This window comes from Salvelinus namaycush, chromosome 3, assembly GCF_016432855.1.
Source record: "Salvelinus namaycush isolate Seneca chromosome 3, SaNama_1.0, whole genome shotgun sequence".
Classification (NCBI taxonomy): Eukaryota; Metazoa; Chordata; class Actinopteri; order Salmoniformes; family Salmonidae; genus Salvelinus; species Salvelinus namaycush.
The window spans coordinates 18,236,919-18,297,866 of NC_052309.1; the positions used below are offsets into that span (position 1 = coordinate 18,236,919).

The 60,948-nt window shown below is 42.3% G+C and overlaps 1 protein-coding gene across 1 annotated transcript; it reads right to left on the minus strand.

Annotated features, from left to right (window-relative positions):
* Positions 1 to 15,393: 15,393 nt before the first annotated feature.
* LOC120044251 (kinesin-like protein KIF2A) lies at positions 15,394 to 43,848 on the minus strand. The gene is made up of 19 exons (XM_038988858.1): positions 43,785 to 43,848; positions 42,273 to 42,367; positions 33,968 to 34,096; positions 33,619 to 33,667; positions 25,137 to 25,259; positions 24,495 to 24,595; positions 24,210 to 24,305; positions 24,014 to 24,071; positions 23,670 to 23,832; positions 22,805 to 22,895; positions 20,672 to 20,735; positions 20,466 to 20,557; positions 20,113 to 20,255; positions 19,654 to 19,969; positions 19,474 to 19,541; positions 16,775 to 16,928; positions 16,330 to 16,431; positions 16,091 to 16,226; positions 15,394 to 15,964 (listed from the first exon to the last, which is right to left on the minus strand). Exons 1-19 carry the CDS (start codon positions 43,846 to 43,848, stop codon positions 15,879 to 15,881), a joined length of 2,130 nt encoding a protein of 709 aa, XP_038844786.1. The 3' UTR covers positions 15,394 to 15,878.
* Between the last annotated feature and the right edge of the window lie 17,100 nt (positions 43,849 to 60,948).

Consider the following 60,948-nt stretch of genomic DNA (forward strand, 5'->3'; position numbering starts at 1 on the left):
AAACTACCTGCCACCCTATGTATGTGACAATAAAACACCCTTGTATTGTCAACCTAAATTGAAGGTTTTATTTATTGCTACCTGTTATACAATGGGTGGGTCTAATACTGAATGCTGATTGGTTTAGGTGAGGATTGTTCGTGTGATTAAAGCAGTAGTTTTTGTCAGACATTGATCAGACCAAAAAAAGAATCATCTAATGTCAAGTCCATTTGTTGTGTACAGTAGATCCAGTTACCTAAGGCCACTTTTGAGGTCTTAAAACAGAAAAAGGTTGAAATTTGGTTCTGCAGTGAACTACGATTTTAACCAAGGATGTAGACTAGAGCTGTAGCTGATTGGCTGGAAGGCACTGTGAGGTTTTAGATACAGCCATACTGTTCCCCTTTGGCCTGTGGGTTTGTGATGATGAGCTAGTGAAATGTCCTCCTGCTACAGGGCTGGAGAGCCCAGACTGTACAGGAGCCACAGATGTCTGTCTGTCAGTGTAGATAAGGTCAAAATGCTACTGTATATGTAGGAATATAATGGTTGAGAGGTATTTATTTACATAACTCATGAGGTTACTTAATATGATGGATCTTTCAGGTGAATAGCGTTTTGTTTATGATGATGATCTAGTTGTGAATTGGAGGACCAACAGTCAGTGGAAGGTGTTTTGTTTTCTTAGCCAGTGCAATATTATTATTGTTCCAGTCGCAGAACCACAAGGAGACACAGACAGTCAGAGACCACAGCAGAGACAATCTACATATTGTATCTAACATGCACGAGCATAGACAACATCTAGTTCTACTCTCCCGCCCCTTCACACTTCTACTGTCCCTTTACAAAGGTTAACTGTTACCATTTTATAGTGCAAACAAAACTATTTTTCAAACCGGACCATTTTACAAAGCCTTTGACAGAATACTGTATTGCTTCCTATCTTGTGTGAAGGTAGATTTTTTAGTCAGAATGAAGAAGTGGTTGAATGTGAACATGTGAACGTGAAACTCCATCCGCTATTTGAATTGTATTAGGTGGTGTTCATCATTCAGACTGGGTTAGCCTTCAATACTGTATACAGTATGTATATATCAGTTATGTTAAAACCACTTAACCGTACAGTATGTCTTGAAATAGAAATGTATGTCAGAAAAAACGACTGTTTATATTTGAGAATATTACAATTATTGCCACTTTAGTAGCAGTCTTGCATGTACTCTTATTAGAGGTCAGTGTACACACTGTACAGGACATGTTCTACTGTATGGGGCTGAAATCTTATTAATAGTTCTACACCTTGTAGAGTTACAGGTATAACGAGAACTATATAACAATGTGTTCCATCTGATCTGTACTAGCAGAACAGATGTCATGACAGCAATTTTTTAAATGTTTGGCATGGCAAGGAGTAATGTAAACCTTTTTGGGGGGAGGTCAGTTAATGCTTTTTACTAAGGAGTGTAATATTAGCACAAACAGAATGCATTTCAGGCTAACAATGTGTACTTACACTGTACCTGCTTATGTAGCTACCATGTAAATACATAGATTTCTGAATACTTAATATACTGTAAAGTGGGACCAATATATTTAGCTACAATACGGTACATACAAAAAATGTATGTAATTTACTCAAGTATTAATAATATAAAATGTACACAAGCTGAACATGATTATATCCATGAACAGATTGGGAATGTTTTGTACAGTATTAGTACAATACAGTAATGACATATATTATCACTCTAAATATATAGATATATAGGGGTAACATATACTGGTTGAGGTGGCAATAATTTAATTCTATTTTGAGTATATGCAGTTTATTGGACGTAAAGGTAGAATAGTAATCATATAATGCATATTTGAATTTGAAGGCATGTACATAAATGAAGTAGTGTTCTGTACCTCTTACAATCTCATCCATTTCCCTTTGTAGCAGGTCTGAATTTCACATTGTTTCAGATAGTTTTTATATTTGACAGTTTATCATTGTTTTCTTTTACAGAAAAACAAAACCTCATCATCAGCATTATTAGGCAAGGCCGTAAGACGTATACTTATGTACTTGAAGTGGCACATATTTGAAACACCTCCAACATCAGATTTTTTTTCTCCCAAAAGAAGGAGCAGGTACTAATATTTAGATCTGTATGCAGATCCCTCACTGCTCACTCCCTCACTCACTTTTAACCTTCCTGGGTGAGAGCTCGCTGTATCATTGTCTCTGTACTGTGGAATAAATACATTTGGAAAACAAGCACTCTCTCCTTGTGGATTTTATGGTTTATGTGGGATAACATTTTCTAGCGAAGTATTATTTGTACATGTAGTGTTTTGTTTATGATGATGAATCTATTGTATTAATTGGAGGACCAACAATAATATTGACATAGAGAAACAGACACAGCAGAGACGAGATGTTCACATAGATAATATTTCCCACAGATAACAAATCACACCCACACACAGATCCAGATTTAGTTACCATCATTCCAGAGAAAACATGTGAGTACCTACACTCTTATTACAATCTACTTATGCAACTACTGTATACTACAAAAACATGTATACATCATGTCACAAAACTTTTATTTTTTTAAATAAAATAGCTACATTTAAGCTACAAAGCTGTCATAACTGTTGTATAGGCCTACAGGACACCTTTATGAAACAGTCATAACACCTTTACAGTGTTGCAGTATTATTCATAACCATCAAAACACATTTATTCAACATCATTAATAAGAAGTTTTCTAAATAAATACCAACATTAAAGTTTGTATTTTTTCTGTCACAGTACCAAACTCCTGGCACACTATTCAGGCAACAGGCTAGGAGCAGCACAGGGTCAGCCTTACAGCGTTACCCTGGTAGCAGTTTAGGGGTAATGTCTTGCTCAAGGCCACAATGGTAGTAGGGGATGGAACCAGCCCTGGGGAGGAAGATGAAGAGAGAGGCTGGTGATGGCAGACAATACAATGCCAAATTGCTTAGAGTTACACCTAACCAAATATCTACCCCAATCTCTCACATTTTGAATGAGTGCTTGATGTGTGCCCAGAAGTCTGGAAAGAGTCAAAGGTTATTCCACTACCTAAGGATAAAAAACCTACATTCACTGGTCCTAATAATCATCCTATAAGCTTGCCGACTGTGTTAAGTAAATTATTGGATAAAAATTGTATCTGTACAAATCAAGGATTATTTCTCATGTAATGATCTGATAACGGGTTTCCAGCATGCATACAAAGAAGGGCATTCTACGAGTACGGCCTTAGCACAAATGACAGATGATTGGTTAAAGAGTATGGATGACAGGAAGTAAGATGGTGCAGTGTTGCTAGATTTAAGTGCTGCTTTTGATGTAATTGATCATGAACTGTTACTAGGTAAACTATCTATCCAGGAGAAGGCAAAAAGTGTTCTTCGATGGTAACTTTTCAAACAATTAAGATATACACTGTAGTGTTCCTCAAGGAAGTTGCCTAGGCCCTCTTCTCTACTCTATCTTTACTAATGATTTACCTTCAGTAATGAACAAAGCAAGAGTGGTCATGTATGCTGATGACTCTACAATGTATAGCACAGCATCAGAATGTAATGAGCTAACAGATGTACTGAGCAGTGAACTTGTCACATCTGCTCCTGCTAAGCCCTCTGGTGTTCATCCGGTGTGTTCTTGACCTGCAGTTACTCCCCCTGTACACTCTCTCTCTCCCTCTCTGTGTTATTGTGTGGTTGGAGACAGGTGTGCTGGAGTCAGAGCAGATCCTACCAGCTGCAACTCGTTCCATAATCAAGACCTCTACAAATACTCAGTCCTGCCACTTCCACTCTGCCAGATTGTAATCTCTGCTCAGTCAGTTCACGAGTCTAGCCATTTATGATTATTCAAGATCCTGTTACTCTGATGTGCCTGTTTCCCGGCCTGACACCGTTTATCCTCTCATTGCAGTTACCGCTCTGTCTCTGGCTCCTGTCTCATGTTCCACATCTCACCACCCAACTACCTTGCTCTGGATTTTACTCACCACCACCACCTTCGATTCCCCTCAGGACCTGTTAACCCTGTTCTACTCAGCAAACTCCAACCTCAGTCTCCACATCTGATTTTTCTGCAACTCATCTGAGCTTCCCCGGATCTGCACTCCATATCTCCCCGTGTAACAATAAATATTTTGGTTCATTCATCCCTGTTTCCTCATCTGAGTCTGTTCTTGGGTTCCCCTATGTCGCTCTGGTTAACAGAACTAAGAATGGTGTCTGAGTAGGTTGATATGAACAAATTGGTGTTGAACATTTCTAAAATGAAATGTATTGTATTTAGTTCAAGATATATGCTTGCTGATGATCCCCAGTTGAATTTGTTGATGAATAGAACACATGTAGAGCACGCGAAAAAAAACGAATCTACAAGGCGTCTGTAACGATTGTCGTCGGGAGAAGGAGAGGAGGACCAAAGTGCAGCGTGGCACGTATCCATAATACTTTTAATAAAGATGAACACGCAAACAAAAACAACAAAACGACCAACGAGCAGTTCTGAAAGGTGCAACAAACACTAAACAGAAAATAGCCACCCACAACTCAAAGTGGGAAAACAGGCTACCTAAGTATGGTTCTCAATCAGAGACAACGATTGACAGCTGCCTCTGATTGGGAACCATACCAGGCCAAACACAATAGAAATAGAAACCATAGACATACAAACAGCCCACCCACATCACACCCTGACCAAACAAAAAATAGAAACATACAAAGCAATCTATGGTCAGGGCATGACAGCGTCATGTTGGACGCAGCTTTATCATGGTCAGAACACATAGATAATATTATTAAGATGTGTAAGGGAATTGCTGTTACAAGAAAATGGTCAGAGTATGTAACATCTAGCACTCTGAATTTGACTTGTTGGGGAGGGATTAATAGTCAACAGTACACACCTTGAATTGCTATCAAGCACCTGAGCAAATATGCATCATGTGACATGTCTCTTCTTGGTTTCAATCAAATGCAGGCGTGGCAGCTTGTGTCCTGATATGCAGGATGAACAGGTAAATACAGATTATTCTGTTTGCATTTGTTCCTTATAAATCAGCTTGACTCTGACTTCTTGTACTGCTCATCTATTGTGGTGTATATTTGAGTTATCTTCAGTTTCCCTTGATGTAAGTCATTGACATCACTCAACCTCTTATCTTTTTTTTCTGCATGGTAGTCAAGTCAAGCCCCCATGGTAGTCAAGTCAAGCCCCCATGGTAGTCAAGTCAAGCCCTCCATGGTAGTCAAGTCAAGCCTCCATGGTAGTCAAGTCAAGCCCCCCATGGTAGTCAAGTTAAGCCCCCATGGTAGTCAAGTCAAGCCCCCCATGGTAGTCAAGTTAAGCCCCTCATGGTAGTCAAGTTAAGCCCCCATGGTAGTCAAGTTAAGCCCCCCATGGTAGTCAAGTTAAGCCCCCATGGTAGTCAAGTCAAGCCCCCCATGGTAGTCAAGTTAAGCCCCCATGGTAGTCAAGTCAAGCCCCCATGGTAGTCAAGTCAAACCCCCATGGTAGTCAAGTCAAGCCCCCATTGTAGTACTCTTGCTCAGTAGTGCGCCGGGGGCCTCCCAGTACTTTCCATTCTGGTTAGAGCCAGTTTGCGCTGTTCTGTGAAGGGAGTAGTACACAGCGTTGCACGAGATCTTCAGTTTCTTGGCAATTTCTCACATGGAATAGCCTTCATTTCTCAGAACAAGAATAGACTGACGAGTTTCAGAAGAAAGTTCATTGTTTCTGGCCATTTTGAGCCTGTAATCCAACCCACAAATGCTGATGCTCCAAATACTCAACTAGTCTAAAGAAGGCCAGTTTTATTGCTTCTTTAATCAGAACAGCAGTTTTCAGCTGTGCTAACATAATTGCAAAAGGGTTTTCTAATGATCAATTAGCCTTTTAAAATGCTAAATTTGGATTAGCTAACACAACGTGCCATTGGAACACAGGAGTGATGGTTGCTGATAATAGGCCTCTGTACACCTATGTAGATATTCCATTAAAAATCACCTGTTTCCAGCTACAATAGTCATTTACAACATTAATAATGTCTACACTGTATTTCTGATCAATTTGATGTTATTTTAATGGACAATTTTATTTTATTTTCTTTCAAAAACAAGGACATTTCTAAGTGACCCCAAACTTTTGAACGGTGTATGTATGTGTATATTGGCGGCCCATCAGGAAGTCCAGGATCCAGTTGCAGAGGGAGGTGTTTAGTCCCGGGGTCCTTAGCTTATGGATGAGCTTTGACACTATGGTGTTGAACGCTGAGCTGTAGTCAATTAATAGCATTCTAAAACAGTGGGCTCTGGAGGTTAACATATGCAGATATTTTGGATGAAAATTATATTACTGGGGATTGCCTTCTGGATTTTGAGAAATTGGAATTTATTCAATTGGGTATTAAGTTTTGCAATAAAAAATATTCAAAAGACAAAGGAACTTCTAAAACAAACAGAGGGGCACCATTCTTCAAGCACTGATAAGACTCTAAGACAATGCATGCCGTGTCCTTTTCATTGACATCACGATGCCTACAGATCCAAGTCTAGTTTTGTCCTGAATGTGACAGAGTCAGGTGCGTTGAACTTAATAGCGCCCTGCCATGAATATAAAGCCTTCACCAACACAGATAAAGCAACTAAAGAGGAGAAAATCACAAAGTTCCCTGGTGAGGTTATTCGTTTCACGGCAGCCTGTATGAACAGCTGCACAAATGGCACCATACATTTTGGTGTGGGTGACGAGCTGGATTTCTGCCATGGGCAAGTTTTGGGAGTTAGTGTCCAGGACAAAGAGTCTTTTGTGAAAAGCCTGCCTCTTGCCATTGAGAAACATTTTGACCATAAAAATAAAGAAGCAGCCAAGAAATGCATCAAGACACCGTGGTTCATTGAGGTTCTCAACCCCAACATGTGATTGAGGTTGACATAGTGTCAGACTAGGTGACCTGTAAAGAAAGCATCTACCATGTATATAACGTGGCCAAAAATGCAAAAAAGAAAAAGGCCAAGATGAATAAGGACAATGATGCAGAGATGAAAGAGACAGCGGGGATCTACTGCACCCCAATACCATTCCAGAATATTCTATATTTACAAACATCCTGTCTATTCAAAATCTTTCTGGTCAAAGAAAAAAAGGCAGAGGAGGAGTTTTAAGTCAAAAAAGACATCCAGGGCTCCAGACTCGGCAATCTGATAACAGGTGATTCGTTGTCTTTAGACAAGTCCCACTATACGCAGTATGTACAGTGGCAAGAAAAAGTATATGAACCCTTTGGAATTACCTGGATTTCTGCATAAATTGGTAATCAAATTTTATCTGATCTTCATCTAAGTCACAATAATAGACAAACATAGTGTGCTTAAACTAATACACACAAATTATTGTATTTTTCTTGTCTATATTGAATACATAATTTAAACATTCACAGTGTAGGTTGGAAAAAGTATGTGAAGCCCTAGGCTAATGACTTCTCCCAAAGTTAATGGGAGTCAGAAGTCAGCTAACCTGGAGTCCAATCAATGATACGAGATTGGAGATGTTGGTTAGAGCTGCCTTGTCCTATAAAAAACACTCACAAAACACTCACAAAAGATTAAGAATTGTTGACTTGCATAAAGCTGGAAAGTGTTACAAAAGTATCTCTAAAAGTCTTGATGTTCATCAGTCCACGGTAAGATAAATTGTCTATAAATGGAGAAAGTTCAGCACTGTTGCTACTCTCCCTAGGAGAGGCCGTCCTGCAAAGATGACTGCAAGAGCACAGAGCAGAATACTCAATGAGGTTAAGAAGAATCCTAGGGTGTCAGCTAAAGATTTACAAAAATCTCTGGAACATTATAACATCTCTGTTGACGGGTCTACGACACGTAAAACACTAAACAAGAATGGTGTTCATGGGAGGACACCACGGAAGAAGCCACTGCTGTCCAAAAAAAACATTGCTGCATGTCTGAAGTTTTCCAAAGTGCACCTGGATGTTCCAAAATATTCTGTGGACAGATGAAACTACAGTTGAGTTGTTTGGAAGGAACACACAACACTATGTTTGGAGAAAAAAAGGCACAGCACACCAACATCAAAACCTCATCCCAACTGTAAAGTCTGGTGGAGGGAGCATCATGGTTTGGGGCTGCTTTGCTGCTTCAGGGCCTGGACAGCTTGCTATCATCAACGGAAAAATGAATTCCCAAGTTTATCAAGATATTTTTCAGGAGAATGTTAGGCTATCTGTCCGCCATCATTGTTAGTAACCAAAATCGACTGTTTTTTTGTTTATGCATTTCTGTGATTATTTAGTTTGTTAGTAAATAAATGATTAAGCCAATTGGTGTATGGATGATTCATAGTTTAGGCTGGATTTGTGCAGATAACCAACAATTTACGACGTTTGGAATGAGACTGACATGAGGTAAAGAATAATTCATTAATAGAAGACATTGATCAGATATTAAAATATCTGAAGAGTTATATTCGGAAAATTCTAACTTTGCCCTTGTGGGCTAAACCGATATGACGGCTTGGTGGACAAAGGGAAGGGGGTGTGGACTGAGAAAGAGCGGGAAAGACAGAAGGGATCACTACACACTGTGGTTAATTATATTAAATGAAATGCTAATCCTTTGCACATGAACGCTCGCTTTTTCGGGAATAATTGCATTCAATATATTTACGGCCATATGTCGTTGTTGTCTTCTCTGTTGGAATCGTCGGTCTGTCTGCGGGAGAGTCAGTTCATCAGAGTCTCTTGTTACTCATGGTGGTTGCTCTATCGGCGGCTCCTGATAGTGTCTGTTGTAATGGATACGTCAGGCGTCCATTGTTCTTAGAGTAGATGTTTCGGCGGTTGTCGGTATTCGCATCCCAGGTTTACATCATTTCTAGCTGCAGACTAGTAATTAGTATTTAAGATTTGATTTTATTCTGTAGGGATTGATAGTCTCAGAGTTTAAATAATTACCAGCCATGTAGTCAATGCTCCACGTAGTTTTCTAGTTTTGGTACTCAAACCTGTACCACCTCAGCTTACACCGAGGTATGCATGGTCTTCAGAGGATTTCCTCAGGAGGGGGTTTTATTCGTAACAATTGAAAAGGGCGGTTCCATGATGCCAGATCATGTCTGTGCTCATGGGGGCGTGGCCGCTGACTAGTTAAACTTTACAGGGAATACAATTCTTTCAAAATTAAAGGTTAACATCACATTACATCATTTCACAAATAGTTTCATCTTTACTCATTAATTTTTTACAATAATTAGGTGCAAATCCCACAATTGAGAAATGTACATATTCAGAGATATAGTTATGTGTGTTTCCTGTCCTCCGTGAGGTCACCAAATGAAACACACTTGTCATACGCATCCCTTAAGTGTCCACCGACCATTCCCACACTCTCAAAGGTAAACATATTGTTTAAAGCTCCCATTTTGGGATTTAGGAGTTTGGCTAAGTTAAATCCTTTGTTCTCTCTGTGGTCTCTCTCTCTCTGCATGACCAGGGGGCAGAGAGTCTCCGCAGGAATTTATGGCCTGAGATAACAGAACCTGGGTGTAGGAGAGAGTGAGAGAGAGAGGGGGAAGCCACGATCTACACCCAGAAAGGGCCACGTCATGACAGGTGGAATGGTGGAACTTCCATTTTTCTGAGCAGCCTGGAAAGATGCCATTTATTAAACGGGACAAGTTCAATTATATCAAGGACACCATTATCCCAGATCTGCTTTCTTTGAAAAGGCCTTGTGTCACGCCCTGACCTTAGAGATCCTTTTTATTCTCTATTTTGGTTAGGTCAGGGTGTGACTAGGGTGGGCAATCTATGTGTTCTATTTCTTTGTTGGCCGGGTATGGTTCCCAATCAGAGGCAGCTGTCTATCGTTGTCTCTGATTGGGGATCATACTTAGGCAGCTTGTTTTCCTCCTTAGTTTGTGGGATCTTGATTTTGTTAGTTGCTGTATAGCCTGCAGAACTTTACGTTCGTTTTGTATTTTGTTGGTTTTTGGTGTTCATTTTAAATAAAAGTAAAAGTAAAAGTACCACACTGCACCTTGGTTTAATTCATCTAACGAGCGTAACACCTTGTGTGTTCCTCAACCTATTGCATGAGCCAGGGTGTGGGGGAACGACATTAGCCAAACATATGCTGTGGGAACTGAGAGACAAATTCTGTTGTGCTGTTCTGAAAGACACAACTGTAGTCCCCACTGAAGTTGCCCAACAAGTAGTCGAGCTGTTGACTTTTGAAACAACATAAAGCACTCAAAAGTAATTATTCTCAATTGCATGAGAAATGAATCTCAAATACAGACCAAGACAACAGATCTTACAGAAACAGTAGAAACTGTTGTAATTTATAGTAAACTTGCAGCAAGAGAGAGGACTTATTGCAAAGAAAAACAAAAAAAATCAAGACCGCCTACAAGAATGCATGGAAGACATTCAATGGTTTTAGGATCCTAATGGAGAACTTTTCAGAAGAATATGTTGAGGCTATTGTCAGAAAAACCCTAAAGAGCTTAAACATTGAGCAGAAAAGTGCTCAACTTTTTGCTGTTTTGGTTCTCTTAAATGTGTACTCAAAGATTGACACACTTTCAGTCTCTCTTTGTGAAAAGTTTCTTGACCTTCAACACAAGCCAGTATTTGACTCCTGGAAAGCTGAGAATACCTTTGGAGTACTCTCCAGACTGTTGATCTGTTGTGCTGATAAAGGTTCTAGAAACGTTGAAGATTTGAGGTTTATGCAGCCAAGCATAGTTTGAATGTACTTGAGATCAAACACAAAGTGTCAAAAGCTGGCATAATCAATCTAGTTCTGACTACGGACATGCTGATTGGAGCCTGCATAAAGGGGAGAGAAAAACATAGGCATGATATTTGCAACTTATTGTTGAGACGGCAGCAGTCAGCCAAAGGACAGGAGTCACAGTACTCGCAACTCATCAATGACATTGCAAAGGAGATGCCAAAAGATATGGAAACTGTACTGTTGAATGCAGGCAAGTGCTTTCCACACAATCCTGATATCTCCCAGCTTCTTGTCAGATATCACGCAAGCTCATAGATGATGAAAGTGAATCTTCGTAAAGCAATCTGAGTGATTAAGAAAGTATTTTATGGCACAGCATTGAAAGGTTCTAAGCAATATATATATATATATTTAAACATACTTCTTATCTCCATGTTCAAAGGGAGTTTGAGGCACATTTTCTGAAAATCAGAAAAACCCAAGAACTCCGAAGAGTCAGACTTTTTTTTTTGAAGATGAGCAAAACTATTACGTCATTAAGTGTCTGTAGACAAACAGCTACTGAAGTTATAAAATATATTGTTTAGACACCTTTGGGGTTGAAGTTCACAAAGCCAATATTCCTTATTACCCCCCAGGGAATCTTGCTTTGGCTATTTAAAAAACAATTAAAATGTTTTTCTTTCATGTTCATAGTCAATGAAAGAAAGCAAACTAAGTAAGACTCATTACACATTAATTACAGGTTTCAGAAGATAAAGGAAACAAAATACATTTACATTTCCTCTCACTTAGAGGGACTGAGCGAGCCACGCAGAGGCAGAGAGCAGCAGCTAACAACAACAGATAGGCTAGCAACTGAACAAGTTAGCCTGGAAAAAGGTAAAGATGGCAGACTCACTGTTTTCAATCAGCCCACCGGAAAACATTAACTTCACAGACTTTGGTATCTGGCCCAATTGGATCCAGCGGTTTGAAAGATTTCGTATTGCAGCAAGCTTAAATTAAAGATCTGAAGAATACCAAGTCAACTCAGTGGTGTACACAATGGGGGATAAAGCTGATGTTCTCTCCATTTTAGCCTTAACTAGTGAAGACAAAAAGAGCTACATGAAAGTCAGAGATGCTTTTGAGAAGAATTTTGTGTGCAAACACAATGTAATCTATCTTTTCCAACTGGCTACATATTTTCATGTGAATATTCTAAAGTCCACAAAGAAAATATGTGCATTTTCCCATCAGTTGTGTTTCCATCAAACTGACGTAGTGCACACAAAATGTCAGTTTGGTGAGAATGACCCGGTCAGAGACGGACTGGTAGTAGGCATTATGGATCACGGGCTGTAAGAGAGACTACAACGAGATTTAGAGTTGACTCTCACAAAAGCCATTACAAAATAAGGAGGAGATCAAGAAACAGCAGACAACACTACGTAGCACTGGTAGCTCAGACATGAAAGAGGCAAACATGGATGCAATGAGATTCCAAAGAATGGGAAAACAGCATCCAGGGAAGATTGTACAGATATGGAATGGAACTGTCAATCAAACCACAGGAGGTGGAAGATGTGGTAAGCCACAGCCACACTCACTGTACAGTTGCCCTGCACGACAGGAAGAGTGTAGAAAACGCCACAAGAAAGGACATTTCGCAGCTGAGCTGTGTGTAAGCCATGGATTAGATGAAATCCATCATGTCACCGAGAGAATTTAAGATATTATTTTTGGACAAATAGACTCTATGGATTCAGTTGATGTTTGGTGACAGAATGTGAACGTGAAAGGTCAACAGATGACATTCAAGCTAGACTGGAGCAGCGGTGACAGCAATCCCAGCCAGTCTCTTCTCCAAACAGAGAGATGGAGCCCTCAGCAGAGCGACAAAGAACCTGTGTGGACCAAGAAACTCACCGATACAGGAATGTGGACAATTCAATGGCACTTTAGAGCACATGGGCAAAACAGTGAAACACCCAGTGTTTGTCATACCAGGCCTGGTTATCCCACTTCTAGATTTGCCTACTATACAAGACCTGCAGCTACTCAAACCAGTGAATGCCATACACCTAACAACAGAGAACTGTATCCCAGAGTGTTCACAAGAGAAGGGAAACTGCAGGGGGAGTACAAGACAAAGTTGAAAGAGTCAGCCACACCCTTTGCCTTGTCGGTGCCACGCCATGTCCCGCTACCCCTGTTGAAAAAAGTGCAGATATGACACATCTGAATGAGAATGTGTGTAGGGAAAACACATCCTACCCGCAGTGGATGAGATGATGGCCAAACTGTCAGGAGCAACAGTTTTCTCCAAGCTAGACGCTAGCAGGGTTCTGGCAGATCTCCCTACACAAAGACCCACACGCCACCTTCATGACACCTTTAGAAAGGCAAAATCAAAGCCATCACTGAGATGCCAGTGCCCAAAGACATTGCAGATATTCAACACTTCATGGTGAACTATGTCGGCAAGTTCTCTCCAAACATTGCAGAGCTGACAAAACCCACCAGGGACCTCCTGAAAGCTGACAATGACTGGATATGTGACAGCACACAGCGTTTGAGAAGCTTGAAAACAGAACTACGTTCTCTCACTGTCCTGACAAGCGTCTGCAGATGCATCCTCACATGGACTGGGTGGTCTTTTCCCAAATGCAACAGTCAGGTGAATGGAGGCCCATGGCCTTCATATCACACGAGACAGAGCATAGATATGCTCAGATTGAGGAGGCGCTTGCTGCTACATGGGCCTGTGAGCATTTCCAGACTTACCTGCTAGGGTTGGACTTTGTGATCAGAACAGACCACAAGCCTTTGATTTCACTCCTGGGCACAAGAGCGCTGGATGACCTACCTCCTCGCATACTGAGATTCAGACTCCTATCGGATCATGTAATTCCCAGGCAAGAATCTGGTGAATGCTGATGCTCTCTCAAGAGCTCAGCTCCCAGGGGAGCCTACAGAGGATGACATTACATGGGGTCCCCGAGACCCTAGTGACAGAAAATGGGCCCCAGTTCTCAGCCTCTGAATTTGTTGTTTTTGCAAAAGAGTACAACTTTGTGCATGTGACAAGTAGTCCATCTCAACTCAAATCCGAGTGGCCAGATCTCAAGTCCTTTGAGGGGAAGAATAGGGAAATGAAGAGCAAACAAGTTGCCTGGTACAACAGACGATGGAGAATGCAGGAACAACACGTCTGGATCAAGAACATCCCCAGCAACACTTAATGCAACACTTACGCCTTTTAAACCACAACTACAATTATGCATGAAAATACAATATGCAAACACAATTTTTTATATGTTTTGGTAAATGTTCTGTATATTTTACATTGAAGAAAAACATGTCTTAAGTGTAATTTATCGCACTGTTGAGGTGGGTGGGGTACTTCCGTAAACAAATGTGTCATGAGAATTATTGTTGCATATGGGATGTAAAACAAAATACAATTGGTGTGATTGGAGATCATGGTCTCTACGGATGTCAATGTCTGAATAATTATTGTCAGAACAAGCATATCAGAAGGTGCAGTATGTCCAGTCAGTCATGTGGTTCTTTATTCTTTACGCCAGGCAGCGTTACATCTGATGCACACATATATTATCATAAGGTACTGTAGTCAAGTCCCAGTTACACCGCAGCAGCTAGAACCAAACTCAGTCCTCACTATACATCTATCTTCCCTTTTATAAACAACTTTCAAATGGGATGGTGGGAGAAAACAGAGACTTTTTACAAGATTCATAGTACCAGGGGATTTCTTCAGTTAATAGCATATTGATTGCCTTGTAAACAGAATGGACAGATACAACTGAGACTGGGCTTGTTAAGAGGCAGGTCGGTACATATAAATATTTATCCTGGCAAGAAACACATATAGCATTCTTCTACAAGCTAGTCATTAGAAGCATTTGTAAGACAGTGTTTCCGAAAGATGTATTCTTTGGCGAGGCGCAACGCCCCCCAAAAGCAACATCAGAAGGTTGAAGACACTGAACATTTCAAATCAGCCTTTTTAGATGTGGGGGGCAACAGTGCTGACCAGGCGGGCCACCTTGCCTAAGAAATGGTAGGAGGAAACACTGGAGGAGAACACGGTCCTAAAGAGTAATGGATTTATGTACAGTAGACACAGGAGGGTACAGTTAGATCAATGGAGGTTTATAGTACAATCAAAGCTGGTTTGTGCATGCATGCATCTGGTTGGCTCCCAGACCAACACCTGATCACTTCCTTAACCCATATAGGCTACATGATCAGAAGAGGTGGTCAGAAAGGTATTTCTTACTAAATCAGTGTTCGTTGCTCTTGGTCCTGGAGAGATGAATGCAGTGTGTGCAGGCTTACACTAACACATCTTATTCAGCTGGTCACGGTCTTGGGGTTTAGTTGATTTGTTGAATCAGGTGTGTTAGTGATGGACTGGAAAGAAAGCCTGCACATACTACAACTCTCCAGGAGCAAGATCTAATGAAGTACTTCATAGTTACTAAATAAGTGGTTTTAATTCTTCAAAAAAAAAAAAAACGATCATATCTCACATTTTAATCTTATAAAAAGGTGCTTAAAATAAATCCTTCCGTCTTTTCTTTGTTTAAATGAGAAGCGGTCGATAGTCGTTACACCACACAGATACATTACCCATGTACATACAGTCTACAGGGGGATGGAAAGGAGAGGGAATCTGCCCTCGCTTTTACAGATGGATGGATGGATGATATTAACAAGCAGCAATGGGAGGAGCCTGTACATAGAAAATGGTGCAACACCTCATAATCCTTAAATCATAACTTACACCATAGCACTTTGTTCAGGTCTAAACAAGGGTGTAAATCAGTTGCTTGTCAACAGTGGTTTCCAGATGTTTTGTGCTGTGACCCCAATTATCTTAAAGCCTTTCACTATACCCCTCTGGACAAGTCAAACAATGCTTTAAGGCCACCACCCACATTTAGAAATATACGACCATCGATTAGGGACAATTAACTTATGACATCAGTTATCCTTTACGCCAGAGGGTTCCAGTTAAGTGTTAAGATTAGTGTGTGTTTGTGTGTACGCGTGTGTGTGTACATGTGTAGGTGTGTGTGACATGTCTAAAGAGCACGAGGCCTCTTGGGGTTGATCTGTTTGCTCGCCTGCTCCTCTTCCTGGAGTGTAGAACGGAAACCCTTCACTTTGTCTGAGAGAGGGGAGAGGGGAGGAGAGAAGGGGTGCTAAGATAAAAATCAGAAAAATATACTTGCTAATTACTTGCAAATAATGTGACTTATTCTGATCTAGAATCAGTTATAGAATACCCCATTACCTCTGAGCTCAGTGAGGATGTCTATCTTTTGATCCAGGATCTGTTCTAGCTGCGTGGCGTAAGAGTCCACATCATAATCCACCTCTTCTGTCATCTCCAACAACACCTTCTCATCCTCCAGCCAACGGATAGACTCCTGCACCGGACACACACAGAGAATAAAAGACACACTCTGAATAATATGTGTGTGATTGTGTATGTGTGTATGTACTTGTGTGTGTTTGTATGTGTGTGTGTACCTGGAACACAGCTCGGTGGTCCTCCAGGACCTGTTCCTCCATCTCCACCAGCTGAGACACAGCTTCATGGAAGGTAAAGAGCTGAGGAGACACCTCCTCTTCCTGGGGAGAGAGAGGGGAGATAGATAGAGGAGAAGGAGAGAGAGAGAAAAAGGGATGAGAGGGAGGGGAAGGAGAAAGAAAGGAGATAGAGGGAGGGGAGAGAGGAGAGTGAGAGGGCACAGGAGAGGGGAGAGATTAAGAGTCAGAGGGAGGGAGGGAGGGAGGGAGGGAGGGAGGGAGGTGTTATGCTGAATTATAAAATCATTCCTATATTGAAGAACCACACACATTTTATCTGACAGTAAAATAAACTGATATTCTTTCGTGAGTTGAGAGGCAGATGAGAGTACTAGTCAGTACATAGAGAGGTGACTGTACGGAAGGAGTGTGCGTATGTTCTTACGTTCTGTTCACAGAGCAGTTTGAGGTCATCCCTCTGAGGTGAGCTGCCGACCCCCCACTGAGCCTCCAGGACCTCCAGCTGGGTGACGCTGTGACCCCCTCCCCCCCCCCGCCCCTCCATCATCACCCCTGGGTCCACCGTTAGCTCCTTCGCCCTGTCGACACACACATATTTTTGTAATTTAGCAGACGCTCTTATCCAGAGCGACTTAAAGGCGCAATTAGGATTAAGTGCCTTGCTCTAGGTCACATTGACAGATTTTTCACCTAGTAGGCTAGGGGATTCGAGCACAAACCACACTCACATTAGTAGGATTCAGTTTTCCCTGACCATGTGATCTGACTGATCTGATTGGTTAAAACAGTCAATGAACCAATGGCAATGAATGGACATCTTATTGGCAGACTCAACAGCCTTGGTTTCTCAAATGACTGCCTCGCCTGGTTCACCAACTACTTCTCTGATAGAGTTCAGTGTGTCAAATCGGAGGGCCTGTTGTCCGGACCTCTGGCAGTCTCTATGGGGGTGCCACAGGGTTCAGTTCTCGGACCAACTCTTGTCTCTGTATAAATCAATGACGTCGCTCTTGCTGCTGGTGATTCTCTGAGCAACCTCTACGCAGACAACACCATTCTGTATACTTCTGGCCCTTCTTTGGACACTGTGTTAACAAACCTCCAGATGAGCTGCAATGCCATACAACACTCCTTCCGTGGCCGCCAACTGCTCTTAAATGCAAGTAAAACTAAATGCATGCTCTTCAACCGATTGCTGCCCGCACCTGTCCGCCCATCTAGCATCACTACTCTGGACGGTTCTGACTTAGAATATGTGGACAACTACAAATACCTAGGTGTCTGGTTAGACTGTAAACTCTCCTTCCAGACTCACATTACGCATCTTCAATCCAAAATTAAATCTAGAATCGGCTTCTTATTTCGCAACAAGTCGTAAAACTGACCATCCTACCGATCCTTGACTTCGGCGATGCCATTTACAAAATAGCCTCCAACACTCTACTCAGGAAATTGGATGTAGTCTATCACAGTATCATCTGTTTTGTCACCAAAGCCCCATATACTACCCACCACTGCAACCTGTATGCTCTCGTTGGCTGGCCCTCGCTTCATATTCGTTACCAAACCCACTGGCTCCAGGTCATCTATAAATCTTTTCTAGGTAAAGCCCCGCCTTATCTCAGCTCACTGGTCAACATAGCAGCACCCACCCGTAGCACGCGCTCCAGCAGGTATATTTCACTGGTCATCCCCAAAGCCAACTCCTCGTTTGGCCGCCTTTCCTTCCAGTTCTCTGCTGCCAATGACCGGAATGAATTGCAAAAATCACTGAAGCTAGAGTCTTATATCTCCCTTACGAACTTTAAGCGTCAGCTGTCAGAGCAGCTTACAGATCATTGCACCTGTACATAGCCCATCTGTAAATAGCCCAACCAAATACCTTATTCCCATATTGTTATTTATTTTTTACTCGTTTGCACCCCAGTATCCCTACTTGCACATCTATCACTCCAGTGTTTACTTGCTAAATTGTAATTATTTCGCCACTATGGCCTATTTATTGCCATTCCTCCCTAATCTTACTACATTTGCACACTGTATATAGACTTTTCTATTGTGTTATTGACTGTACATTTGTTTATCCCATGTGTAACTCTGTGTTGTTTGTGTCGCACTGCTTTGCTTTATCTTGGCCAGGTCACAGTTGTAAATGAGAACTTGTAGCTCAACTGGCCTACCTGGTTAAATAAAGGTGAAATATATTTTTTTAATATTCTCAGGCACAAGAGTGAAGGACAAGCTGGGAATGAAAAACATGAAAAACAAAACACCGCTTCTGAAATTAATGAAAGAAAGAGTTAAACATAGATGAAATGCAATAAATGATGGAAGGGTAAAAGATATAATCATGCCACAACTCAGCGCTGACAAACTGAAACTGAAGGACCAATGCTGGTTAAATAAATGATATAAAACAAGCTGTAAAACGTGAGGCCGTGCAAGTTTGTAGCCATCCCTTACTAATATGGACACTAGACATTAGCAACCCTTAAGATGATGGTTAATAGAAAAGAAAGGGGTTAAAAAGGAAACGAAAGGAGTAGGTAAAAGTTACCCCTGGTCCAGGATCAGATTGATATCATTTTTAATCGCCTGATTGGCCTTATAGTTATTATATGGTTACAGTTAATTTGATCCTAAGTCTGTGTTTAGGGGTAACCTCTTCCTGGAGTGAAATGAGAGGCAGAACAGAGAACAGGTACAGGATGGTAGCTAGTAGAAGTCGTAGAGAGGAGAGACCTGGTGGGAGAGGTGGGAAAGTCATCGTACTCGTAGGTGTTAGTGGGGGAGAGTTCAGCACGACCCCCCCCTCCACCACCCTGCTGCTGGGAGAAGGGGATGTCTGACGGGCTGATCCCAAACTCCTTCACTCTGTTTGGAGAGGGGGAGAGAGACACACACAGATAGATGCCCACACACACAGAAGGTAGAGGATCTGGTCAGGATAAGGGTAAATGTTTTGGCTCGTATCAAGAAGGGGGAGTGAGAGGAGGAAGAATATTCTGCAATGACAACTTGAATTAATTAAACTTCTCCCCATTGACTAACAGTCTTAGTAATTAGTAGTAGGTGAGATGTAGACAGTTTGTTAGGTTGAGGTTAGGCAGGTGAATGTCTCACCTGTTGGCGTATCTCAGAGTGTTTAGAGTGTTTTCACAGGAAGCCATTCCAGGAGATATAGTGGCAATCTGTGGGGGGATTAACAGTTGGTACATCATTAGAAAATCATTATCGTAGGTGATTTGTGGATAAACAGCAAATCAGGCCAGTATGTGTTAAAGGAGGTGTATATTATGTCACCATGCAGGTCCTGGAGTTCTCCCCGATGAAGGAGTCTCTGAGGACCTGGGTCAGCTTGCTGGCTCTGAACGGGGTGTGGGGCTTGTTCCGACCCAGAGCCCTGATACACTCCTTGAGTGCCAGCAGACTCTTGTTGATCTCAGCCCCCTCCAGGCGTGTCTGGCGGTCAGCGCTGGATGTGTCGGCACCCCTCTCGTTCCCCGCCAAGTCAATCAGCGAGAACTTGCCGTGCATCTTCCCTCGCCGCCGCAGAATGATCTGGAACACAGCGTGGCTACGGGACGAGTGGGCATTGGCCGAGGTCTGACCTGACGTCCTGGGAGAGAGATGTTGGAGAGAGAGATCGAGAGTAAACAGCAGGAAAAGAGACAAAACTAGGAGAAAGACGATTTTTAAACATCTTTTAGAACATAAAATGGCAATCTATTAAACAATCCCTCTCTTCCTCCGTGGTTTTACCTGCAGCTGTTTCCGACCTCTATGAGTTTGAGGACGTCTTCAGTACATTTGACGTCTCTCTCCTGCAGCCCCACCACCTGCACCTGCTGCTTCCCATCCTCCAGAACCCTCAGCTTGGCTTTCCGGTTCAGCAGGTCAAACACCTAGACAACCACAAGACAACGACAACACAACAACGCGGCCAGGTTAACACAACCACAACCATCCTCCAGCACACACAGCTTGGCTTTACGTTCATACAAACAGGTCAAACACTGAAATAACTACAACCACAAGATAACCATACATGGTCATATAAACACGGTCAACACATCCTCCAGGGGGTTTGAAGATATATTGGTCACTTCACTTGCCTTCCCGCTGTAGATCTCAAAGAAGGTGGCGAAGACATTGAGGTCTAACTTCTTGTAGTTTGGCTTCTTCAGCATGAGAAACACGTCTCTCGCTGCACAGAGAGAAAAGGGTTTCACTGAAGAGACAACTTTACACAGAAGGAACACGTTTTAACTCAAGAAAAGCAACTTTATCTGGAGAAAGAGATATGGTGTAGTGTTCGTACCAGCCAGCGCGTAGATCCCTTTAGAACAGTCCTGGTTCTTCCCCGAAAAATCTCCTCCCATTGTCTGAAAGGGAAAGGGGTTGAGTCTCCTCTCAAACAAAGGCAATGTGCCAAAAAAGAAAGACTAGAAAGTGTGTGATAACAAACATACAGTATATGCTTTATCAAGTTAGGCCAGACAAAATTGATATATGTTTAAAACCTTTTACTGCCGTGGGCAAAATCAGGGTCACACAGTGTGTTTCTTGGTAGTCTTAAACACTTTTTAGGCTTGATAAAATGCAATAATGTTTATTAATTATGAAATTATGAAAAATATAAATAATATTCCACCCATTAATTTTTATTATTTTTTATTTCACCTTTATTTAACCAGGTAGGCAAGTTGAGAACAAGTTCTCATTTACAATTGCGACCTGGCCAAGATAAAGCAAAGCAGTTCGACATATACAACAACACAGAGTTACACATGGAGTAAAACAAACACACAGTCAATAATACAGTAGAAAAATAAGTCTATATACAATGTGAACAAATGAGGTGAGATAAGGGAGGTAAAGGCAAAAAAAGGACATGGTGGCGAAGTAAATACAATATAGCAAGTAAAACACTGGAATGGTAGATATGCAGTGGAAGAATGTACAAAGTAGAGATAGAAATAATGGGGTGCAAAGGAGCAAAATAAATAAATAAATATAGTAGGGGGAGAGGTAGTTGTTTGGGCTAAATTATAGATGGGCTATGTACAGGTGCAGTAATCTGTGAGCTGCTCTGACAGCTGGTGCTTAAAGCTAGTGAGGGAGATAATTGTTTCCAGTTTCAGAGATTTTTGTAGTTCGTTCCAGTCATTGGCAGCAGAGAACTGGAAGGAGAGGCGGCCAAAGGAAGAATTGGTTTTGGGGGTGACCAGAGAGATATACCTGCTGAGGTGCGTGCTACAGGTGGGTGCTGCTATGGTGACCAGCGAGCTGAGATAAGGGGGGACTTTACCTAGCAGGGTCTTGTAGATGACCTGGAGCCAGTGGATTTGGCGACCAGTATGAAGCGAGGGCCAGCCAACGAGAGCGTACAGGTCGCAGTGGTGGGTAGTATATGGGGCTTTGGTGACAAAACGGATGGCACTGTGATAGACTGCATTCAATTTATTGAGTAGACATATCCAACTCCTGACAGCAATTCTTTACCATTCGGCCATCAGATTTGCCACCAATGCTCCTTATAGGACACATCACTGCACTCTATACTCCTCTGTAAACTGGTCATCTCTGTATACCTGTCGCAAGACCCACTGGTTGATGCTTATTTATAAAACCCTCTTAGGCCTCCCTCCCCTCTATCTGAGATATCTACTGCAGCCCTCATCCTCCACATACAACACCTGTTCTGCCAGTCACATTCTGTTAAAGGTCCCCAAACCACACACATTCCTGGGTCGCTCGTCTTTTCAGTTCGCTGCAGCCCCTGGAACAAGCTGCAGCAAACACTCAAACTGGACAGTTTTATCTCAATCTCTTCATTCAAAGACTCAATCATGAACACTCTTACTGACAGTTGTGGCTGATTTGCGTGATGTATTGTTGTCTCTACCTTCTTGCCCTTTGTGCTTTTGTCTGTGCCAAATAATGTTTGTACCATGTTTTGAGCTGCTACCATGTTGTGCTGCTGCCATGTTGTGTTGCTACCATGCTGTGTTGTCATGTGTTGCTGCCTTGTTATGTTGTTGTCTTAGGTCTCTCTTTATGTAGCGTTTATTTTTAATCCCAGCCTTTTGGTAGGCCGTCACTGTAAATAAGAATTTGTTCTTAACTGACTTGCCTAGTTAAATAAAGGTTAAATAAAATAAATAAATACATGTATTTAAGGGGTATAAAAGGGGTAACATGACCAGGACCCAAACTTTAGTCCCTGTGACTGTCATTCCAAAACTATTAAACCAAAAGTGGCAAATCTTTTGTTGTACTAAAGGTTGTTTAGTATTTTTGTAAGTGGTTCAAATAGTATTTCATTTTAATTTGTTATTATCTTTTATTAGCTCGCCTCACTTCTCAAAAAATGAAATCCGTTAAACAGTAAATAAACTTTGTAAGGCCTTAGCATTAAAAAGCTAACACACACTGAAAGTGTTCAACTCACATGTGTTTTCCCACTTCCTGTCTGTCCATAGGCGAAGCAGGTGGCCATGCCCCTCTCAAAGATGGTCTCAACCAGTGGCCGGGCGGTGAACCTTGGGAACGAGGGAAGAAATGCTTTAAATAGGTCAACCAAATCACAGTAAAGATCATTTAAAATTACAATATTATACACTACCAGTCAAAAGTTTTAGAACACCTACTCATTCAAGGGTTTTTCTTTATTTTTCCTATTTTCTACATTGTAGAATAATAGTGAAGACATCAAAACTATGAAATAACACATATGGAATCATGAAGTAACCAAAAAAGTGTTAAACAAATCAAAATATATTTTATATTTGAGATTCTTCAAGTAGCCACCCTTTGCCTTGATGACACATTTGCACACTCTTGGCATTCTCTCAGCCAGATTCATGAGGTAGTCACCTGGAAGGCATTTCAATTTGTGGAATTTCTTTCCTTCTTAATGCGTTTGAGCCAATCAGTTGTGTTGTGACAAGGTAGCTTGTTCCAGGGGCTGCAGCGACACTTTCAGTGTGTGTATACAGAAGATAGCCCTATTTGGTAAAAGACCAAGTCCATATTATGGCAAGAACAGCTCAAATAATCAAAGAGAAACAACAGTCCATCATTACCTTCTTCAAGTGCAGTTGCAAAAACCATCAAGCACTATGATGAAACTGTCTCTCACAATGTAGAAAATTGTAAAAAAATAATTAAAAAAAAACCTTGAATGACGTGTTGTAAAACTTTTGACCGGTAGTGTACTTTGGAATAAAGGATGCGTTTATCTCAATGGAAGATTTGACTCATACACACAAGAATTTGGCCCAGTTCACACGATTCTTTTTGTTCTTGAAACGTACCTGTAGACCATGTCGTTGTCGGTGCTGTCGTCAAAGGCGTAGTCGAAGCGGAAGGTCTGGTTCTCCAGGTACCTGGTCAGGTCAACCTTCTGCTTGGGTTCATGGACCATCACCACGTCCTTACTGGGGATGGTGATCACATCCAGGTCCTTCATAGTCAGCTCTGAGGGGTGAGGTGAAAAGGAGTTCTGAATAACCCACTTTTGAAATAGAAAGAATGTTTTCAAGTGAAAGAGAGAGGAGTGTGATGCTTACGATGCTGTTAAATCTCTGCATGTAAAAGACCATCTGATCATGAAACAGTTGGTGTGCCTGTGTTCGATTTATGAAATTCTGATACTCACCTTTTTTATTGAGGGGCCGTGCTCGTACACACACACATATCCTGTGCTCCTCATCGATCTGAAAGGTGAAACAATATCATACGTACAAGATGTGATTCAGTTAGAGGCGAATGAAGACGTGTCACCACTCTATCTATGAAAGTAGATCTACAGCTAACTAGACCAGGAGACAGATCAGATTTAGATATATACATACCAGATCAGCAGTGGTTAGAGGCCTGTAGTCAAGACTGGCTCTGAAGTCTCTGATCATACACATGATCTCATAGTTTGGTACAGTCACATCTACCTCCTGGGAGAGAATGGCACACGGTTAAAGGTGTGTGTGTGTGTGTGTGTGTGTGTGTGTGTGTGTGTGTGTGTGTGTGTGTGTGTGTGTGTGTGTGTGTGTGTGTGTGTGTGTGTGTGTGTGTGTGTGTGTGTGTGTGTGTGTGTGTGTGTGTGTGTGTGTGACGGTGTGTGTTTGTGTGTGTGACCCTGCCTGTGCTTTCTTCTCTCTCAGCTCCTGTTGTTGTAGTCGCCTCCTCTCTCTCTTCTCCTGTAGTTTCTCCACCTCCTTCACACAGTTGGATTTCCGCCGCGCTGAAACAGTTCAGGGAAGACAATAATCAAAAATAATCTAGTACAAATGTATAATAGTGATCCACGGTACGTCTGTCCTTTTTCAATACACTTCAACGCTCTTTAGAGGCAAATGCACAAGACAAGCAAAAGATCAAAGCATGAGCGCTAAGCAACACATTCAATAACATTGCAATAAAACTGAAGCCCACCCCTCCAGGATAGTGGATATATAGAGATAAATTACAATAGCTCAGTGAGAGAGCTATTCTCTGGCTGCCTCTCTGTTCTTTCAGCAGTACAGCTGGGCTAATAGGCCTATCTGTGTCTTTCTGCCTGGGAACATTATATCACTGGTCATGTGTCCCATCGTAACCCACCAGGGGGAACAACACATCTCAACACACAGCAGAGAGCTCTGAAACCAGGGTTTACATTAATAGGAAATGAAAACGACTGGCCGTTAGCATGGCAATGTATTTAGCAATAACCAGGACTATTTAGCAATACCCAGCTGGAGTGTGTGTATGTGTATGTGTGTGTGTGTGTGTGTGTGTATTACCGTTCTGCTGTTGTTGTAGTGTCATCTGCTGTGTCTGTAGGGCTGTGAGTGCTACAGGTGGGGGTGGTTCTGGTTGGCTTTGCTGGTGCTGTATTTGACTGGGTCTGGCTCGCGTAGTCCCCACTGCTGCAGCTGGAGACACACAACATCATTCACAATACAGTTTAGTCATTGTTAGTACATTGTTTAGTAAATGCACATTGAGTACATCCCATATTATCTTTGGACACAACGCTTTCATCTCGTTTAATTGTATGTATTTTAAATTCAGAATATGAGTAATGACTGTCACATATCTGCAGTGTCATCAACAGGTTATTATCTCTTTTCCATTACTAAGCTAGCTATCTCTCCCCAGACCCTCTCTCTCCATTCCATTACTAAGCTAGCTATATCTCCCCAGACCCTCTCTCTCATTTCCATTACTAAGCTAGTTATCACTCCCCAGACCCTCTCTCTCCATTCCATTACTAAGCTAGCTATATCTCCCCAGACCCTCTCTCTCATTTCCATTACTAAGCTAGCTATCACTCCCCAGACCCTCTCTCTCATTTCCATTACTAAGCTAGCTATCTCTCCCCAGACTCTCTCTCTCATTTCCATTACTAAGCTAGCTATCACTCCCCAGACCCTCTCTCTCATTTCCATTACTAAGCTAGCTATCTCTCCCCAGACCCTCTCTCTCATTTCCATTACTAAGCTAGCTATATCTCCCCAGACCCTCTCTCTCATTTCCATTACTAAGCTAGCTATCACTCCCCAGACCCTCTCTCTCATTTCCATTACTAAGCTAGCTATCTCTCCCCAGACCCTCTCTCTCATTTCCATTACTAAGCTAGCTATCACTCCCCAGACCCGCTCTCTCATTTCCATTACTAAGCTAGCTATCTCTCCACAGACCCTCTCTCTCATTTCCATTACTAAGCTAGCTATCTCTCCCCAGACCCTCTCTCTCCTTTCCATTACTAAGCTAGCTATCTGTCCCCAGACCCTCTCTCTCTCCTTTCCATTACTAAGCTAGCTATCTCTCCCCAGACCCTCTCTCTCCTTTCCATTACTAAGCTAGCTATCACTCCCCAGACCCTCTCTCTCTCCTTTCCATTACTAAGCTAGCTATCACTCCCCAGACCCTCTCTCATTTCCATTACTAAGCTAGCTATCTCTCCGCAGACCCTCTCTCTCATTTCCATTACTAAGCTAGCTATCTCTCCTCCAGACCATATCTCTCCTTTCCATTACTAAGCTAGCTATCTGTCCCCAGACCCTCTCTCTCTCCTTTCCATTACCAAGCTAGCTATCTGTCCCCAGAACCTCTCTCTCTCCTTTCCATTACCAAGCTAGCTATCTCTCCCCAGACCCTCTCTCTCTCCTTTCCATTACCAAGCTAGCTATCTCTCCCCAGACCCTCTCTCTCTCCTTTCCATTACCAAGCTAGCTATCTCTCCCCAGACCCTCTCTCTCTCCTTTCCATTACCAAGCTAGCTATCACTCCCCAGACCCTCTCTCTCATTTCCATTACTAAGCTAGCTCTCTCCCCACTCTCTCTCATTTCCATTAGTAAGTTAGCTATCTCTCCCCAGACCCTCTCTCTCTTTTCCATCTGTTTATTTGTATATTTAGACTGTTGCTAAAGATATCATGGTCTTTCTCGCGCGCTGTCTTGCTCTCTACAGATATCATGGTCTCTCTCTCCAGATATCACGGTGCCTGAGGGCTATTTTCCCCATGTATTCACAGATGGGCTTTTTATTTCCCCCATGTATTCACAGTTTCAGCTTCTTTTGAAACAGAAACTAAGAGTTTCAGAAATATTTGCAAAGTGATATAACACTTACTCATTCAAGGGTTTTTCTTTATTTTTACTATTTTCTACATTGTAGAACAATAGTGAAGACATCAAAACTATGAAATAACACATTTGGAATCATGTAGTAACCAAAAAAAGTGTTAAACAAATCAAAATATATTCTTCAAATAGCCACCCTTTTCCTTGATAACAGCTTTGCACACTCTTGGCATTCTCTGAACCAGCTTCATGAGGTAGTCACATGGAATGCATTTCAATTAACAGGTGTGCTTTGTTAAAAGTTAATTTGGTGAAATTTCTTTCCTTCTTAATGCGTTTGAGCCAATCAGTTGTGAAGGTATGGGGGGTATACCGAAGATAGCCCTATTTGATAAAAGACCAAGTCCATATTATGACAAGAACAGCTCAAATAAGCAAAGAAAAGCAACAGTCCATCATTACTTAAAGACATGGAGGTCAGTCATACGGAAAATTTCAAGAACTTTGAAAGTTTCTTCAAGTGCAGTCGCGAAAACCATCAAATCAAATTTTATTGGTCACATACACATGGTTAGCAGATGTTGATGTGAGTGTAGCGAAATGATTGTGCTTCTAGTTCCGACCATGCAGTAATATCTAACAAGTAATCTAACAATTTCACAACAACTACCTTATACACAACAAGTGTAAAGGAATGAATAAGAATATGTACATAAAGATATATGAAAGAACGATGGCCGAACGGCATAGGCAAGATGCAGTGGATGGTATAGAGTACAGTATATACATATGAGATGAGTAATGTAGGGTATGTGAACATTATATAAAGTGGCATTGTTTAAAGTGGCTAGTGATACATTTATTACATACATTTTTCATTGTTAAAGTGGCTAGAGATGAGTCAGTATGTTGGCAGCAGCCACTCAGTTAGTGATGGCTGTTTAACCTCTCTTGGGTAGGGGGCAGTATTTTCACGTCCGGATGAAAAGCGGGCCCAGAGTAAACTGCCTGCTACTCAGGCCCCGATCCTAGGATATGCATATTATTAGTAGATTTGGATAGAAAACACTCTGAGGTTTCTAAAACTGTTTGAATGATGTCTGTGAGTATAACAGAACTCATATGGCAGGCAAAAACGTGAGAAAAAATCCAACCAGGAAGTGGGAAATCTGAGGTTTGTAGTTTTTCAACTCTTTGCTTATCCAAGATACAGTGGAAATGGGGTCATGTTGCACTTCCTAAAGCTTCCACTAGATGTCAACAGTCTTTAGAACCTTGTTTGAGGCTTCCACTGTGAAGTTCGGGGCGAATGAGAGGGGATTGAGTAAGGTCTCTCCCAGAGTGCCACGAGCTGACCATGCGCGTTCATGTGAGAGAGTTAGCTTGCGTTCCATTGCATTTCTGAAGACAAAGGAATTCTCCGGTTGGAACATTATTGAAGATTTATGTTAAAAACATCCTAAAGATTGATTCTATACATCGTCTGACATGTTTCTACGGACTGTAACGGAACTTTTTGACTTTTCGTCTGCACCTAGTGATCGCGCGTCATGAATTTTGATTACTGGGCTAAACGAGCTAACAAAAAGGAGTTATTTGGACATAAATTATGGACTTCATCAAACAAAACAAACATTTATTGTGGAACTGGGAGTCCTGGGAGTGCATTCTGATGAAGATCATCAAAGGTAAGTGAATATTTATAATGCTATTCTGACATCTGTTGACTACACAACACGGCGGATATCTCTTTGGGTTGTGTTGGTCTCTGAGCGCCGTACTCAGATTATTGCATGGTGTGCTTTTTCCGTAAAGTTTTTTTGAAATCTGACACAGCGGTTGCATTAAGGAGAAGTGGATCTAAAATTCCATGCATAACAGTTGTATCTTTTAGCAATGTTTATTATGAGTATTTCTGTAAATTGATGTGGCTCTCTGCAAAATCACCGGATGTTTTGGAACTACTGAACATAACGCACCAATGTAAACTCAGATTTTTGGATATAAATATGAACTTTACCGAAAAAAACATACATGTATTGTCTAACATGAAGTCCTATGAGTGTCATCTGATGAAGATCATCAAAGGTTAGTGATTAATTTTATCTCTATTTCTGCTTTTTGTGACTCCTCTCTTTGGCTGAAAAAATGGCTGTTTTTCTGTGACTTGGCTCTGACCTAACATAATCGTTTGGTGTGCTTTCGTCGTAAAGCCTTTTTGAAATCGGACACTGTGGCTGGATTTACAAGTGTATCTTTAAAATTGTGTAAAATACTTGTATGTTTGAGGAATTTTAATTATGGGATTTCTGTTGTTTTGAATTTGGCGCCCTGCAGTTTCACTGGCTGTTGACGAGGTGAGACGCTACCGTCCCACATACCCTAGAGAGGTTAACAGTCTGATGACCTTGAGATAGAAGCTGTTTTTCAGTCTCTCGGTCCCTGCTTTTATGCACCTGTACTGACCTCGCCTTCTGGATGATAGCGGGGTGAACAGGCAGTGGCTCGGGTGGTTGATGTCCTTGATGATCGTTTTGGCCTTCCTGTGACATCGGGTGGTGTAGGTGTCCTGGAGGGCAGGTAGTTTGCCCCCGGTGATGCGTTGTGCAGACCTCACTACCCTCTGGAGAGCCTTATGGTTGTGGGCGGAGCAGTTGCCGTACCAGGCGGTGATACAGCCCGACAGGATGCTCTCGATTGTGCATCTGTAAAAGTTTGTGAGTGTCTTTGGTGACAAGCCAAATTTCTTCAGCCTCCTGAGGTTAAAGAGGCGCTGCTGCGCCTTCTTCACCACGCTGTCTGTGTGGGTGGACCATTTCAGTTTGTCCGTGATGTGTACGCCGAGGAACTTAAAACTTTCCACCTTCTCCACTACTGTCCCGTCGATGTGGATAGGGGGCTGCTCCCTCTGCTGTTTCCTGAAGTCCACGATCATCTCCTTTGCTTTGTTTACATTGAGTGTGAATTATTTTCCTGACACCACACTCCGAGGGCCCTCACCTCCTCCCTGTAGGCCGTCTCGTCGTTGTTGGTAATCAAGCCTACCACTGTAGTGTTGTCTGCAAACTTGATGATTGAGTTGGAGGCGTGCATGGCCACGCAGTCATGGGTGAACAGGGAGTACAGGAGAGGGCTGAGAACGCACCCTTGTGGGGCCCCAATGTTGAGGATCAGCGGGGTGGAGATGTTGTTTCCTACCCTCACCACCTGGGGGCGGCCCGTCAGGAAGTCCAGGACCCAGTTGCACAGGGCGGGGTCGAGACCCAGGGTCTCGAGCTTAATGACGAGTTTGGAGGGTACTATGGTGTTAAATGCTGAGCTGTAGTCGATGAACAGCATTCTTACATAGGTATTCCTCTTGTCCAGATGGGTTAGGGCAGGGTGCAGTGTGATTGCGATTGCGTCGTCTGTGGACCGATTGGGGCGGTAAGCAAATTGGAGTGGGTCTAGGGTGTCAGGTACGGTGGAGGTGATATGGTCCTTGACTAGTCTCTCAAAGCACTTCATGAATACGGAAGTGAGTGCTATGGGGCGATAGTCATTTAGCTCAGTTACCTTAGCTTTCTTGGGAACAGGAACAATGGTGGCCCTCTTGAAGTATGTGGGAACAGCAGACTGGGATAAGGATTGATTGAATATGTCCGTAAACACACCAGCCAGCTGGTCTGCGCATGCTCTGAGGACGTGGCTGGGGATGCCGTCTGGGCCGGCAGCCTTGCGAGGTTTAACACGTTTAAATGTTTTACTCACGTTAGCTGCAGTGAAGGAGAACCCGCAGGTTTTGGTAGCGGGCCGTGTCAGTGGCACTGTATTGTCCTCAAAGCGAGCAAAGAAGTTGTTTAGTTTGTCTGGGAGCAAGACACCGTGGTCTGCGACGGGGCTGGGTTTCCTTTTGTAGTCCGTGATTGACTGTAGACTCTGCCACATACCTCTCGTGTCTGAGCTGTTGAATTGCGACTACTTTATCTCTATTCTGACGCTTAGCTTGTTTGATTGCCTTGCGGAGGGAATAGCTACACTGTTTATATTCGGTCATGTTTCCAGATACCTTGCCATGATTAAAAGCAGTGGTTCGCGCTTTCAGTTTTGCGCGAATGCTGCCATCAATCCACGGTTTCTGGTTGGGGAAGGTTTTAATTGACGCTGTGGGTACAACATCATCGATGCACTTGCTAATAAACTCGCTCACCGAATCAGTGTATTCATCAATGTTATTGTCCGATGCTATGCGGAACATATCCCAGTCCACGTGATCGAAGCAATCTTGAAGCGTGGAATCCGATTGGTCGGACCAGCGTTGAACAGACCTGAGCACGGGCGCTTCCTGTTTTAGTTTCTGTCTATAGGCTGTAAGCAACAAAATGGAGTCGTGGTCAGATTTTCTGAAAGGAGTGTGGAGAAGGGCTTTGTATGCGTCGCGGAAGTTAGAATAACAATGATCCAGGGTTTTGCTAGCCCGGGATGCGCATTCGATATGCTGATAAAATTTAGGGAGCCTTGTTTTCAGATTAGCCTTGTTAAAATACCCAGCTACAATAAATGCAGCCTCAGGATATGAGGTTCCCAGTTTACATAGAGTCAAATGAAGTTCTTTCAGGGCCGTCGATGTGTGCTTGGGGGGGATATGCACGACTGTGATTATGATCGAAGAGAATTCTCTTGGTAGATAATGCGCTCTGCATTTGATTGTAAGGAATTCTAGGTCAGGTGAACAAAAGGACTTGAGTTCCTGTATGTTGTTATGATCACACCACGTCTCGTAATCATAAGGCATACACCCCCGCCCTTCTTCTTACCAGAGAGATGTTTGTTTCTGTCGGCGAGATGCGTGAAGAAACCAGGTGGCTGTACCGACTCTGATGACGTATCCCGAGTGAGCCATGTTTCCGTGAAACAAAGAACGTTACAATCTCTGATGTCTCTCTGGAAGGCAACCCTTGCTCGGATTTCGTCTACCTTGTTGTCAAGAGACTGGACATTGGCGACTAGTATGCTCGGGAGTGGTGCGCGATGTGCCCGTCTACGGAGCCTGACCAGAAGACCGCTCCGTCTGCCCCTTCTGCGGCGCTGTTGTTTTGGGTCGCCGGCTGGGATCCGATCCATTGTCCTGGGTGGTGGACCAAACAGAGGATCCGCTTCAGGAAAGTCGTATTCCTGGTCGTAATGTTGGTGAGTTGACGTTGCTCTTATATCCAATAGTTCCTCCCGACTATATGTAATAAATATGAAGATTTCCTGGGGTAACAATGTAAGAAATAACACACATCAAGCGCTGTGATGACACTGGCTCTCATGAGGACCTCGACAGGAAAGGAAGACCCAGAGTTACCTCTGCTGCAGAGGATAAGTTCATTAGAGTTACCAGCCTGAGAAATTGCAGCCCAAATAAATGCTTCACAGAGTTCAAGTAACAGACACATCTCAACATCAACTGTTCAGAGGAGACTGTGAATCAGGCCTTCATGGTCGAATTGCTGCAAATAATCCACTACTAAAGGACACCAATAAGAAGAAGAGACTTGCTTGGGCCAAGAAACATGAGCAATGGACATTAGACCAGTGGAAATAGGTCCTTTGGTCTGGAGTCCAAATTGGAGATTTTTGGTTCCAACCGCCGTGTCTTTGTGAGACGTGTCTTTGTGTATTTCCCACCGTAAAGCATAGAGGAGGAGGTGTTATGGTGTGGGGATGCTTTGCTGGTGACACTGTTGGTGATATATTTAGAATTCAAGGCATATTTAACCAGCATGGCTACCACCGCATTCTGCAGCGATACACCATCCCATCTGGTTTGGGCTTAGTGGGACTATCATTTATTTTTCAACAAGACAATGATCAAACACACCTCCAGGCGGTGTAAGGGCTATTTTACTAAGAAGGAGAGTGATGGAGTGTTGCATCAGAGGACCTGACCTCCACAATCCCCCGACCTCAACCAAATTGAGATGTTTTGGGATGAGTCGGACCGCAGAGTGAAGGAAAAGCGGCCAACAAGTGCTCAGCATATGTGGGAACTCCTTCAAGACGGTTGGAAAAGCATTACAGGTGAAGCTGGTTGAGAGAATGCCAAGAGTGTGCAAAGCTGTCATCAAGAAAAAAGGTGGCTATTTGAAGAATCTCAAATATATTTTGATTTGTTTAACACTTTTTTGGTTGCTACATGATTCCATATGTGTTATTTCATAGTTTTGATGTCTTCACTAGTATTCTACAATGTAGAAAATAGTAAAAATAAAGAAAAACCCTTGATCTAAAACTTTTGATCGGTAGTGTATATCCATACCCAGTGCATTCATCTTAAGATGGCTAACCACATATCACAGTCAAATATACAGGATACCATCATTCCATTATAGATAAACAATGGATATATAGCATTTTGCTAAAAATATATAAAAAAATATAATTCAAATTTAAAATCTATGAATGAAAAATCTGAGAACAGCAATATTTTACACACACATGAAGGTACTCATTACCAATCATTACTGTTGAAAAAACACAAATATGAAAAACTGGTGATTATAGCATTTTGGAAATAAAATCTTCAAATAGAGATCTACTATCATTACTTTCATGGTACAGTTGGTCAGTAGGATGTTATGTAGCAGCCTGGTTGAATCCAGTGTTACATTGTGTACAGACTGTGGAACACGAGGAATCTTGGAGATCAATGTTCTGTTGAAGCTTTCTTACCTCTGTTTGCTGGGGTTTCAGTCTTGGGGGGCGCTATTGTTCGTCGGTTCTACAAGAGACAAATGAATACAATATGAACTTAAAGAACCAGATGTGGCACATGCTATACTTAAAACTATACAGCCACAGGAGGTTGGTGGCACCTTAATTGGGGAGAACGGCCTTGTGGTAATGGCTGGAGCGGAATTAGTGGAATGGTATCAAATACAAACACATGGTTTCCATGTGTTTGATGCCATTCCATTTGCGCCGTACCAGCCATTATTATGAGCCGTCCTCCCCTCAGCAGCCTCCACCGGTACAGACATATGGCTATTGGCCACAGTATAGGACATTATAATTGAATGACCTTGGGTGGCTTGATTTGTTTAGCAGCGGAGGAGATGGAGGAAGCAGGAGGAGGGGTTTCAGGACTCTGTACTACCTCCTCTTCAGGAGCCACATCTGGGTTCAGAGCAAAGATGCTCTCCAGGTCTATCTGCATGGGGAGAGAGTACAACATGTTAAAACTCTGTTCCAGCCTCTCCAACCTAATGCGTGGTTGTATGTATATACAGTGGGGTCTGGACTTATTGGATCCCTTGATAAAGATGAGCAAAAAATACTGTATAAAATAAATAATACAAATACTGAGCTTTTTACAATGGATGGTTTGGAATTCCCATTGTTAGAGCCTATCCTGCCCATGACATACTAGGCAACACACATGGCCAGTACATTCATAAAAAGTGCCATTGTTTACATCGTTACCTAGCAATGTACTACTACTACTAATACCAGCAGTAACTCCTCATGGATGATTTAAAAGTAACTTTGGATATTTATTTATTTTTACATTCGAAGAATGGTGCCAACAAGAAGAGGAGGAGGTTATGAAAGAAATGAAACAAGAAGAAGAGCAAGTGGACCAGGAACCGGAGCCAAGAGAAAGAGATTTTGTTTAATCTGATAGTGGTAAAATTATTGGATTCCCTGTTTTCAATACTCCAGCACCCTCCCCTTGTGAGGATAATGACAATGAGCCTTTTTCTAAAATGTTTTATGAGATTGGAGAACACATTGGGAGGGATCTTAGACCATTCCTCCATACATAATCTTTCCAGATCCTTGATATCCTTTGTCTGCGCTTATGGCAGCTTCATTAAATAGTACCCGCAAAACACCAGTCTCAACGTCAACAGTGAAGAGGCGACTCCGGGATGCTGGCCTTCTAGGCAGAGTTCCTCTGTCCAGTGTCTGTGTTCTTTTTTCCATCTTAATCTTTTATTTTGATTGGCCAGTCTGAGAAATGGCTTTTTCTTTGCAACTGTTTGCTTCCACTGGTCCTAGGGCCCTTATTAAGGTCAACGGCATCATGGACTTTACCAAGTATCAGGACATTTTACCCAAAAACCTGGTTGCCTCTCCCAGGAGGCTGAAACTTGGCCGCAAGTGGATCTTCCAGCAAGACAATAACCCCAAGCTAGGGTTGCACATTTGGGGAATATTCAGAGGTGGAAACCTTCCGTGGGAATTAACAGGAATATATGGGTATTAACGGGAATATATGGGAATTAACGGAAATATGGGATTTTAATTTTTTTTTTATTTCACCTTTATTTAACCAGGTAGGCAAATTGAGAACACGTTCTCATTTACAATTGCTACCTGGCCAAGATAAAGCAAAGCAGTTCGACACATACAACAACACATAGTTACACATGGAGTAAAACAAACATACAGTCAATAATACAGTGAAAAATAAGTCTATATACAATGTGAGCAAGTGAGGTGAGATAAGGGAGGTGAAGGCAAACAAAATATATATATAAATAAATAAAAATATAAAAAAGGCCATGGTGGCGAAGTAAATACAATATAGCAAGTAAAAAACACTGGAATGGTTGGTTTGCAGTGGAAGAAAGTGCAAAGTAGAATTAACAGAAATATATGCAAATGAATATTAATACCATTTAAATGTAGATGTTTTTTGTATTGGATATATTTACCATATCATATGGAGACAGAAATATAAACATTTTCCCTTATCATAAGTAGACAGAATTGCAAATGATTAAATCCTTCCAATAGAAATTTAAAAAACAATTTAGTTACGAATTTAACTTTAATGAAATGAGTTGACTCTTCACATGGGATGATTTCACTGAACAACAAAATAAAGGGAATATTGAATGATCCCCAATGAGCCATCTCATCTTCCAAAAACATTTTCAACATACATCTGTAAAATGATTGTCTAGAAACTAAAGCTTTGGTTGTCTTCCTCTCAGGCTTCCATGTCTTCTCCCTGGACCTCCTCAATGTACACCTCTTGAACATCAGACTCTGAGGCCTCATCTTCACTGTCACTTTCCAACCTTGTTGAGGATGGCTTGTTGTCAGGCTCAAAAAGCCTCAAATTTGCCCGGATGGCCACCAATTTTTCAACCCTTGTATTGGTCAGCCTGTTGCGTACTTTGGTGTGTGTGTTCCCAAACAAGGACCAGTTGCACTCTGACATGGCTGATGTTGGTGGGATTTGGAGGAGGATGGCGGCAACAGGGGAAAGAGCCTCAGATCCACAAAGTCCCTTCCACCAGGTGGCTGATGAGATATGTTGGCACGACTGCCATATTGCATCTCCATCCCAAAGCCCTTGTTTGGAAGTGTACTTCGCCAGACTGCCAAGAACCTTGCCCTCATCCAGGCCAAGGTGGCGAGACACAGTAGTGATGACACCAAAGGCCTGGTTGATCTCTGCACCAGACAGGATGCTCGTCACCATACCTGGGGTCCAACATGTACGCTGCAGCATGTATGGGCTTCAGGCAGACGTCTTCATGCTTTTTGATGTTCAGAACTGCAGTTTCCTCTGCTTGGAGCAACAGTAAAGTGGGCAGGGCAGTACAGATCTCTCTTACATCTGCAAGCAGAGTCTGAACATCAGACATGATGGCATCGACTCCCTCAATCCGTGCAATGGCTACTGCTATAGGTTTCAGGAGTTTCAGGCTGCTTACCACTCTCTCCCAAAATACATCATCCAGGAGGATCCTCTTGATGGGGCTGTCCATATCGGCAGACTGTGATATGGCCATTTCTTGGAGAGACTCCTTCCCCTCCAGGAGGCTGTCAAACATGATGACAACACCACCCCAAAGGATGTTGCTGGGCAGCTTCAATGTGGTGCTCTTATTCTTCTCACTTTGCTTGGTGAGGTAGATTGCTGCTACAACTTGATGACCCTTTCATACATAACCATTTCCTTGGCTCTCTTGTAGAGTGTATCCATTGTTTCAGTGCCATGATGTCCTTGAGGAGCAGATTCAATGCATGAGCAGCACAGCCAATGGTTGTGATGTGAGGGTGGGACTCCTCCACTTTAGACCAAGCAGCCTTCATGTTCGCAGCATTGTCTGTCACTAGTTCAAATACCTTCTGTGGTCCAAGGTCATTGATGACTGCCTTCAGCTCATCTGCAATGTAGAGACCGGTGTGTCTGTTGTCCCTTGTGTCTGTGCTCTTGTAGAATACTGGTTGAGGGGTAGAGATGATGTAGTTAATTATTCCTTGCCCACGAACATTCGACCACCCATAGAGATGATTGCAATATAGTCTGCTTTCTCTATGATTTGCTTGACCTTCAGTTGAACTCTGTTGAACTCTGCATCCAGAAAATGAGTATATAAAGCATGTCTGGTTGGAGGGGTGTATGCTGGGCAAAGAACATTCAGAAATCTCTTCCAATACACATTGCCTGTGAGCATCAGAGGTAAACCAGTTGCAAACACAGCTCGAGCAAGACATTCATCAGCATTTCTCTGACTACGTTCCTCCATTGAGTCAAAAAAAACTTCTGATTCCAGGAGGACCATGAGCTGTTGCTATCGATAAGGTGTCTGATTCATCATTTTCACCTTGAATAGAAGTAGAGGGACTTTTGTCTGAGATTGCTTTTTGTCAGCGCTGAAGAAACTTTATGCACTTGGCCAAATGATTCTGCATCTTTGTTGCAGTCTTCACATATGATTTGGTACAGTATTTGCAAATGTACACAGCTTTTCCTTCTACATTAGCTGCAGTGAAATGTCTCCACACATCAGATAGTGCCCGTGGCATTTTCCTGTAAAGATTAGAAAAAAATGAGTACAATTCCATGTAAAGATAAATAGTTAAGCAGTTCGATTAAACAACTCCTTTGTAAGATAAATGTATTAAAAAGAAACATGTATGGAAACAGGTGAATTAACATTCCTCAGTTAGTAGGCTCAAGCGAGCTAAAACCCACATGGTAGCAAAAACTAACTGGCAGAAATTGTAACAAGTTAGAAATTATTTAAACACCCTTTGCTGTAGGCTACTATTTACTAGTTAACAAAAAATCATGTATGTCATATAACATATATTCACCCCACCCAGTATTGTAATCAAAATTTACCAGAAAGCATGTAGTCCTTGGCTCAGACAGTGTAGTAGTGTGGGCTCAATAGCATCTCATTAGTGTGCAAGATCTTTAGAATCAGCTGTACATGTGATGGAAGAATGCACTGTGCATGCAGAGGGTTGCAATTCCATTAAATTGGGGATAGTTTAACCAAAATATGCCACAAGACCTAGAATTGCCTTATGTGTATCCCACAAAAAAGGTTCACTGTTATAAGCTAACTTTTTTGATGAATTTAAGCAAAATTCCCCAAATTAACTTCCCATGGAAAATGTCTGGGAAAATTATGGAAATTTACCGAAAAGTTTCCGACCCTTTGCAACCCTACCCCAATCACACATTAAAATCCACAAAGAAATAGTTAATTGACCACACAATCAACATTTTGAAATGGCCATCTCAGTCTCTGGACTTGAAAACCTGTGGTTTGAATTCAAGAGGGCAGTTCATAAGCGCAGACAAAGGATATAAAAGATCTGGAAAGATTATGGATGGAGGAATGGTCTAAGATCCCTCCCAATGTGTTCTCCAATCTCATAAAACATTTTAGAAAAAGGCTCATTGTCGTCATCCTCGCAAGGGGAGGGTGCTGGAGTATTGAAAACAGGGGATCCAGTCATTTTGACCCCTATGTTTTTTTTTGCATACAATATAGGCCTAGCTCAGTACTATTTTATACTGTATTTTTTGCTAATCTTTATCAAGGTATCCAACAATGGTAAGGCAAGTAGTAGAAGTAGTGGTAGTAGTGCGTTGCTAGGTAACGACATAAACAATGCCACTTTTTATGAATGTACTGGCCATGTGTGTTGTCTAGTATGTCATGGGCAGGATAGGCTCTAACAATGGGAATTCCAAACCACCCGTTGTAAAAAGCTCAGTATTTGTATTATTTATTTTATACAGTATTTTTTGCTCATCTTTATCAAGGGATCCAATAATTCCAGACCCCACTGTATTGGTGGTGTTGGGTGAAAAAAAGCTGAAGACAAATGTTTGTCTTGTATGGACTAATAAAGTAATCTCGTAACTCAGGAAGACAAGAAAGTCACACTTTTTCGCTTCATGTGCAGTGAGGTTGATTAACCAGTGACATTTAAGAAGAGAAATAGGCTACCATGTTTTAAAAAAGACATGTGTGAAGGAGCTCGCTCACGCGCACACACACAAGGGCTGCACAATTAATCTAATTCACATCGGAATCTAAATATTGACATGTGCAATGTCCATATCGCAAGAGAGCCACACAGCAGCGTGTAATGTCCGTTTTTATAGTTTACTCTGTTTGTTGTCTCTCTCTCTCCCTCTGTCCTCTTGAGGCTGCTTCCCACACAAAAGCCCAGCCCCTGTCAATCAAGCAGCGCAGTTCCTCCTTGCTGTAGGAATCACAGTAAGTATACCAAACATTAGAACACCTTCCTACTATTGAGTTGCCCTCAGAACAACCTCAATTAGTCGGTGCATGGGCTCTACAAGGTGTCGAAAGCGTTCCACAGGGACGCTGGCCCATGTTGACGCCAATGCTTCCCACAGTTTTGCCAAGTTGGCTGCATGTCCTTTGGATGGTGGTCCATTCTTAATACACACGGGAACTGTTGAGCATGAAAAACCCAGTAGCTGTGCAGTTCTTGACACTAACTGGTGCTACCATATCCTGTTCAAAGACACTTACATTTTTTTGTCTTGCCCTTTCACCCTCTGAATGGCACACATACACAATCCATGTCTCAAGGCTTTAAAAAAACATATTTAACCCATCTTCTCCCCTTCATCTACACTGATTGAAGTGGATTTAATAAGGGACATCACTAACGGATCATAGCTTTCACCTGGATTAATCTGGCCAGTCTATGTCATGGAAAGAGCAGGTATTCTTAATGTTTGTATACTCAGTGTAAGTTTACATGATGTTCTGTCAAATGCAGTCAACAGATTGTTCCAAACAAGACAACGCTGCTTTCCACTTTGCTTCTTAATATAAATCATTTTATTTCTATGATTCCAACAGTTCACCTATCTAAAGTGTTATGATCTATATGTCTATCGCAAGACACACACACACTAAAGCACACTACTTAAAGTGGAACTGACAGCATTTTAACAACATGAAATCTTATTCAAATCTGTTCATATACACCCCTAGGATTAATATGACATGGTCATATTATGGTCATTCTTAAAATGTTTGGGCATTCCGTATACTAAGGCATTTGTGAAAATTCTCTAGCAGTATAGAGTGGGAAAGCGGCCGTGCATTTAGACACTGCAGTAAATAAAACATCTGTCTCGTACAGGACTGGAGTCTACGCAGATGGGTGCACCATAGTCAACCAGAGCTACAGTAGGCCTTTATGCTATGCAAACAAGCCATTTGCCACACAGGCCTGCAAATAATTATGTCAATACCACGGGAGTCCTCTTACATTTGGGAACGTTACAGTCTTATTGATCAAACCATGAAAATGTAGGCTCTCTCGCCTCAGTTATGCACATCAACAAGATCAACAACTAATGCTAGCCAGAGCAAGATGAGCTAAAATCTAACGAAGGAACATAGATAAACCCTTTCAAACATGTTTAGCTTGTTAGCCGTCAAAATTGCACTGACAAACGATGGGGAATTGTAGCCTACTCATCCTTCTGCAGCTTTCCTGCAACCAAGCACCCAAGCAAACTGGCTACAGTTGGTTAGCTTACTAGCTAGCTACTTCCAGGCACAAATGAAAGAACACCTCACTGACCATTTTACTTGCCCTAGCAGAGCTGTTTATCTAGGCTGTTTACAAGTTCTAGAGCGTTTGTGACTAACTATTTGTTAGTCTAGACCGTTTGTGACTAACTATTTGTTAGTCTAGACCGTTTGTGACTAACTATTTGTTTTTGTGCCTATATTTACTGACATATTGACTTGCCTAGTATGAACGACGTGCCAGTCATACTGACTTGACTAGCTAAATAAAGGTTAAATAAAAAATACAAAAATTAACATTCACCCGGTGTTTTGTGCGCATTCGTAAATTCATCAGTTACTCTACGCTCTGGCACACTCGGACGAGAGTGCTCTGAAATCGGAGTAGATAGCCAGAGTTAACTTGTGAATGCAAGATATGTTAATTAACTGAATAAGTCGTTCAAGTTCTTGCTAGCTAACCAAATGACACCTGCATCTCTAGCTGTGTAGCCACCGAAAAACGATATGAGGCGAAAACGTCAGTCACTCACCCACTCCTTCAATGACTTGACATGACATCCTCCTAGCAGCTAGCTACTTGGTAAACGTTAGGCTCCGCATTTTTAGCTTGCTACATAAATAGATACTCTTGAATGTCATTGTATGCTGTAGCATTAATATTTCCCTTCACTGGAACTAAGGAGCCCAAACCATGAAAAACTGCACCAGACCATTATTCGTCATCCACCAAACTTTACAGTTGGCACTATGCATTCGGGCAGGTAGCGTTCTCCTGGCATTCGCCAAAACCAGATTAGTCCGTTGGACTGCCAGACGGTGAAACGTTTCCACTGCTCCACAGTCCAATGGTGGCGAGCTTTACACCCCTCCAACCGACGCTTAGCATTGCGCATGGTAATCTTAGGGTTGTGTGCGGTTGCTCGACCATGGAAACCCACTTCATGAAGCACCCGACGAACAGTTATTGTGCTGACGTTGCTTCCAGAGGCAGTTTGGAACTCTGTAGTGAGTGTTGCAACCGAGGACAGATGATTTTCACTTGGCGGTCCCATTCTGTGAGCTTGTGTGGTCTACCACTTCGCGGCTGAGCCGTTGTTGCTCCTAGACTTTTCCATTTCCCAATAACAGCATTTACAGTTGACCTGGAAAGCTCTAGCAGGGCAGAAATTTGACAAACTGACTTGTTGAAAAGGTGGCATCCTATGACGGTGCCATGTCGAAAGTCACTGCGCTCTTCAGTAAAGCCATTCTATTGCCAATGTTTGTCTATAGAGATTGCATGGCTGTGTGCTCGATTTTATACACCTGTCAACAATAGGTGTGGCCGAATCTACTCATTTGAAGAGGTGTCCGCATACTTTCGTATATGTAGTGTATTACGATTGTCTGTTTGTTTCATATCTACAAAGTAGTTAAAACATTGTCAGTTCCACTTTAAGGGCATCTATAGTAAAGCTGATTTGCAGTAAATCCTCTTTCTGATACAAGCTGATAGGGGGTCAGACATGAATGCGTAACACACACACACACACACAGTACCTCTTTCCCTTTCGTGTCGCCATTCTCTATCCACTCCACCGTGACACTCTCGTTGTCTTCATTCAGTGATGTCACCATGGCCTGGTGGATTCGACCTGCAAGATACATGTTATAAACATATAGATAACATCTGTATTGTAGACTACTACAGGCTACAGAACCATAAAATCTTCATTCAGCCATGTGACCATGTCATGATGAATTCGTCCTGGCTGCCATAGACGAGAGAAAACAGTTGTAGACTCTTGACTATTGAAATGCAGCCATGACCAAAATACATTAGATCACACTGACCAAAGAGGATGATGAGACCAGCCAGAATCTGCCAGGATGGGCAAGGGGCCTTCAGTGACCGATGTGTCAATAGCCCTGGATCTGATTGGTTGTCAAAAGCTTTTATGCATGTCTACATTAGATTGTTTGCCTTTCGTTATGTTACTGTACATGCAAAATGGTTTGTTTCCATAATGTCTCATTCTAAACAGCTACAGCTCTTCTCTTTGCGATGAGTCCAAATTACAACAAACATACAAAAATACAGTCACATACAGTTGCTTGATAAGAAATAGTCATACCGTTGCAGATAATAAAACAATCAAGACATACTCATTGCTGCTGAAACACTAACAGAGCATGTATTTGGCTAGTCCTTCCCCAGAGCAAGAACAGGCGGGAATTAAATAAATAGCAACCAAATACTATTCACTTTAGACTAGCAAGCCCTACTTTATAAAGTAGTAGCTAGTAGGCTATAGTCAGTGGCTACTGCCAGCTACAATACTAGGCTACTATGCGCAATGGGCGTGGTCCTGATGTTTGATTACATTTGTCTACTACTAGCACAGATCCGAGCAAAGACAACAGTCACAAGTCATCATCATCATCATTCTGGAAATGCTCTTAGATGTATTCACCATACACCATATCACCCCATAATCTCACACCCAGGCAATGAAGTGGATCTGATAGGCCATTGTAATCTAATCACAAAGCAATGAAATCAATATGATCACCCGATATTTGTTCAATGAGAGTGTAAGCTACTGTAATGACAAGCGCATGCATGCTAGAGCTGAACAGTCTACTGTGACTATTCCCACTTTGCCTGTTAGCTAAATGCTATAGCGGATGAATGAAGTATCATTGCCAGCCAGCCAGCACGGCCTATAACCGCACAGGTGGATGCATCCTCCCTGCTACTAGCTAGCCGGCTAGCCTCATCCACTAAAGGCTACGTCATTCAGGTAATAACCAATTTGATTGACAGCCGCTATGTCAGACAGGGACGCTATGTCAGACTGTGATGCTATGTCAGACAGGGACATGGTAGTAGCGCCGAGCACAGATCTCCATGCCATTGCCACGCTAGTTATCCAACTCAGCATCCTGCCTGCCTAGGCGCTGCCTGGAAGCAACAAAGATGATGTAGCTAACGCGACAGCGCCTCAATGAAAAATGCATCTTCACCCAGCTAGCTAGCTAGCGGTCGACAAGGGGAAATCTCTGTCTTACCATCACTCCGTTTGATTTCCACGTAAATGCCGATTAGAATCTTTCCGAAGACAGCGACGGCCATCCCTCATGTGTGTAGTATGTGTGTGTATGGCTGTAATATGGGTGTGTAGTTGTTCAATTGGAGGGGGACCAAGTTGCGCCGCAGAGAAGAGAAACCGGGAGGAGGTCAGGAGGATAGAGGGAGAGACAGAAGTGCGCACGCGCCAAGACAACCTACCCTCCGCCAGAACCGAGAAAACGCTAAAGAACCGAAGCATCCAAGAAGCCAGTTGGCTGCTATTTGTGCTTTTGTCTTCTAGCTGCAATTATAATATTTATGCAATGTTCTGTTGATGTGCATTTGAGTGAAAAAGCAGCACGCTTACTATATTGCAAGATAAGAGGCTTATGTGGACTTGCCTAATTCTATAAATGCGTATTATTCACCATTTATAACCAATGATTGAGAGTATAATAGTCTATAAGTATGTAATATTGTTATTTTAAAGGTTTACAATTTAAATAATTATGATATGCACATATATTATTATATGCATATTGTATAAATGCTAAATTGGTCAACATGATTGTTAAATGCTCTGTTTAGATTGTGATATTATTATTGTACTAGGCTAAATGTTAATTTCCTTTTGATTTCACATGCACTTTATTATTCTGAAAAACAAATCTGGATGATATTAACTGTGTGCCTCTCCATAGCTGCATCGGAAGAACAGTGTGTCTGCATCTCAATCAGTGATGCAGTTGTCATTACAGACATGGTCTTAGAATGCACCATTGTTCCTCCCTATGGGAATCTACAAATAATCACATTGTAGAAGAAGCAAAACACCAGTACCACAACTCTGTCATCAAGTTTTTTTTTCTAGATCAAGTTGTTCCCAACCCCACTTATACATTAAGATTTCCACAGAACATTGACTATTGGAATTGATAAGTAAGTCTACTTATTTTCATCAAGTTAAGCCCAACAGAAGAGAAAGTTGATTGGGGCCATTATACACTGACTATACAGTATGTTGTGCAGGTTGACGTTTATTGTCTTGAGTCTTGTCCTGGAGGCAGAACTGCGCAATTTAGCCTTAGACCAACTGCAAAGTCAAAATTGGCTAAATTCATGAAAACAAAAATGTGCTTTTTGGTTTTAATTGAAGTTTAGGGTTAGGAATTACGGTTTTCAGTGTGGTTAGGGTTAGGTTTAAAATCAGATTTTATTACTTTGTGGCTGTGCCAGCTATTGACCACGCTGCAGAGCTGCATCCAGAACAAGATTCATGACAAAAAACGCTAACCTGCGAGAGGTATAGTCCCATCTTGTCATTCCCAACTTGGACCATACCATGGCAGCAGAGGGCCATCTAGTAGGCATCTCTCACATGGGCCCTATTTTAATATTTTATAAACGCATCCTAATCTCACCTATTTGATTGGAAGATTCTGGCAAGGAAGTGAGAACGGAGGGATGCATATTGAACTTTTTAAAACAGGTCCTTCATTTGTATTTCTCATGTGGTATTTTACGTTTCACTTTTTGTTGCTGAAGAAAGGTATAGTTTGGTGAGTTGTTGGATAGTTTTGTGATGTTCTAAATCTAATACAACTCATTAATATAGGTCAAACACAAGTTAATCCCAGTCAGACATCCATACAGTCAGTCAGAACAGACACACTGTTAGTCACTCTGTGGATGGTGAGGATGATGATGAGGATGATGACAATGCATTCACAGTGTCTCACATATGCAGAGGCATCTGTCAGGGAAACTAACAGCAGTAACACTGTCCCTCTACCCAGCCCTGAGCTGCAGCTGTCACTCCTACACAGACAGAACCACAATCCATTCCAAAAGATGAATGAAGCTGCCTGCCTCTCTTCTCTCTCACTCTCACTCGCACACACGCACACACGCACGCACACACACACACACCCTGCATCTCTCTTCCTGTCAATCCAGAGGGCCCATCCATTCCCCAAGGTGTCGGCCATCGTTGTCTGGCCTATCTGTTTCCCCAGCAACCACGTCCCTCGCTGTCAGCTGTGAGGGACTACCTTCTGTCTGTCTGCTTTGTCTCCTACTGGATTAAGATGGACATAGTACAGCTTGATGGTGTTTGATGATTGTTCTTTGTTTGTGTGTATAGGGGTGGATGTGTATGGAGAGAGAGACTGTGTGTGTGTGTGTGTGTGTGTGTGTGTGTGTGTGTGTTGGGGGGATGTGGGTGTGTGTGTGTGTGGAGACTATGTGGGTGTGGGTGCCGGTGAGTGTGCCGTTGTGTGTGCGTTTTGGGGGAATGTGTGTGTGTATGGAGTGTGTGGGTGTACAATATCCAAAATAGATATGATTTTTCCTACGATCAAAGGAAGTACTTAACAAATAGCCCCATTGGCACCAAGTCATATTTATTACATTATCATCGCCATAGAAATACCTCTTCCCCAAACTCATTGGTCAGTAGGACACAGTGACTGAACTGTAAGCCCATAAGCCCAGAGCAGCCTGCCATGCATAGGCAATTTGGAGATCATTCGCATTATTTTACATACCAATATCTCATGTACTGCAGGCAGCGATCGCTGGGAGTCTATTTTGCAGTCATGGATAATTCAGGATGCGAGCAGACAGTGCAAATGGAGATCCTTTGTAGGGGGCTGAGGAGGATTTGGAGATTGCTCAATTCACCCCTCATTCAGCCTCCTCTCCACTCCTCACTCCCCACTGTAATAGCACAGGCCTCGCTCTCAAGCTGTAATAGGGAAATGTCGTATACCGGTACCTCCATCCATCCCTCCAGGGCTGCAGTCATGTCTAAGTCTATGCTCACTAACCCTGGCATTTTCAGTATTGCCATTACCACTGTGCAGCCAAGACTGAGTGAGTGTGTACGCTCTCACAAGCTAAAGCAATGCTTTCTACTTCTTTGTCCCCCCCCCCCCTCTCTCTTACAGAATGCCCATCTAAATGAAAGCATGTCAGCCTTGCTTAGGCCTGCGTAGCTCTAATGGTGAATCCTCATTATTAATTTTTCCTTAGAGACTCTGCTTTTCAACATGGCTGCAACTGTAGAAAGGCCTGTCATGCCGTTCCACTGTCTGTCCATGGTCTGGCATGCAGATAGCTGCCTCCAAGATAACCCGGGCATGGCTTCCTCACTCCACATTCCATGTGTGTGCGTGCGTGCATGCTGTGACATGGCAGACATCCCAGTGCTAATTACCATTGTCATGGCAGTAGATCTGAGCTGGACAGAACAGTCAGGAGGGAGGAGCATTACAACCAACATTCAGTGTTCTGTGTTCTTAGTGGACATTGTGAGCCATAGAAATAGAATGACTACTATGCACATACCGGCCACAGAACCTTGATTACAATGGGAATGTCCATTCTAATGTAGTTCTATGTTGGGAGCAGAGGCAGGGGAACAGATTCTGTGTCTAATGGTTTCTGGCAGCGATGGGCCCTTAGTCCTGTTCACTGGAGCCGCAACATCCCCCCAGGGATACACCGGCTGTTAGAGCTACCCCTCCTCTATATTCTATCACTCTATCGCTCCTGTCCTCCCTTTGTTACACACGTCATTAAAAAGAAGAAAGTTCTGCATATATCTGATGTACTCTTATAGCTAGACTACATATCCTCTGTATCCCCTCATATCCTATACCCATCCATCTTTTTAATAGGAAATGTATTTTCAACCAAACTCTATGGAGTCCAATTTCAGGGTAGAAGTTCTAAATTGGGATTTATATGTTTTAGTATTTATGTAATCTTGGGAATCACATATGAGTAGTTGAACTGTTTTCTTGTCTTGGGCTAAGGTTTTGCTAGGGTTAGGCTGGGGTGTGGACATCAAGCTAAGGTAAGGGTAGGGGTTAGGGTTTTGGCTAGTTAGGGTTGAGTAGGGGTGTAGACATGAAGCTAGGGTTAGGGTTATGGTTAGGGTTTTGGGATAGTAGTCTATTAGTACGTTCACCAAGACACAAAGAGGACAGGGAGGAGGAGAGAGGGGAGGAGGTTAGGTGGGGGGGCGAAAAGGAGGAGGAGCGTGAAAGGGGAAACGGGTGAGGAGACCTCTCGGGACAGGATGCATCACTTTGAAGTGCATTCTGGGATAGCGTGCTGTACCCCCCCCCCCCCACACACACAGTCTCCCACCACTGTGATGCTTGCTCATTACGTTTTCATAGGCTGTCCCTCCTGAGGCCTGTGTGAATCTAAAGGTCCAGGAGAATTCAATCTAAAGGGGATTCTATAGGAGAGTGGCAGAAATAGATGGTTTTCTTGTCTACGGTATTTTCAGATGGAGGCGCTCATTATCCACTTCACTCATTAATATGGTTTCATATTCTCATTATACTAGTACTCTTTACAGAGTTTACTAGTCATTAAGGACAATAACATGTAGCCTATTCACTCTACTAACACCTTACAGCCTGTGATTTCTGTATTCTTCCTCTCCCTGTCCCCCCAAAACAAATATCTGTCTCTACATTGAGTTTGACAAACAAACATTTTCCCATTTCATGAATTATTTTCACGCTCGTCATGTCTCAAACTCTCTGTAATGATACCAAGCAGATGATCCTTGGCTTCCTAACGACCGTATGAGACCTAGTTGTGTCAGTAAGAGGGACTTTCTGCAGTCATGGTGCTCTCCTTTACCTCTACAATGACTCAATACATGACCTCAAACAGAAGCAGTTATATCTAAACTAGCCCTATGAGATGCAAGACAGGAGTGGAACTTTAATCCAATGCAGCCAGACTTTTCACATATCCCATATCAGCTACATAGACTATAAACAGTGGTCTCTCTCTCTCTCTCTCCCTCTCTCTCTCATATACAATGTTAATTTGACTACTGAGACTTGTCAACTGCTGGAAAATGTGTATCTTGTCAGTTGATCTTCCTTGTGTTTCTCAACATGTTTCAATCAATGTTTTGTCCGAGAGGCAGCAAATGTGCTTTATCTTTCAGCCAGAGTGTTCCTGTGTTCTTCATGCCCGGCCTGCCATACTGCTTCTTGTCATTTATTTCAATATGGCCACTTCATGGTTAGATGATAAAGCCATTATCTGAGCTATTCAATATCTGTCACACACCGTCACCATACGGGTAGCAATTAATTGTCTCCCGTGATGATGCAGGAGCTGTCCCCTGAACCCAGATTACATTTCTTTGTCAATTTTTATTTGAAAATATATATTTCACCAAATGGGCGTGCCATTCAGATTGTCACGCGGGGCCACGCTCAGAACCAATGTGAATCTCTGTCAGTGGAGCACAGAGCTGTCACAATAGGAATCAATGGAATGGTGTGATGGTGACAAACTGCTGGGGATGACAGTAAAAAGAGGGGGGACTGGGAGGAAGAGATGTGTGCGAGTAGTGTGTTTGTAGTGGGGAATCTGTCATGAACGTTACCATCACCAGATGCTATTATATTGCCACATTAATAAATTAAGCAAGAAGGCACGAGGGGGTGTGGTATATGGCCAATTTACCACGGCTAAGGGCTGTTCTTATGCACAACGCATCACGGAGTGCCTGGATACAGCCCTTAGCCATGGTATATTGGCCATATACCAAAAAAAAACAGGTGCCTTATAGCTATTATAAACTGGTTACCAACATAATTATAACAGTAAAAACAAATGTTTTGTCATACCCATGGTATAAGATCTGATATACCACAGCTTGCAGCCAATCAGCATTCAGGGCTCGAACCACCCAGTTTATAACATTGAATAGATACAGGTACATTGAATAAATAATTTTGTGTTCAGTCAGACTATGAAGGGTTCCAACCAGGTTTCAGAAAATTTGGGGTGGCAGGTAGCCTAGTGGTTAGAGCGTTGGGCCAGTAACTGAAAGATCGAATCCCCGAGCTAGATCGAATCCCCGAGCTGACAAGGTAAAACGCTGTCATTCTGCCCCTGAACAAGGCAGTTAACCCACTGTTCCTAGGCTGTCATTGTAAATAAGAATTTGTTCTTATTTAAATAAAGGTTAAATAATAAAACATTATTTGACATCTCTGGTCAAGTTGTCTTAGACTAAAGAGTACTTCTCATGCAAAACTCAGTCAAATCAAATCAAATTGTATTAGTCACATGCACCGAATACAACACCTTACCGTGAAATGCTTACTTACAAGCCCTTAACCATCAATGCAGTTTTAAGAAAATATTTACAAAATAAACTAAAGTTAAAAAGTAACACAATAAAATAACAATAACAAGGTTATATACAGGGGGTACCGGTACAGAATCAATGTGCGGGTACGGTTAGTCAAGGTCATTTGTACATGTAGGTAGGGGTAAAGTGACTATGCATAGATAATAAGCAGCAGTGTAAAAACAAAGGGGGTGGGTGTCAATGTAAATAGTCCGGGTGGCCATTTGATACATTTTTCAGAAGTCTTATGGCTTGGGGGTAGAAGCTGTTAAGGAGCTGTTAAGGAGCCTTGACTTGGCGCTCTGGTACCGCTTGCCGTGCGGTATTAGAGAGAACAGTCTAACTTGGGTGACTGGAGTCTTTGACAATTTTTTAGGCCTTCCTCTGACACCGCCTGGTACAGTAGACGATACAATACAGTAGGCCTGTATAACAGATGGGCCAATGAAAACTGTACTGTACTGACTCCGCCTGGTACATTAGACGATACAATACAGTAGGCCTGTATACAGATGGGCCAAAGAAAACTGTACTGTAGCAAATGGTCCTCTCAGCTGAACAAGATCACATTCTCACATCTTACAGCGGTAGAACACTTCTTGATCGCTCCCAGATCCTCGGCGAACATGCATCCACAAAGCTGCTGGGGAGACGACTGTTTTCTTGATGAGATATGCATGGTGTGTATTCAGCGCAAAATATGTCACCGCCGTCTTACTCCGTACAGCATTCTTGTGATCTGCCTTTATGAAAAACGTATGTGTTGTTGTGTTAGGAAACTTCAGCACGGCAAACTTCAGACCGATTAAGAAGAAATCAAAGTGCAGATCGTCACTGAGGAATAATTCATTACCTTTTCAAGTGCATTCGGTTGCCACAAACTCACATAACACAGAGAAGCGTCGCTACTGGAGTGTGGAAGAGTCTGTGCTGGCAACGTCACACACATCCCACAGCTCCATGTGCATTATAAGAATCAGGACTCAAACAAAGTTACACTCCTAAGACAAGTCATGATAAATAACACACAGAACCTCAAACTAATGCACCGGGTATGAAAACACATGAATAAAACAATGAAATAGGGAAAAGGGAGACAACGGCATATCCAACATGAGGTCTATGGGAGGATAGCGATTACACAACAGAGTTACAGAGACCTGTGTTTATGATTAAAAAAGAGGAAGTCTGTAATCCAAGTTAAAAGATGATCTTCAAAGAATGACTGACGATCAGACAGAGGGCCGTCAACCCATGGCCTGTCTGTCTCTCTTTGTATTTATGGCTGATGGGCTTCTCAGGGCCTTGTCCTCGGAGTCAGAGTCACCCATGAATTACATATACCCAGATTAAAGATGGCCGCCTACTGTAATTAATAACCAACCAGCTCCCTACCTCTCAAGTGATGAAGAGCACTGAACCATCTGGTGCCACTGGCTTCCTGCAGTTGCAGTGCATGACCTATAGAGGATGCTCCTAACCACACTGACTGATTTCCCCACACAAATGCGCACGCACGCACGCACGCACGCACGCACGCACGCACGCACGCACGCACGCACGCACGCACGCACGCACGCACGCACGCACACCTCCTCAAAGGTTTTCTACACTACAGAGGGGCCTTTATACCAAGTGAAAAAGTGCTGACCACAGATGTAAATGCAGCACCAGCCATATGGTAAGAAAACAGTAGGATTGAATTGTGAGCCATGGCAAAGTTATAAGGGTTTTCAATCTGTTGCCAATGGCTTGGCAGTTGGCACTGAAATGTTCTGTTTCAGACAAAGCTAGACTATAAATAGTCACACAACAGACACCACTCCTCAGGTAGGCTATACAAGCTATTTCAACTCATCAAGTTCCTTCCTTCCTCTCTCTACCTCTCCCTCCTCCTTCCTGCTCTGTCCGCCTACCCCATCTATCTAAATCTCGTCAAGTCCGCTGTGAATATGCACAGCTCATCTTACATGAGATCCATCTATCTCCTGCTATACAACCATCCCTCCCATTCATTTCCACAGCACATTAAAGAGAATAGAATATCAAGCTAACCTTACGACTGTAATCCTATGAATCCACCTATCCCTCCCCAGGCAGCCCCCAAGGAGGAGCATATAGAATCCAGAGAAATATCATTCTAAGTATATTATAAATATATGATAGAATGTCTGGAATACTCAGGGAATCTCTCCCTCCTGTACTGTAGATCCAAGGCCAATTTGATGACACTGTGATCAGAGCCCACGGCAGGTGTGCTTGTAGGCATTAGCATGTATGGTTAGCCCTGACAGCACTACCCAAGATGGATATTACAGATAGTGGGAGGAGAGATGGATTTTATTCTACTGAGGATCTCTATTGAGAAAGTATAATGTCCTCTTCATGTGGTGCAGCAGCCATTTTCCAACTCCTCTCTGGCGGAACCAGACACACTCCACAATTGAAATGACAGTTTCTGCTTTTAAATGATTTATAGTTTTAAGTGGTAGGAAGAGACCTGTTGAAGTAAAGTTTACATGACACAGGGAGAATGTTATGGGCTTTATTCTAGACTATTGCTTGGCAAGGGAATGTTTTGGGAGGACAGGATTGAGATATTGCAAACTGTCAGTGTTGTTAAATGCTGAAAGGCAGCCAGAGCCATCTACCTTTGAGAGTTTTCTGGTGACTCAGTAGGTAATAAAAAGCAACAGTATGTTACCAGGTATATTGTAGTAGACATTCATATACAGATGTAGGATCTTCATTTGACCTATATGTCACAGCAGAATAATCCTACAGCAACAAGATTTGAACATTTTGTCCATAATGTTGCTTGACTGGTGATTAGGTTATTAGCTGGCCAAAAGTAGGCTACATGAAAAGTGAAATACTGTGTGATCAAATTAAGATCCTACATCATGTTGGAGAAATTGCCACAATACGCCACTTCATGCAGAAACCAATGACCTCAGTATATCTCAGTGGAACATCAGCCTTCAGTCTCCCAGGGAACAGCTCCTGTTGATCCAGTCTGCAGGTGAAAAGGTTTCTGACGTGCTGATCTGTTCACTCTGTGTTCATCTATGCTGCTCACGTTTGGGCCCAGGCTCAGCTCAGCTCAGCTAACCCTCCAAAATGTAATCGCTGGCCGGGGCAGGCAGAGAGGTTGTCATGGAAACACAGCCCCCATCCACCATCTTTGATTTGGATTGAAGCCAAGGTTGTGAATGTGATTAGCTTCCTCTCCTCTCCTTTCTTTCCCCCATGTTTTTACCAGTGCTGCTCCTCTCTTCGTTGCTCCTCTCCTCTCCTCTCCTCTCCTCTCCTCTCCTCTCCTCTCCTCTCCTCTCCTCTCCTCTCCTCTCCTCTCCTCTCCTCTCCTCATTGCTCCTCTCCTCGTTGCTCCTCTCCTCTCCTTGTTGCTCCTCTCCTCTCCTTGTTGCTCCTCTCCTCTCCTTGTTGCTCCTCTCCTCTCTGCTCCTCTCTTTGTTGCTCCTCTCCTCGTTGCTCCTCTCCTCTCCTTGTTTCTCCTCTCCTCGTTGCTCCTCTCCTCTCCGCACCTCTCCTCTCCTCTCTGCTCCTCTCCTCGTTGCTCCTCTCCTAAATTCTGAAATTGTGCTGAATGAGGACAAAGAGTCTTCTCGTCCTGAAATAGGATGCTATGCACCAAACAACACAATTCAATCACAAAAACAGTATAACGAGTGTACACACACGTACACGCACAGAGTAACCAATTGACATACTTGAGTAAAAATAATGATACTTTAATAGAAAAGCAAAAGTGAAAGTCATCCAGTAAGATACTACTTGAGTAAAAGTAAAAAAGTATTTGGTTTTAAATATTTATTTATTTATATATATTTTTTTTCACCTTTATTTAACCAGGTAGGCAAATTGAGAACACGTTCTCATTTACAATTGCGACCTGGCCAAGATAAAGCAAAGCAGTTCGACACATACAACAACACATGGTTACACATGGAGTAGAACAAACATACAGTCAATAATACAGTGAAAAATAAGTCTATATACAATGTGAGCAAGTGAGGTGAGACAAGGGAGGTGAAGGCAAACAAAATATATATATAAATAAATAAAAATATAAAAAAGGCCATGGTGGCGAAGTAAATACAATATAGCAAGTAAAAAAACACTGGAATGGTTGGTTTGCAGTGGAAGAAAGTGCAAAGTAGAGATAGAAATAATGGGGTGCAAAGGAGCAAAATAAATAAATGAATACAGTAGGTAAAGAGGTAGTTGTTTGGGCTAAATTATAGATGGGCTATGTACAGGTGCAGTAATCTATGAGCTGCTCTGACAGCTGGTTCTTAAAGCTAGTGAGGGAGATAAGTGTTTCCAGTTTCAGAGATTTTTGTAGTTCGTTCCAGTCATTGGCAGCAGAGAACTGGAAGGAGAGGCGGCCAAAGGAAGAATTGGTTTTGGGGGTGACCAGAGAGATATACCTGCTGGAACGCGTGCTACAGGTAGGTGCTGCTATGGTGACCAGCGAGCTGAGATAAGGGGGGACTTTACCTAGCAGGGTCTTGTAGATGACCTGGAGCCAGTGGGTTTGGCGACGAGTATGAAACGAGGGCCAGCCAACGAGAGCGTACAGGTCGCAGTGGTGGGTAGTGTATGGGGCTTTGGTGACAAAACGGATGGCACTGTGATAGACTGCATCCAATTTATTGAGTAGGGTTTTGGAGGCTATTTTGTAAATGACATCACCGAAGTCGAGGATTGGTAGGATGGTCAGTTTTACAAGGGTATGTTTGGCAGCATGAGTGAAGGATGCTTTGTTGCGGAATAGGAAGCCAATTCTAGATTTAACTTTGGATTGGAGATGTTTGATGTGAGTCTGGAAGGAGAGTTTACAGTCTAACCAGACACCTAGGTATTTGTAGTTGTCCACATATTCTAAGTCAGAGCCGTCCAGAGTAGTGATGTTGGACAGGCGGGCAGGTGCAGGCAGCGATCGGTTGAAGAGCATGCATTTAGTTTTACTTGTATTTAAGAGCAATTGGAGGCCACGGAAGGAGAGTTGTATGGCATTGAAGCTCGTCTGGAGGGTTGTTAACACAGTGTCCAAAGAAGGGCCAGAAGTATACAGAATGGTGTCTTCTGCGTAGAGGTGGATCAGAGACTCACCAGCAGCAAGAGCGACATCATTGATGTATACAGAGAAGAGAGTCGGTCCAAGAATTGAACCCTGTGGCACCCCCATAGAGACTGCTAGAGGCCCGGACAACAGACCCTCCGATTTGACACACTGAACTCGATCAGAGAAGTAGTTGGTGAACCAGGCGAGGCAATCATTAGAGAAACCAAGGCTGTCGAGTCTGCCGATGAGGATGTGGTGATTGACAGAGTCAAAAGCCTTGGCCAGGTCAATGAATACGGCTGCACAGTATTGTTTCCTATCGATGGCGGTTAAGATATCGTTTATGACCTTGAGCGTGGCTGAGGTGCACCCATGACCAGCTCTGAAACCAGATTGCATAGCGGAGAAGGTATGGTGGGATTCGAAATGGTCGGTAATCTGTTTGTTGACTTGGCTTTCGAAGACCTTAGAAAGGCAGGGTAGGATAGATATAGGTCTGTAGCTGTTTGGGTCAAGAGTGTCCCCCCCTTTGAAGAGGGGGATAACCGCAGCTGCTTTCCAATCTTTGGGAATCTCAGACGACACGAAAGAGAGGTTGAAAAGGCTAGTAATAGGGGTGGCAACAATTTCAGCAGATAGTTTTAGAAAGAAAGGGTCCAGATTATCTAGCCCGGCTGATTTGTAAGGGTCCAGATTTTGCAGCTCTTTCAGAACATCAGCTGACTGTATTTGGGAGAAAGAGAAATGGGGAAGGCTTGGGCGAGAAGCAGAGGGGAGGGCAGTGCTGTTGACCGGGGTAGGGGTAGCCAGGTGGAAAGCATGGCCAGCCGTAGAAAAATGCTTATTGAAATTCTCAATTATAGTGGATTTGTCAGTGGTGACAGTGTTTCCTATCTTCAGTGCAGTTGGAAGCTGGGAGGAGGTGTTCTTATTCTCCATGGACTTTACAGTGTCCCAGAACTTTTTTGAGTTTGTGTTGCAGGAAGCAAATTTCTGCTTGAAAAAGCTAGCCTTGGCTTTTCTAACTGCCTGTGTATATTGGTTTCTAGCTTCCCTATTCTAGCTTCCCTAATATACTTAAGTGTCAAAAGTAAATGCTATAAATCATTTAAAATTCCTTATATTAAGCAAACCACATGGCACGATTTTCTTGTTTCTTTTTGATTTACGGAAAGCCAGAGGCACACTCCAGCACTCAGACATAATTTACAAACAAAGCATTTGTGTTTAGTGAGTCCGCCAGATCAGAGGCAGTAGGGATGACCATGTTTTCTCTTGAAGTGCGTGAATTGGACATTTTGCCTGTCCTTCTAAGCATTTGAAATGTACTTTTGGGTGTCAGGGAAAATGTATGGGAGTAGACAGTACATATTTTCTTTAGGAATGTAGTGGAGTAAAAGTGTAATATGCAGAAGTCGCTCCTCCATTTCCTGGTTGCTAAAATTCTAATAGTGTCTAATTTCAATTTATGTGACAAAACAAGCAGTGTAGAGAATCATTGTACCATCTACACTGATATGAAATATATTTTCAATAACCCAAGAATATTGTATTTTCAGCTGTTTGAAGCTGGTGTACAGAACTGAAAGTAAAAGATGAACAAACTTATGAATGGGAAGCATAGAAATAGCGCACATAAAACAGATCTACCACTTCTTAGACTTGCTTGCAATGAGAGTAACAGGTATATAACTGACATTTCTATGTGAATTTGGTCAGGTCGCCCAAAAAGTTACATGTTGCAGCTTTAAAGTGAAGTACAGATACCCCAGGCCTAGATTCAATCAGATAAAGCATTACCCTGCGATAGCAGACACCCGTGTAGGCTACAGTATATAGAAATAATTACGCTCAAATTGAAAAATCATTCAACAAAATAATGAGGATATCTATCAGCCTAATCAAGCTGTAGATTACATCTCAAGTGTTCTAACTTGTAAAAAATGGGATTTCTGTTAATGTGACTCCGTGCAGCCAATGGCAATGTGCGCTTTAGGTAAAATGCTGGGAGCCACATGAGCATTTGACAGCTCTAATGCAGTTCCACCTCTATCAAAACAACCACTATGCAGATGTCGGCTAAAGCGGATCTGATTGAAAAGAGCACTTAAGTTACTTTACACTGTGACACATGCACACACACACACACACACACACACACACACACACACACACACACACACACACACACACACACACACACACACACACACACACACACACACACACACACACACACACACACACACACACACTATACTGGCCGTGGCTGCAGTGTGAACCGTGATGTGTCTAGACATCCATTAGCAGCCAGGTCTTAAAACACAGGATCAATACCATCGCAGAGAGTCATAATGACCCAATTACCATCTGGAGGTTTGTCAAGGCCACCTCTCGGAGGACGCTGTGCATGTGTGTCTGTCTGTGTGTGTGTGTTTCACTGCAAGTCTCTGAGGAAGACTGGGAAATGCCACACATACACACAACGAGCCCAGGAGTAATACATTTTGATCATTGTGTGTGTGAGTTCACCTTCTCCCACTCCCCACCACACTGTGGCATTTCAGAGGACATGGTGGACTGGCAGACCAATACAATCCTGTTTATGTTGTTGTGTCCTTGTATATGGTTCTGACAACGTGGTTCACACTTAGGTCCATGTCAATGTTATGACGTCCTATAGTGATATTTGCTTGTGCTTCTAAAGGTTAGTGGGTGAATCACAACCTACAACGGGGCGGCAGGGTAGCCTAGTGGTTAGAGCGTTGGGCTAGTAACCAAAAGGTTGCAAGTTCAAATCCCCGAGCTGACAAGGTACAAATCTGTCATTCTGCCCCTGAACAAGGCAGTTCCTAGGCTGTCATTGTTCCTAGGCCGTCATTGTAAATAAGAATATGTTCTTAACTGACTTGCCTAGTTAAATAAAGATTAAATACATTTTAAAAAAAGGAGTAGGTTACATCACCATGCAGAACCAGGTTACATCACCATGCAGAACCAGGTTACATCACCATGCAGAACCAGGTTACATCACCATGCAGTCCTTTAGGAAACTAATATCCACTAGACGTACAGGAGCATTGACAGGACTAAAATGGAGACTTATAATTTTGTCAATAATAGATCTGTTTATCTGTGATTGTTCTATTCTCGTGATGGATTTCATCAATTACACTGTGTTCTTATCCCCCGGCGGATATTCATATGATAAGGAGTTATAGACCAGGCTGATATTCATATGATCAGGAGTTATAGACCAGGCAGATATTCATATGATCAGGAGTTATAGACCAGGCTGATATTCATATGATAAGGAGTTATAGACCAGGCAGATATTCATATGATAAGGAGTTATAGACCAGGCTGATATTCATATGATCAGGAGTTATAGACCAGGCTGATATTCATATGATAAGGAGTTATAGACCAGGCTGATATTCATATGATCAGGAGTTATAGACCAGGCTGATATTCATATGATAAGGAGTTATAGACCAGGTGGATATTCATATGATCAGGAGTTATAGACCAGGCTGATATTCATATGATCAGGAGTTATAGACCAGGCTGATATTCATATGATCAGGAGTTATAGACCAGGCGGATATTCATATGATAAGGAGTTATAGACCAGGCTGATATTCATATGATCAGGAGTTATAGACCAGGCTGATATTCATATGATAAGGAGTTATAGACCAGGTGGATATTCATATGATCAGGAGTTATAGACCAGGCTGATATTCATATGATCAGGAGTTATAGACCAGGCTGATATTCATATGATCAGGAGTTATAGACCAGGCGGATATTCATATGATAAGGAGTTATAGACCAGGCTGATATTCATATGATAAGGAGTTATAGACCAGGTGGATATTCATATGATCAGGAGTTATAGACCAGGCTGATATTCATATGATCAGGAGTTATAGACCAGGCTGATATTCATATGATCAGGAGTTATAGACCAGGCGGATATTCATATGATAAGGAGTTATAGACCAGGCTGATATTCATATGATCAGGAGTTATAGACCAGGCTGATATTCATATGATAAGGAGTTATAGACCAGGTGGATATTCATATGATCAGGAGTTATAGACCAGGCTGATATTCATATGATCAGGAGTTATAGACCAGGCTGATATTCATATGATAAGGAGTTATAGACCAGGTGGATATTCATATGATCAGGAGTTATAGACCAGGCGGATATTCATATGATAAGGAGTTATAGACCAGGCGGATATTCATATGATAAGGAGTTATAGACCAGGCGGATATTCATATGATCAGGAGTTATAGACCAGGCGGATATTCATATGATAAGGAGTTATAGACCAGGCGGATATTCATATGATCAGGAGTTATAGACCAGGCTGATATTCATATGATCAGGAGTTATAGACCAGGCTGATATTCATATGATCAGGAGTTATAGACCAGGTGGATATTCATATGATAAGGAGTTATAGACCAGGCGGATATTCATATGATAAGGAGTTATAGACCAGGCGGATATTCATATGATCAGGAGTTATAGACCAGGCGGATATTCATATGATAAGGAGTTATAGACCAGGCGGATATTCATATGATCAGGAGTTATAGACCAGGCGGATATTCATATGATAAGGAGTTATAGACCAGGCTGATATTCATATGATCAGGAGTTATAGACCAGGCAGATATTCATATGATCAGGAGTTATAGACCAGGCAGATATTCATATGATCAGGAGTTATAGACCAGGTGGATATTCATATGATCAGGAGTTATAGACCAGGCAGATATTCATATGATCAGGAGTTATAGACCAGGCGGATATTCATATGATCAGGAGTTATAGACCAGGCGGATATTCATATGATCAGGAGTTATAGACCAGGCGGATATTCATATGATCAGGAGTTATAGACCAGGCGGATATTCATATGATCAGGAGTTATAGACCAGGCTGATATTCATATGATCAGGAGTTATAGACCAGGCTGATATTCATATGATCAGGAGTTATAGACCAGGCAGATATTCATATGATCAGGAGTTATAGACCAGGCAGATATTCATATGATCAGGAGTTATAGACCAGGCGGATATTCATATGATCAGGAGTTATAGACCAGGCGGATATTCATATGATCAGGAGTTATAGACCAGGCAGATATTCATATGATCAGGAGTTATAGACCAGGTGGATATTCATATGATCAGGAGTTATAGACCAGGCTGATATTCATATGATCAGGAGTTATAGACCAGGCAGATATTCATATGATCAGGAGTTATAGACCAGGCAGATATTCATATGATCAGGAGTTATAGACCAGGCGGATATTCATATGATCAGGAGTTATAGACCAGGCGGATATTCATATGATCAGGAGTTATAGACCAGGCTGATATTCATATGATCAGGAGTTATAGACCAGGCTGATATTCATATGATCAGGAGTTATAGACCAGGCAGATATTCATATGATCAGGAGTTATAGACCAGGCAGATATTCATATGATCAGGAGTTATAGACCAGGTGGATATTCATATGATCAGGAGTTATAGACCAGGCGGATATTCATATGATCAGGAGTTATAGACCAGGCTGATATTCATATGATCAGGAGTTATAGACCAGGCTGATATTCATATGATCAGGAGTTATAGACCAGGCGGATATTCATATGATCAGGAGTTATAGACCAGGCGGATATTCATATGATCAGGAGTTATAGACCAGGCAGATATTCATATGATCAGGAGTTATAGACCAGGCAGATATTCATATGATCAGGAGTTATAGACCAGGTGGATATTCATATGATCAGGAGTTATAGACCAGGCAGATATTCATATGATCAGGAGTTATAGACCAGGCGGATATTCATATGATC

Coding starts and splice junctions, on each gene's coding strand:
- LOC120044251 (XM_038988858.1), bottom strand. CDS start 43,848: ATGGCCGTCGCTGTCTTCGGAAAGATTCTAATCGGCATTTACGTGGAA. Junction 23,833..24,013: donor ACGGCCCCTCAATAAAAAAG/GTGAGTATCAGA, acceptor CTCACCCCTCAG/AGCTGACTATGAAGGACCTG. Junction 16,227..16,329: donor ACCACCGAGCTGTGTTCCAG/GTACACACACAC, acceptor TGTCCGGTGCAG/GAGTCTATCCGTTGGCTGGA.